The following is a 71,078-nucleotide window of genomic DNA, read 5'->3' as shown; positions in this document are numbered from 1 at the left end:
AGTATAAATGTATGCGTCTAGATGTGTATAACACTGATCACACCCACCACCGAAGAACCGCAACATCTCCAAGGCTGACTTATAGCTCCGTATATATGTATTTGGTAGATCTGCCCATCTATTCATCCATGAATATCTGGGTATTGTGAATGATTTTCTGTGTGTTCATACATACACGTATAGATGTCTGTTTGAGTCACAGCTTTCAGTCCTTTGGGGGGTATATACCCAGAAGTAGAATTACTGGCTCATATGGCAACTGGGTCTGGGTCCTTTCAGGAGCCGCCATATTGTTTTCCGAGAACCAAAAGGCTTTTCACACAGCAGTGCCCACGATTACTCCCCCTGCCCCTGCCCCTGCCCCTGCCCCTGCCCCTGCCCCTGCATGTACACTCCTTCAGAGACATGGAGAGGATGATAATAGTGAGCTGAAGCTCCAACCCCCCCCCCAAAGGGACCTAGAGCCACTGAAAACACCCCTTTGTCAGAAAGGCCTGCAAACAAGGGTCCCCGCCCCACATACTATAGGCAACGGAACTTTGGCTCCCAGAAATGCCTGGTGGAGACTTTCATTGTGGGCAAGAGAGAGATAGTTCTCCTCACCAAGGGAGCAGATAGACCCACAGTGCATCTCTTCAGGCCCAGAGGAAAGGATGGAAACACGGAAAATGAACTCTCTCCTCAAAAAAAAAAAAAAAAAAAAGCAAGTGTCGGCTCTGCCCCTCTGTCTAATTATGATCCACTGTCTCCACGCCCCCTGGGGACTGGGGACTTGTTTGTTCGAGCTGACATATCTATTATTACCCTTTAGGTAGTTAGGAGAATCATTTGCAGCGTTCATTAACAAGTATCACCTTATGGATTACTAAACAGCGGCTCTGCTTTAACTAATGAGCCCCAATAGTGTAATACTTGACATATTTTATAGCGAGACAATTAAGGGAAGGCTTGCTTTTATAGCAGACATTAAAGTAAATCATTGGGGCTACAAAGAGGAGACAGAGACAACAGGACCTATCGTAAGCTTGTGCTTAAAATTAGGGAATGAGACTCTCCTCCATGCTCAAAACATCACACACACACACATGCTCTCAGTCTACAGAGAAGTCACAGACCTGTGGGGCCTTCTTGCTCGGTTTCCCAGTTTCATAAATGACAGAATATGTCCATCCTGTGGGTGTGGTTCATATGCAGACATTAACTGAGGTGGCTTTGGATCATGCTGAGTCTTTATTTGCCAGATGTCTATACCTGTGTCAGGTGTTCGCAGTCAGGCCTCATTTAACCTTTTTTGTGTTTTGTTTTACTTAGCTATGACTTACAGTAGTGGAGGGGGATTGGCGGAACCTGGGACTTTTGGAGCCTCAGGTATGAGAGTCTCTTTGCATAACCATTATGCTATCTACCCCCACCCAGGCCTCATTGAACTTCAATGAAAGCCCTGCCAGATGGCTGTTAGAATCCCCACTGTACAGACAAAGAAGCTGAGAGTGAGAAATTCCACTTGTTCAAGGTCACAAAGCCTATAAATAAATGGAAAGATTTCTGTCCAGGTTTGCTTGCTTCCAAAGGCCTGAGCTTTCCAGGGTCCTGAGTCCAGGGTACAAAGGAAGAATCCCATTACTGCAGCTTATCTGGTAGAGGTGTGTGTGTGTGTATGTGTGTGTGTGTGTGTGTGTGTGTGTGTGTGTGTGTGTGTGTGTGTGTGTGTGTTATAATATGCTCACCTTTCCTGCAACATAGGGGAGACCTCCACTGTTCATTTTTCTCCTGCTTTGTGCTAACGTGGACTTCAGCAATGAGGGGTCCTTACTTCCAAAACACCACACCAGCCATCCAGACCTCGTGTCCCCTACTCAACACTCCCCTCCAAACACTGTCTACGCTCTTCTTGAAGCTCTGCAAGCTGTGTGAGTGGCTACAGCCCTGCAGGTTGCATGTGCACCAAAAACTCCTCAGAAAGGTAGGACTTCCCCAGGTGCAGACAAGGTGGGTCCTTCCCTTTTGCCTTCAAAGCCTGAGTCTCCACCGGGAGTCCCTTGATTGCTTCCCTGAGTGGGGACACCATCCCACAAGGCAGGTACTAGTCCTGTGTAACCTAATGGTTCTCTAGAGGCTATGGCCAGCCCTCCATTCCGCAGGCCCCCTGCCAAGACAGGGACGCCACTGGAGAAAAATCTTGCCAGGTTATTTTAAAAGCTCCTCCTCAAAGGCTGGGAAGACAACATAATAGTTATGCCAAAGACTTTCATGTCTGAAGTTCCAAGGTCCCAAGTTCAGCTCCCAATATATACCACCAAATGCCAAAATGAATGGTGCTCTGGTATATGTATGGGGGGGAGGGGTGGGTGATTAAAATAAAATAAAATATTTTTTGAAACTTCTACTCAAGTACCTCAAATGTCTATTACTGAGAACTGGTTTAAATACATACATGTACATACACACATACACAGATACATAAATCTGTCATGCAGAAGAAGACTATATAGCTATTTAAAAACATGGTGACAGGGAGTTTGGTGGTGGTACGCCCAGCTGAGCAAATGCATTACCATGTGCAAGGACCCAGGTTCAAGCTCCTACTCTCTACCTGCAGGAGGGGTTCTTCTTGAGTGGTGAAGCAGGTCAGCAGGTGTCTCTCTTTCTCTCATTCTATCTCTCCCTCCTCTCAAATTCTCTCTGTCCTATCAAATAAAATAGAAAGAGAAAAAATTAAATAAAAACTGTATTGATCTATTCTAAAAAATGGTCTGGGGAGATAGCATAATTGTTATGCCAAAGACATTCATGTCTACGCTTCTTTTTTAAAAAAAATATTTTTAAGTTTTATTTTTGTTTATTTATTGCCTTTTGTTGCCCTTGTTGTTTTACTGTTGTAGTTATTGTTGTTGTTGTTATTGATGTCATCATTGTTGGATAGGACAGAGAGAAATGGAGAGAGGAGGGGAAGGCAGAGAGGAGGAGAGAAAGACAGACACCTGCAGACCTGTTTCACCGCCTGTGAAGTGACTCCCCTGCACGTGGGGAGCCGGGGGCTCGAACCTGGATCCTTGTGCTTTGCGCCATGTGCACTTAACCCACTGCACTACCACCTGACTCCCCATGTCTAAGGTTCTAAGGTCCCAGGTTCAGTCTCTAGCACCACCATAAGCCAGAGCTGAAGAGCAGTATGTTTGGTCAGTCTGTCTATCTATCTATCTATCTATCTATCTATCTATCTATCTATCATCTGCCTATCTACCTATCTCTCTCATTTAAAAGTAATAAAGATATTTTCTGTGGGGGCCAGGAGGTAGTTCATCCAACAGAGCATACATTTTGCCATGCATAAGGCTCCAGGTCCAAACCCTGACACCATAAGGGAATAATACCATGGCACCCAGGAAAGTTCAGTTGTTGTATCTCTCCTTCTTTCTCTGACATTTCATCTGAAATAGAAATACTGGAAAAATTGATCTGGAACAATAAAAAGAAAAGTCCTATTCATAGTCCAAGTGGTCAAAACCAAGTGAGAAGATTGTGATATTGTAGAGCGGACATAATGGGACCCTGGTTAGCTACGAGCTAGGAAGACATGGTGTCCTCTGTGACAACTTGGGAACTAGCAGGGATCATGTTAAGCGAAATAACTCAGAAGGAGAAGCACAGATATGGGCTAGTCTCACTCATCCGCAGCACCTTCTTGGGGACCTTTCTGAGTGCTTCTCTTTTCTCCCCACCACCTCTGGATTGTGTCGTCCCTGAAGGTGCTGCGGACCCTGTGGAGCTCCATCCCCGCTATATGCACTGTGGACAGGAGGGATCAAGTGGCATCTGTTGAGTGAATGTTCAAACCTACAGAATAAGCAGCAGTTGGACTAGCAAGATTACACACTTGGCTAATGTGCCTGCTTCATCATGGGCACGACCCAGGTTTGAGTTCAGTCCACACTGCACTGAGGGAAGCTTTGGTGCTGAGGTGGCTTTCTATCTCTGACTCTGACTCTTGTCTTTCTACCAAAAAAAAAATGGCCTGAAGTGGAAAAGTCCCAGTCAAAACCAAAAGAAAGAAACTCTCTCTTATGTATAATCAATAACTCTTTTATTAAAAGTTTTTTTAAAAGAGTAAGTAGTTGCTTAATTAGCATTTCACTGGAAAATAAACAACAGGAATCCAGTGGCAGCACACTTAATAGAGCACATCCAAGCCTAGAATCCAAAAAAAAATAACCAATAGCTTGGATGATGAATTTTTCTCCTCACAACAATGAATGATAGGTGCTGGGTGGTGAAACAACTGGTTGAATGAGCATATAACAACAATGAATAATAAATAATTCCACCACAAGTGTGTTTCAAAGAGTGTGTTTCAAAGCACTTGGATGGAAACGGGTCTCTGCAAGGGACCACCCAGACCTGAGTCACATTTGCTTCTGACCCACTCTCACCATGCCCTGAGAGGCTCTAACTCTGTCTGTTAGACTTCCTGCCAACAGGAGAGTTCCTGGAAGCAAGGAACATTTTTGTTGTTGTTGTTCCAGCAGGATCAGGAACAAAAGCATCAGATTAGAGACTGTCTCAGGAGTCAAGGAGGTCAAGAAGTGTTAGTGATCTAGAAGGGGGAGAGGGGAAGAAAAAGTAAAAAAAAAAAAAAAAAAAAAGTCTGAACATAGGTACCCAAAGGGGGGGGCAGTATTCAGGGTAGATAGTTTTAAGCACTTGTTGATAGAGTGGATGTGGGTGATAAGGGAAGAAAGAATCAAGTGATATTCAGTATTACATGTGTTTTATTTTTCTAGCACCTTCATAGCTTAAAACAATTAGTAGTTAAATAACAGTTTGTTTGTAGATGGTCTGGTTGGTTGGTTGGTCATATGGATGGTTGATTGGATAGTTGGTTAACTGTATGGATGGATGGATGGATGGATGGATGGATGGATGGATGGATGGATGGATGGATGGATGAGTAAGTGGTTGACTAGTTAAATAAATGCATGAAAAGGTGAATTGTTTGGCTTATGGTTGAGTGAATTGGGACTAGAGAGGTTGGTTAGATCACTAACCTGTTCAGTGTACTTCTACTTTCTACACATCTTCCCCTTCCAGGATCCTTGGCACTACTTCAACTCCCTTGAGTCTAACTTCCTGCTATGACCAACACTTAGCACTTGCCATTTTATCCTGGTGCAAGACCCCTTCCTCCATGGTCCTACAATATCAGAATCTGAGGGAACTCTCAAGATATCAATCTTGGACTCCAATACTGGAAGATTTTTCAGTGCAGTGGTCAAATATACAGAGTGGGTCTTAGACTCAGCAGAGCTCAGCTTTGTCCCTTAAGAACTATGTGGTCTTGGGGACAGGTCACTGTACCTCAGTTCCACTTGGATAAAAATTGAACTAGGAACATCTGGCCCATCTACTGACAGGGTCAGGAGAACTGAATTAGAAACGAGGTGTGAGGATGTTAAACAGATGTCAGGGATTATTCTCATTATTCCGCTATTGCCGCTAAAGAGCAATCATTTCCTGTCTTGAGCAGGCATCCTAAATTCCGGGACCTTTTGTCCTTCACATCTGCTGCTGCTCTCATAGTCAGTCTCACTTGGATGTGAAACCCAGGACTCTGTCTTCATAGTAATCATTGTCTCTTTAGTTTGTTCTTTTCCTTCTTGGATTTCCTGATACTACCACTCATAGCCTCTGTCTTAATTGTGTTTCTACAAAGTCCCTGCAATTCTAGTCTCCTTCTGGACCTGAATTTATAAATTTAACCTTGTCACCTACTCAAGATTTCAAGCCTAATCCATGGCATAAGGACATGGTATGTACCCCAAAAGACGACATGATTGAACGATGCCTTACTGCTTTTCCAGACTACCTTTTGTCTAGATGTTCCAGTTAACTTGTTTTGTATCTTTATTTATTTATTGGGAAGAGACAGAAAGAAATCAAGAGGGAAGGGGTGATAGAGGGGGAGAAAGACAGAGAGACACCTGCAGCCTTGCTTCACCACTCGCAAAGTTCTCTATATACAGGTGGGAACCGGGGGCTTGAACCCAGGTCCCTGTGCATTGTAAAGTGCACTCAACCAGGGGCACCACCACCCAGCCCCGCCAGTTAACTTTTTTTTTTGCCTCCAGGGTTATTGGTGGGGCTTGGTGCCTGCATCACAAATCCCCTGCTCCTGGAGGCCATTTTTTTCCCTTTTGTTGCCATTGTTGTGGTTATTACTGTTGTTATTGATGTCATTGTTGCTGCATAGAACAGAGAGAAATGGAGAGAGGATGGGAAGACAGGGAGGAGGAGAGAAAGACTGACACCTGCAGATCTGCTTCACCGCTTTGTGAAGCGACCCCCTGCATTTGGGGAACCATGGGCTAGAACCGGATCCTTAGGCCAATCCTTGCACGTTGCCCCAAATGTGCTTAACCCACTGCGCTACGAAGATGCAAACCCAATACATGCATTTCTTCTTCTCCTCCTACTCCTCCTTTTTCTTCTCCTTCTTCTTCTTCTTCTTTGCCACCAGGGTTATTGCTGGAGCAAACTGGCGCCTACACAAATCATCTCTCTTGGCGGTCATTTTTTTTTCCCTTTCTTCTTTATTAGATAGGACAGAGAGAAATTGAGAAGGAAGGGGGAGACAGAAAAGGCGAGAGAGAGAGATATTTGTAGGTCTGTTCCACCACTCATGAAGAGTACCTCCTGCAGGTGGGGAGCAGGAGTTTGAACCGAGATCCTTGCATGTGGTAATATGTGTACTCCACCAGGCATATCACAGCCCAAGCCCCCATATACATACGCTTTAACACTATGCTTGCATTATGGTTGCTAATAATGTCTGTTGGCCAAGGCAAATCACACAGCCAAGTCCAGTCACTAAGCAAAGGGATCACACAAGAATATTGACCCAAGAGGCCTTAGACTTATTGGGACCATTACTGTAGCAATCTACCGCACCAGATAACTCAGAACAGGCCTGACAGAGTCTATATTCCGTAAACTCCTCTGAGAAACAAAGCAATGAAGACCATAAGGGAAACCAGAGGGAGCAAGAAACAGTCACTGAGAGCACTCAGACCTAGCTGGAGTACTGAGAAGCTGGAGCTTTCTACCAATATGGCCCCTCCCACTCACACATACCCGCTTCTGTATTAGTCAGCTCTTTAACCCACAGCTCAGCACAACAGGCAACCTCAGAATATGAGAGACTTACAACAAATGCTCTTTTTTTTCCTTGTAGATATGTGACTGTTCTCTTCCATACGTCACCTTCTGGAACTTAGAAAGAAAGGTCAGTGGCTACAGAAGTCACACACTTCTCATAGCAATAGCAGACAAGCAGGAGAGCTTTGCTGTGTAATCACATTGCAATTCTGTGACAGCACATCTGCAAACATACCACTGGCCAAAGCAAATGCCATGGCTTAACCCAACGTTAAGAGGCAGGGTGCTACCTCCTGGCCCCTGTGATGCCACAGCAAAGGTGTAGTTATAGACTATTCCTAGATTGGAGAGGAGGGTGGTATTCACTGTTTCAATCTCTGTCCTTTACCTCATCTTTCTCCCCTTTCCATCTCCCTCTGTCTGAGGTCAGTTTCTTCAAAGCTAAAAAATAAACATCCTTGCACGATAAAGATTCTTGTCCAGGTCACGTTTTTAGCATTAAACTCATTCTAAGAGTTAAAAGAGCAAAACATGTTTGAGATGACTGAACAAAACTTCCTCAGGAAACATGCTGATTTCAACCACCTGGGTAAAGCAGGTGCTCTGGTTTTATTTTTATTTTTCTAAGCACACTTATTGATTAATTATCTTCTCCTATCATGGATAAAAGGAGATCCCACTGATGAAAGTGAGACCTTAGAAAAGAATAACCTGGGAGTCAGGCAGTAGCGCAGCGGGTTAAGCGCACGTGGTGCAAAGCTCAAGGACCAGCTTAAGAATCCCGGTTCGAGCCCCCTGCCCTCCACCTGCAGGGAGTCGCTTCACAGGTAGTGAAGCAGGTCTGCAGGTGTCTATCTTTCTCTCCCTCTCTCCGTCTTCTCCTCCTCTCTCCATTTCTCTCTGTCCTATCCAACAATAATGACATCGATAACAACAATAATAACTACAACAACAATGAAAATCAACAAGGGCAACAAAAGGGAAAATAAATAAATATAATTTTTTAAAAAAAAGAAAAGACTAACCTTTATAGGGTAACCAGTCACTTCAGGTCTACAAGCAACACAAGACATAGTCTTGAACACAGAGCACCCACTTGTAGGAGAATCATAAGGAAGAAGAGACAAGCCTGATGCAGAAGATAAATCTCAGTTGAGTTTGAAAGAGAAGTTTCCTTGGGTTGGTTGAGCAGAAAATGGTGTAACTTGAGATTGTCAGTGTTTGGTTTGTAAAGGAGTTAATATTGAAAAAGATAAAAAATGACTTGCACCATGAAAATGGCTGAACAAAAATTAGGACTCAGTTCTGAATTTAGGTTCCAACTATGTCTATGCTCCCAAAATACTGACCCTCACCAATAACTTTTAGGAATATCTTATTTGTCTAAGGTTACATAGATAGAATGGGTCTGAATAAATTCCACAATGACTTTCAAAACCTAATGTTCAGATCTAGTTTGACCACTGTACTTAAATGTAGTAATTTAAGTCCAAACAAGTCATTCTGTTGAAACTTGGTTTTCTTCATCTGTACAAAGGGTATAAAAATCAGAGGATCCAGGAACTGGAAAAGATCTTGCAGACCATCTGGTCCAACAACCACAAGATACTTGAATCCCTTCCCAGTGGAGGAGATGTGGCCTGTGCTTAAATGCTCCTGATGACAGCGAACTCATTGGGAAAGCATTTATCATTTTTAGACAGCTCCTTTGGAAGATCCTTCCCTAGAATATGCTGAAATTTATCTTCGTGCTTATTTAGTCTTTTTGTAGATCTTTTATCTCTTCTTTTGTACGAGAAGGATCCAGCAGTTTTCTCTTCCATCAGATATATCTCCCTTCATCTGAGGATACAATTCATGAGGCCCCGAACCTTCTTTCCTGCCTTTTAGACATCTCAGTTCCATCACTTCTCAAATGACCTGGCTTCAAGTCCCTTCAGACACTTGATCTCTCTAGTCTGGAAAGGCTTCTACCCTTTCATAGTTTCAAAAGTCAAAGACGGAAGCCATTGGTGAATTCATACTAGCCTGGAGGACTCCACCCCTTCCCAGAAGCAATGCTTCCACCCTCACAGATAGAAACTGGGGCAATATCCCCCCCCCCCCCCAGATTTTAGCTTCAATTAGACTTTTTTCAGCCAGCAAGGTCTGTTTCACACATGTCAATAAGACACTCTCCCTTGGCTTTTCATTAGCCAATTGCATCTGGATTAATCCAAACACTGAATATTACACTTATCTTTGTTATAGTTCAACTTCCTGGATTCAAGCCTTTCCTCTCAATGTCAAGATCCATTTTTGTCTTTTAGAGTTTATTTGCTTTTTTGTTGATTTGACAAGCATTGGAGTGATTTAGCTTGAAATTTTTAAAACAAGTTGAGAGCATGTTGAAACCTAAGAGAGCCAGTCCATGCCCTATTTCCTTCTATTTTGTTTTTTTCATTTGTTTGTTCTAACAGAACACTAATCAGCTCTGGTTTACGGTGGTGCAGGGAATTGAACCTGGACATTTGGAGCCTCAGTATAAGACTTTGCATAACTATTATGCTATCTCCTCCATCCTATTCATTTCTATTTTTGCATGTATTTTCTAAATTTATGAATTAAAATTTATGAAATGAGGTGTCACAGAATGAAAAAAAAGAACTACTGGTGCTTCTTAAACATGAAGAGTTGGCTATGCTTCTTTGTTGCATGATTTTTTATCTTCCCAGTTAAAATTGTAAAATATCAGGGGGTGGGGAAGCCCTTATGAGGAGTATGTAGATAGAGTTAGGGTGAAAAAAGTCTTTAATAGTGGAATAAAAACCAGGGGACTGGGAGGTGGCGCACGAGTTAAGTACACATAATACTAAGCACTTGGACCTGAGCAAGGATCTGAATTCAAACCCTTCTGCTACCTGCCTGTAGCAGGGCCACTTCACAAGGGGTGAAACAGGTCTCCAGGTGTATATCTTTCTTTCTCTTTCTCTATCTTCCCTTCTCTTTCAATTTCTCTCTGTCTTTTATTCCAATAAATAATGGGCTAAGAATTCCTCCTTTGAGCCTTCTAAATACAAAAGAACCAAGTGCTCCACTGCCCCATCCCCTCACTACTTGATTTCACTATTTTCTATAAAACTATAGTAAATGTGACAATATGACTAACAATAAGAATAGATTGATGGAGTCCAGACATGACTCATACATCATGATCAACTAAGATTTCATAAGTGCACTAAGCTTATTTTATGGAAAAGAAATCTTTTTCAACAAATGATACTGGAATAACTGAATATTCATATAGAAAAAAAATCCTCTTGTTCAAGAGTTCACACCATACATAAAAATAAGCTGGGAGTCAGGCAGTAGCACAGTGGGTTAGGCGCAGGTGGCACAAAGCACAAGGACCAGCGTATGGATCCTGGTTCGAGCCCCCGGCTCCCCACCTTCAGGGGAGTCACTTCGCAGCCGGTGAAGCAGGTCTGCAGGTGTCTATGTTTCTCTTCCCCTCTCTGTCTTCCCCTCCTCTCTCTGTTACTCTCTGTCCTATCCAACAATGACAGCAACGACATCAACAACAACAACAATAATAACTACAACAATAAAACAAGGACAACAAAAGGGAATAAATAAAATAAAGCTTAAAGGAAACCATAAGCCTGGACAGAAAAGCTAAGACTTCTCAGATGGACACAAAAATGGAACATTAGTAATAAGAAGATAAAGTATATCTCATTAAACTTCTCCAAAAGATAGTACTAAAAGAAATAGACATGCAAAATCATAAAAAATGATTCTATGTGCATACATATTCCACAAAGAATATGCATCCAGAATATATACAGAACTATTACAATTGAGTTTAAAAAAAAATTCCAAGGAAAAGCAAAAAAAAAAAAAAACATATTATGGGCAAAAGATTTCAGCAGACACTGACAGAAGAGGTGCAGATGGGCAGTAAGCACATGAAAAGATGTTCTACATCATTAGTCGCCTGGGAAATGCAAATTAAAAATATAATGAGATTCCACTACACAGCCACTAGAAGAGAGAGGGGGTGGGGAGAGAAAGAGAGAGAGAGAGAGAGAGATGGGAGGGCACAGAATATGATTTGTTCAAGATGTTCTGATCACCTAGAATTTCCCACTTTGGAGGCTAAAACCTCAATGAAACTTTCAGGAGGCCTTTGCCCTTTTCAGGTAGTTGGGCAAAATAATACCCACGAAAGTCTTAGGATACCCAGAAAAGATTTTGCTCAGAAAGAAAAGGAACTGACTGAACCAACTCATGGAGTAAAAACTCTGGACATCTAGCATTCAGCTACCCTGAATATAGTCACATGTGCAAAGCATGAGTGATTGTCAGAGGACTCTGATATTACTAACTGCTCCCCACATCACTTAGTCTAGAAAGGACTAATGGTCATTAGCAGAGGTTTGAGTGATATGTACCCGACCCCTAGCTCCAACCAACCCTGAGTGGCTGGCATTTTGGGCTCACTTAAGTTTCTTTATCCACGCAATGGGACTAAGGCCACCTCCCTCACATGATTAGCATAAAATATTTGGAAGGGGGAGGATCCCTTAGTACATGATAAATCATTAATAAGTGACTAGTGAGGAGCCGGTCAGTGGCACACCAGGTTAAGTGCACATATTACCAAGAGCAAGGATCCATGTTCAAGCCCCCACTCCCCACCTGCAGGGGTTCTACTTCAGGAACAGTGAGGCAGGTCTCAGGTGGCTCTTTCTCAATCCCTCTCTTTCTCCCCATCCTCTCTCAATTTCTCTTTGTCCTATATAATAAAAATTAGAAAGAAAAAAAGGGTAGAAGGGAAAAATGACTACCAGGAGTGGTGGATTCATAGTGTTGGCACTGAGCCCCAGCAATAACCCTAGTGACAATTAAAAAGAGAGAGAGAAAGAGTAGTGGTACTGTTACAGTTAATCCTACTCAACTTCCTCATAACCTTGATGTTTTCTTAGTTTCCTGGTGAACAGTGTCTCCTATCACTCTATACTGAGATATATATGGTGCCAACACCTAGTGTTCTCCATAATTCTATTCTAGGATGTACCACCAACACTGGACATTGCTCCCTGCTCTGACATGTATTTCATGTCAGCATGGCTCTCACAGTTTTCACCCAGCAACCTGCCCAGTTCCAACTCACACTGGGCTCTAGGAGTCATTTCTGTCCGTTAGTAACTCACTGGCTTCCTGACCCTGATTATCTCTGAGCTACTTTTCAAAAACTACTAGACTTCTAGGATTTTCTGTATCATCAGTGCCACAGATACCCTACCTGAAATTTCTGGCATGGCTCTTATTCTCTGGTCAGCCCCTGGTTGCACAGATGTTTGGTCACCTGTCTCCTGTCACCTGTTAACTGTCACTGCCTGTGTGCTTGTGCAGAGCCCACTTCAAGCACTGCTTCTCTCTTAATGTCTCTGCTGAGGAAGCTTTGCATCTTTCCCATCTTCTTAGTAAATTTCCCACTGTTAATTACTCAGTACCCAAGAGGATAGCTTCTCTCTGTCTTCGACGTTTTGTAGTCAGATGCTGACTCTGAGCATCTGTTTCTGGGGTTCCTCTCTGGTGTGTGATAGGAAGGAGGGCTTTATAACTTTCTTCAGTGGAGAAGAGAACCTTCCTGCCTGAGATCCCAGTTCATGGTGGACTTCTTCTCATCACAGGGCAGAATCCAGGTAAGAATCGCCCGTAGCAATTTTTCACTGTTCATAAAGCTTCCCCCTGCAGGTGGAGATTGGGGGCTTAACCCCAAGTTCTCATACAGGACAGTGTGTGCACTCTATTTGGTGAGCCTCCACTCAGTCCCACTCACAACATTGTTTTGGTCCCCAAGGCTTCCCCTACTCTGTCACCTTTCTCATGTTCTCCAACCATATGACATGGGATTGCTCAGAAGGACCTGCCACCAGGACCCCCCCAAGCTCAGAGAGAGGGGAACCCTTCAGCCTGGGTAAAGAGCATGTAAATTACTCACAACTTATCTATACAGGGAAAGAGAGGAACTGAAGGACCTCTGGGTTGCACAGGGCTGTGGAAAAAACCAAATCCCGACTACAGCACCTTCAATACCACCAGCATTTTACTCTGTTATTGACGGGTTAATTGTTTACAGTTCAGATGTTGACAGAGGGATACAATTTCTCATCTTCCAGTGCATCCTGCAACAGGGCCTCAAGGTTCTCTCCACCCCTTCCCTTCCCTCTCTTCTCCTCATCCCCTCAGAGTCCTTTGCTTTGGTGCAATATGCCACACCCAATCTAAATTTCCCTTTGTAATATTCCTCTGTCCTTACCCCCTCCCCCCAACACACACACACACTGGCTTCCCTGTTGTTTCTTTTTCTATTGTGAGGATTAATAAATAGTTTATAATTAATACAGTTGTTAATACAGGTATAAAACTTCTGTCTTCTGAAAAACAGTCTCAGCCCCAGCCTAGGTCCTCTCCCACTGCCATCATGCACCAGGACCTGAAAGCGCCCCCTCCATGGTGCCTGTCCCGCAGCCCTTTATTTTGGTACAATACACCAAGCCTAGTCCCAGTTTTATGTTGTGTTTCCCCTTTCTGTTCTTGTTCCTCAACTTCCATCCATGACTAAAATCATCCCATATTCACACTTCTCTTTCTAGTTTACCCTCTGAACTCCACCCAAGATGATGTAAAGAAGATTAATTTATTATTCTTAATAGCTGATAGTATTCCACATATATACTACAATTTTCTTAGTCACTCATCTGTTGTTGGACACCTAGGTTGCTTCCAGGTTTTGGCTGTTACAAATTGTGCTGCTATGAACGTAGGTATATACAGATCTTGTTGGATGGGTGTCTTGGGTTCCTTAGGATATATGCCCAGGAGAGGAAAGGCAGGATCATAATGTAGGTTTGTTTTTAACCTTCTGAGAGTTTTCCAGACTGCTCTCCACAGGTGTTGGACCAAATTACATTCCCACCACCAGCGCAGAATTTCCTTATCCCTGCAACCTCTCCACCAGTTATTGTTACTATCCTTTCTAATGTGTGACATTCTCACAGGAGTGAAGTGGTATCTCATTGTTTTCTTAATTTTCATTTCTCTGACAATCAAGGTCTTGGAGCACTTTTCATATGTCTGTTGGCCTTTCAGATCTCTTCTTTGGTGAATATTCTGTTCATATTCTCTCCCCATTTGGGGATGGGGTCATTTTTTTTTGTTTTTGTTGCTGAGTTTGGTGATCTCTTTATATATATTTGGCTATTAATTTTTTTTCTAATGTGTGGCATATAAAGATCTCCTATTCTGTAAGAAGTTTCTTTGTTTGGGTGGTGATTTCTTTTGCTGTGTAGAAGCTTTCAATGTGATGTAAGCTCATTGGTTTATTTTTGGTTTTGCTTTCCTTGCAGTTGGACTTGAGTCATTGAAGATGCCTGTAAAACTTAGATGGAAAAGAGCTCTGCCAATATTTTCCTCTATATATTTGATAGTTTCTGGACTAACATCCAAGTCCTTGATCCATATGGAGTTTACTTTTGTGTGTGTTGAGATATATTGATTCAGTTTCATGCTTCTGCATGGTTCAACCCAATTTTCTCACCAAAATTTGTTGAAGAGACCTTCCTTTCTCTATTTAATAGTTCTGATTACATGTCATTAACTAGTTGTCCATAGATGTGGAGGCTTATTTATGGGTTCTTAATTTTTTTTATTTTTGTTTATAAAAAGGAAACACTGACAAAACCATAGGATAAGAAGGATACATCTCCACACAATTCCCACCACTAAAACTCCATATCCCATTCCCTCTCCTGATAGCTTTCCTATTCTTTAACCCTCTGGGAGTATGGACCCAAGTATCGATCCATACTCCCAGCCTGTCTGTTTCCCTACTGGGGCAGGGCTCTGGGGAAGTGGGACTCCAGGACATATTGGTGGGGTTGTCTGCCCAGGGAAGTCCGATTGGCATCATGATAGCATCTAGGACCTGGTGGCTGAAAAAAGAGTTAACATATAAAGCCAAACAAATTGTTGCCTAATCATGAACCTAAAGGCTGGAATATTGCAGATGAAGATTTGGGGGGTCTTTGTTTTGAAGATAGCTAGTAGGCCTATTTTAGTTATATTCCAAAGGGCCCATGACTATACTAGTTTTTTCCTGAGCCTGACCTCTGATATGCAGGTGGACCCAAGTTATTGTCTGGGAAGATAATGTCATGGCTGGAAAAATGGCTAGAAAGCTGCATCAGGGAAGAGAGTAGCTTCTAAATATGGGAAAGGTGTATAAATATTGTTGACTGTAGATCATCAATTTGATCATGGGCCCATATTCAGTACTGGAGCCTATGTAACCTCTGCATACCTGTAGGTCTGAGCTCACATTCTGTGGTCATGAATAGGAATGTTCCAAGCTGCCCCAATATCAGGACCCATCTTCCTCAGGTGGTAGACAGAGTATGTTATCCAGGCTCCCTTCAGAGGATGGAACATTCTCTACCACTGTTGATCCACATTGAGGGCAAGGTCCTATGGGGGCCTACAAAGGGGCCTATTGTGTTGTTCCTGATGGAGATGACCAGTGACAATAGAGAGAGGGATCTATTTAAGGTCTAGGCCCATCATATATGTGTGGGAATCTCAGGACTCCCTGACTATGGCTCCAGATGATGGAGTGGCCTGATAGTGACTACAGAGTTATCATTAAAGTATGCCAGTTTCTTTGGGCTCTAAATTCTATTCCAGTGGTCAGTATATCTATTTTTCTTCTGGTACCAGTGGCCCCTGTGTTTATGTTTCATCTGTAAGTGATATCATTCAGCATTTGTCTTTCTCCTTTTGACTTATTTCACTTAACATGATGCCCTCAAGTTCCATCCAAGAGGAGGTTAAGGAGATAACTTCATTTTTCACAGCTAAGAAGTATTCCATTTTATATATATAGAGAGAGTACTGCAGTTGATCCCAAACACCTGCTATTATTAAAAGGCACTGGCTTTCCCTGCTTTGTTTATCCAGGCAAGGGGGAAAGAGGAGAGAGAGACAGAGAGATGGAGAGAGACAGAGAGACAGAGAAAGGTTCTATAGCACCACGATTTTTCCCAATACATGACTGATTAGCTGCCTTCCCATGTGCTCTATCTTGCTGGACCCTACAACAATAGCTTTAACCACATTTTGAGGAGATATGAAAAAATTAATGTGGTCCAGGAGGTGGCGCAGTGGATAAAGCACTAGATTCTCAACCATGAGGTTCTGAGTTCAGTCCCCAGCATCACATGTACCAGAGTGATGTCTGGTCCTTTCTCTTTCTGCCTATCTTTCTCATGAACAAATAAATAATTTTAATAACATAAAATAAATAAATAATATATTTTTAAGTAATAACTATTATTTATTCACTTAGAATAGAGACAGAGGGAAATTGAGAAGGGAGGAAGGGGAAGAAAAAGGGAGGGAAGAAGACAGAAAGTGATGTCTGCAGCTCTGATTCACAACCCCTGCAGGTGGGGACAGGAGGCTGGAACCCAGGTCCTTGTGCATTGTAATATGTGCACTCAGCCAGCTACACCACTACCCACCCGCAAGCTGTAGCTTCTTAATAAGTACCCCAGAACCCCATAGGCAACCAGACTAGTTTTAGGGGGGTATTAGGAATCTGAATTTTTAACAAACCTACCCCTCCCATCAGGCCAGTTTCAGAAACAGCCATCCAGGCTGCTCACATTCTCCCACTGCTACAAGGACTTAAGCTAGAACACCGCAGAGTGCGGGCAGGTGGAGGGGTGGGTGCGCCGACAGACGGTGGGGCTATCTGTCCTGCAAGTCTCCACCAGCATTTGCAGCTGCCCTCAAGAGACCAACCAACCCATCTCCAGGGAGGTCACAAGTATTCATCTCCTCTGCCTGACCCCACCCCAGGGCGTCAGAGCTTCCTAATCAGAGGACAGGTTCCATCTCAACAGGAATGTGAGTGCTGTCTGGTCATCACACTTGCGGAAGTCCAGTGCTCCAGGCAAAAGTCTGCCTTGATTGCTGTCTCTTTGAGAAATAGAGATGGTCCGTGTGAGGCGTTTCCTGTAATAAATAACTTTGTCATCTTGGCTGAAGAATCTGTTGACCTGACACACCTTGGTCTGAAATATTGCCTCTGCCCACCCCTCTATGTTCACCTGGGCTGTTGGGTGAGAAGGTTTGAATTGGGGAGGGAGGAAGGGAAAATGAACAGGTGTGGGAAGGGACTGAATCACCTATGAAAAGTGTCACTTCCCCTTGTGCCTGCAAACCTCCTGGCTTTTTCTACTGCTATAAAACATCTAAAAAGAAGTTGTAAACTGTGGGTAATATATTATGCCTTGTAAAGTTAAAAGTGTTAAGGATTAGCTAATCGATTCTGAGTGATTTCTTAGTCAAAATAAGCAAAGAAATACTTGATATTCTTTTAAAATATTTTTACTTATTTATTATTGGATAGAGACAGAGAGAAATTGAGAGGAGTGGGGGAGAAAGACACCTGTAGCCCTGCTTCACCACTCGTGAAGCTTTCTCCCTGTGGGTGAAGACCAGGGGCTTGAACCCGTATCCTTGTGCACTGTCATGTGTGCACTTAGCCAGACATGCCACTGCCTGGCCCCACAATACTTGATATGCCAGTTACTTTGAAACAAAGCAAACTCACTCTAATTCATCGTATCTGCCTGAAACCCAGCTGGTCTGTTCATTCATTCATCCAACAGATATGTCTCCAGGCAAGTGCTAGGGATGGGCTCATTTAGCTTGTCTCATTCGCTCCCACAGCCTCTAACATAGACGTGTGTCATATGAGTCGCCAAGGAGCTAGCCTGTACTAAAGCCGGTCACGAAAGCCAAAGATAAATCAATAAACTGAAAACAAAAAAATAAAAATAAAGCAAAAGGGGAATTGATGAAAAGCCCAAGAATGTGTTGACAAAGGATGACAGAGAGCGAGAGACAGCACAACCCCAGAGCTTCTCCTGGTGCTATGGCCCTGCCCATGTGATGCTGGGGTGCATACCAAGGCCCCTCTTGTGGCAAGGCACATCCCTCCCCAGTGAGGTATCTCTCTGACCCTATAAGTTATTTCTTTAAAGAAGAGGGTCCCTGGGGAAGCTGGAGGGAGTGAAACAAGACAGAGGAGGAGAGAAGGGAAGCAATAAGTGTGGCACCCCAGCTTAATCCAGGGTAGCTCTAGGATGTGACTGATACCTCAGAGCATGTCCCACCTCCAGAGGAGGGAGCTGGGCTCTTAGATGCTGCCCCAGTCAAAGGTTGTCTGCAAAAGCTCACTCTCATTTTCTCACTTTCCTGAGGAAAGTGACTTCAGCAGCTCCAGTGAAGCTTCCAGAAGACTGTGGAGAAAGCCCCAGGCAGGAAGGGTGCCAAAGCTAACACTGGGCACAAAAAGAGGGTGAAAGGGGACCCCAAAGTAGCAGCGGCACTTCTATAATCCCCTCTCTGTCCCCCCTTCCCCTCTTTCTTCTTAATGTCTCAATGTCTCATCAAATCAAGTAAAGTTAAATATATGTACATGTAATCTTTAAAAGTGGCCAGGTGGTGGTGCACCTGACTAAGCACTCCCATTATAGTCTGCAAGGACCCAGGTTCAAGCCCCTGGCCCCCAACTATGGTGGAGGGGGAAGCTTCACAAGTAGTGAAGCAGCTCTGTAGATGTCTGTCTGTCTGTCTGTCTGTCTATCTCGTGTGTATGTGTGTGTTTCCCTCTGTATCGTTCATTAAAAATAAAATTAACTAAAATTGTCCATTATCTGGTTTCATTGGTTTGTTTGTCAACCAGTAACAAAATGTAACACTAGAACTCTCTTCTCAATGTACTTGGGCAGCCAGTGTTTTCACTAGCTAAATCTGTTCCGGTTTATTTACTAAATGCTTTCTGCCTGGACTGTGACATAGCTTTGTGTATACAAATGTGTGTGCGTCCGTGTCCACGGTGAGTGTGCTCCCTGTATATGCAGACATAAGCTTGCTCAGGACATGCAGATGTGTTTCCACCCTCCTCTGAACAAAGTGTGAAGACTCATCAGGGGCCTGGGGGCATCACAGTAAGGGGTGCATCCCAGTCACCTTTCCCACTGGAATCATTCCTTAGAGCTTGACACCCCCCACCCCTGGGCAGGTCTCCCTTTGAGGTCTGGTCAGAGACTTCTTCCGGGGCCATTTTTCATGTGACGCACAAGGAACATCACAAACAGACCTTGGAGAAAGCTCACCAGACAATATGGCTGCACTGCCATGCCCACGACTCAGGTTTTCAGGCCCCAGAATCAAAGGAAGTTCCTAAGCTGTGGTGTCTCTCTCCCTCTGTCTCTCTATCTAAGTGAGGGGAAAAAATGGTCCAGTCAATGAAATGACACATGTGTGAGACCCTTGTTTCACGGAAGGAAGGTGAGAAGGAAGGATGAGAAGAAGGAAGGAGAAAGAAGGAGGGAGAAAGGGGTAAAGAAAGAGAAGAAAAAGAAAGAGAAGGAGGGAAAAAAAGAGGAAAGAGAAGAAAAAGGGAAGGAGGAGGGGCCTCAGAAGGAAAGAGGAGGAGAAGGAGGAAGACAAAGAAGGAAGGAAGGAAGGGAGGAAGGAAGGAAGGAAGGAAGGAAGGAAGGAAAAATGGATAGAAGAAAGAAAGGAAGGAAGGAAGGAAGGAAGGAAGGAAGGAAGGAAGGAAAGATGGATAGAAGAAAGAAAGGAAGGAAGGAAGGAAGGAAAGATGGAAGGAAGGAGAGAACAATAGAAGGAAGGAAAGGACAGATTGCAGGCTGAGATCTTTGGTCCAACCCTTCACTGCCCAGGTGAGAGAACTGAAGTTTGAAAGGAAAAGTGACTTTGGTTTGATTTGATTTGGTCTAGTTTGGTCTAGCTCTAGTTCTGGTTTGGTTTGGTTTGGTGTGTTTGTTGCAGAGCTGGGTATATCACACCTAAGCTATATCACCACTTGGGATGCTTCTTCATTCAGATTAAAATGAGAGAAGCAGAGAGAGGAGAGAAACCACAATGCTTGAGCCTTTTCCAGTATCGCAGCACCGTGTGGTGCTGGTTCTTGAACCCGGGCCACACATGTGGCTAAGTATACCTCTTCCCCCAAAGATCTTTCGCTACAGCCCAATCTCTCATTGTAGTTATTTTTTAAATATTTTCTTTAAGTAGAGACAGAATGAAATCAAGAGGGGAGGGGGAGAGAGAGAAAAAATAGAGAGAGAGACCTGTGACACTCCTTCACCGCTTATGAAGCATCCCACACACACACACACACACACAGGTGGAGACTGTGGGATTGAACCCAGATCCTTGCACACTGTAATGTGTGCACTCTGCCAGGTGCACCACCACCTGACCCTTCCATTCTAATTATTTGCCTTGTGAGTGTCTTATACAAGTGACTTAAGATGACTGGTGACACGGGATTCCATGGTCAACAGTTTTCCACCCACCTTCTTCACCTGTCCTTTTATAACGCACACCCCAATCTTGTCTCCCCCCACCCTCTTCTCACATAATCTTGACTTTTTTGTCAATGTCTACTGATGTGTCCTTTCGCTTTTGTTTTGTCTGTTCGTCGGTTTAAGTCTTTCCTTTGCACGTATGGATGTCATCACCCAGTACTTCTTTCTCTTCCAAACTTACTCACTTCTCCTAATCCCTTTGAGTTCCTCCAGTTTTGCTGTCAATGGCAGCACTTCATTTTTCAGAGCTGCTCAGTCAGTATTCCATTGTATAAATGCCCCCTACCTCCTGTTTCCAGCCACCTGTTTCCAACAGGTGCTTGGGGGGCTTCCACTGTTGTAAATTGTGATTATAACTAACACTGCAATGCGCACTGGAGTGGGTGCATTGCTTGGTGAAAATGACTGTGGCATCTGTGAAGCCCTTTGTATAGGCAGAGATCCACTAATTGACATGGCAATTCTAGGCTCCAGCTTCTCTTTTTCTTGTAAAGAAAAGCATTTATTTATGTATGTATGTATTTTTAATTTTATTGGGAAGAGAAAATTGAGAGGAAAAAAGAGAACGGGAGGAAAAAAGCAAGCAAGAAAGAAAGGACAGAGAGAAAGAAAGAAGGAAAGAAAGAAAGAAAGAAAGAAAGAAAGAAAGAAAGGAGGGAGGGAGGGAGGAAGGAAGGAAGGGAGGGAGGAAGAAAAGCAACGGCCGCATTGCTTCAGCACTTATGAAGCTTTCTCCCTGCAGGTGGAGACCTGGGGCTTGAACCCAGGTCCTTGCACATGGGGGTGTGTGCATTCAAATGTGTGCAACACCACCCACCCAACCCTGAGGCTGCAGTTTCTATCAGGGATGGCACTTATGATTGATGAGGCTGAGCAGATGGACCTGGGTGACACCATTGCTAAACAAATGGCGCCTGTAAGGACAGGTACACTTGGAGTCATTCCAGAAATCAGACTTCCTTGTCCTGCATAAACAGGACTCTGCAGCCAGCTGCCATGAAGGGGGGGGGGGTTCCCTCAGATGGGTCACTAGAGCCTGAAGCCCACCACCCCACCCAGGACAAGAACAGTTGGATTTCCTGGCTACTAGCTCAAGGTCTTCATTTCACCTAAGATTTCTCTAAAGGTGCATTTGTTTAATGAGAACTCAAGATTGAGAATGAGAGCATCACTCTAGCATCTGGGGTACTGGGGATCAAACCCTGGACCCCCATGTATTCAAAGTCCAGAGTGCTAACCATTACACCATGGAACCTCCATGTATTTAAGTCCTGAGCTCTACCACTGAGACACCTCCTTGGCCACATTTTTTAGCTAAGACTTTTTCCCCCCATAGGAAAGAGAGCAATTGAGAGAGCAATAGGCAGTAACAGGGGGGAGAGAAATAGAGACAGTCCTGCAGTCCTACAGTCCTGCTTCTCCACAACTGAGGCATCACCCCTGCAAGTGGAGACTGAGGGGCTTGAACCCAAATCCTTGCAAATGGTAGCACATTCACTCAACTAGGTATGCCACTGCCCAGATCCTCAGTTAAGATTTTTAAACCCACCTGACTAAGATTTTTCCCAAGACAAGATTTTTCCTTGGCCTGGACAAGGGCTAGGAAGTGATCCTGTTTCTGCCTTGTAAACCCTGTCTTTCAACTTGCCCCTGGAGATAAGACACTTTCTCTTCTTTCCTTCCTTGTGTACTCCTTGTGCCCCTCTCCACCCCCCCAGCTCCATCCTCAGAGCAGCTCAGCCACTCAATTCAGTGGCACTAACCGCACACAGGTGCACTGTGTGCTCGCAGGCTACAGGGCACTTAAGTAACTTTTTGGTGGAGAGCCAGTGAAAAGGACTGAATCAGGCCCTGCAGTCCCCTCCCCTGGGGACTGCCCCCAGGCATGTCCTGAAACCCAATGCCAAATGAGGCAGTCAGGTGGGCCCCAAGATAAGGCTGCTTTCCTCTCCTACAAGGTACCCTATAGAAAGGGGGAGGACAGTGAGGGACTCTGCATCTCCTGGGCAGACCTGCCTGGGCCATCCTGCAAGGGAATGGGGTGTGGAGGGACCCCCCACTCTGAGGATCTTCTGACTGGGTCTGCTTTTCCTCCCTGCTCCTTCCTTCTGAGAAGCTGAGTCTGACTGTCTGATCTTACTACACACACACACCCCCACCTCTCCTCACCTTCCCCCCAGTATCCCTGGGTCAGTCAAAATTACTCTCCTTCCACCTTCCTCTCCACCCTTCCCACAGCATCCTGTCTTCCAGAACTCCCACTGCTGCTCTGCTGAGCTGTTAGCTCCCCAGGCCAAGCCTTCATTCCTCAGTACAGAAAGTACCCTAGCCGACAACCCCCAGCTCCGTCAGATACAGACTGTGTGACCTTGGACACGACTCTGATATCTCTGATCCCAGAGTCCTGTAACATGGGGGTAGGAAAGTCCATGTCTCCGGGGTCATCGCTGGGGGATTTGAATGAGCAAATTCAGGTCGGAGCCCACTAGGAGTACTCTGAGTCACCTTGACTGCTACAAGAAGTAGATGTACTGTCTGAATAGATTCATTTATATGAGAGAAGAAATGAGGAGAGAAAGAGAACCAAAGCATCACTGGGGTACATGCAGTGTTGGGGGTCAAACTCAGGACCTCAAGCTTGACAGTTCAGAGCTTGGTCCACTGTGCAGCCTCTCAGGCTGTGATCTTCCATATTTGAACTCCCTCTTGCTCTCAACTCTTAATTTCAGGTTTCCCTGATATTGATTTTTTTTTTCTGTTTTTTTTGGATTTTACCAGAGTGTTGCATAGCTCTGGCTTATGGTGGTATGGGGAATTGAACCTGGGGCTTTGGAGCCTTAGCCACGAGAGTCTCTTTTCATAACCATTATGCTATCTACCCTCCCCCCCAATGATTTTTCACTGTTTTATTTTTACACTTGATTTTGTTTAGACTCCAGATGAAGCATTAATTGTGTTTAATTACATCCGGCAAGCCTCAAATACTTTTTGTAATAGAACAAGAAAACACAGAGACAGCAGAGTAGTGAGACAGAGACTAGGAGGCTGGGTTGGTGGAGGGAGTGAGGAGAGGGCAGGAAGCGGCAGAGGGTGGGGGAAGGTCACAAGGAACAGCTCTGGCCAGAGCTGGACACTGGGAAACAACTGAGGTGGTCAAGGAGCCTTGTGGCTATACCCCCTTGGGCCCCTCAACCCAGGTCTTAACATTATCAAGCCACCCCACTATCACTGGGTGAGCTCAGAACCCCCAAAAAGAGAGAGAGTAAGGGGTGAGTCATGGAAGGTGACCCAGGGACAGACAACTTACAAGTCACCGGGACATCCTGACCAGATGGTGCCGAGGCTTCAGATGCTCCTCCAGCTAGGTCACTAGCACGTCCCCCACCCCAACCCTCAGCCCTAGCCCACAGAGCCCCTGCCTGGGGGACATGGAGGGGACATGAGACTGGGGCTCTGGTCTGTTGGGTCAGCCTTGACAGGCTTCCTGACCTACTGGGTGAGACCTCCAGGGAACCCCCAGAGCCCACAGGCCAGCATGATCCCAACAAAGCCCAGAGATCCCCATTCCATGTCCTGCTTCTCATCCCAGGTAACAACAACCCTCTGTGGAAACTCCATAGGTTGGCTCCCTTGAAATGGAGAGGGAGGTCAAGGGGACACCTTCCCTAACTTTCAAAAGGAACTGTTTAGGCTAATTAATCAACACATCAACAACACCAAGGGACTGTTTCCATATCTGAAGATATATAATTAAGGAAACAATAGCAGGTCTGTAGTGTGTTTGGTTCCTAAAGACTGCTAATTACATTTAGCACCCTGACTCCTCCAAAGGTTCTCCCCTACCCCAATATTTAGAAATCAAACAGAACTTGGCTGCCAGGTAACTGCACCCAGAGAGGAAGCCCAAGGATGGTATCAGCCGGGCCTGTGAGCGGCTTCTGCTACTGCACCCACAATTGCTAAACTGTGTTCACTGTTGCTTAATTACACCTTCAGATCAGCACCTACTTTGCTTAGGGTGCAGCTGAGCTGCCTTGGGTATAATTACTTGCCAGGGACATTACTTAATGCAGCCTCTGCCGGTGGAAACCGGGAGCCTTGGCCTTACTCAGAGGCTGTTGACTGGCTATGGAAGAAGGGCAAATGCTAGAAGAAGAAGAACTCAGAGGCTGGGGCCTACCCACATCTGTGGGTTCTGGGGTACCAGGCATCAGCAACAAGTCGGAGTAGAGGAAGGCAACCCCAGCTCAGCTGCTCCCTGGAAGGGAGCTGAGATCCACCTGGAGGTCTTCCAATGGTAGCTAGGAGAAACTTCCCAGGCTGGGGTGGGGGTAGGGATGAGGAGGGGGGTTCTCAGCTGTCTTCTCCCAGGAGGGAGCTCTAAAAAGTGAGGTCACCCCTGCTCTAAGCTCTGCTTTAGCATTTCTGTCAGTCCCCGTCAGAAAGGACCCTCTAAACTGCATGTTAGGGAAGGCAAGCCAGCTCACCTGGAGAGTGGACCTGCTTTACTAGGCATATGGCCCAGGTTTGAGCCCATTGAAAAAAGCTTCCATGCTGTGGTGTCTCTCTCTCTCTCTCTCTCTCTCTCTCTCCCTCCCTTCCTCCCTCCCTCTCTCTCCCACTAGGGTTACTGATGTCTACGAATCTATCACTTCTGGCGGCCATTTTTCCTACCCCACCCCACCTTTCTTGAATTGGGTAGGACAGAGAGAAACTGAGAGGGGAAGAGAATAGAGAGGGAGAGAGAGAAAGACACCTGCAGACCTTCTTCACTGCTCCTGAAGCTTCGCCCATGCAGGTAGGGAGCAGGGGCTCAAACCTGGGCCCTTGAGCATGGTAGTGTGTGTGCTAAACTGCATGTGCCACTGCCGGGCCCCTGCCTCTGTCTCTCTGATTCTGTCTGAAAACATGAGCACATAGCAGTGTGATGACATCAACCAAAAAAAATTCCACGCTGGGACACAGGAAGGGAAGTAGTAGCTACAGGTGCTAAGACTCAAGATGAGTAGCACAAGGCCACAGAGCCCCAGGGATCAAATCCCCTTTCCTTAGATCCCTTAATCATGTCTGTCATATGGCCAGTGAGAAGATCAAGAGCTGTGATCCCCACAGAGGAAGGGGAGTATCCATATTTCCCTAGAAATCACACACAGGGAGTTAAGACTTGTTCTTAGAACTCATAGAAAAATCCTGAAATTCAGAGCTGTTTCAAAAGAGATGCGGCTTGTTACTTTGGGGGTAGTGAACTTCTTGGCTCTAGAAAGATCCAAGTCCAGGTCACATGACTACTACTAGAACCTTTTATAGAATTCCTTCAAGGTGAAGGAAGAGACTGGATTGACTAACCTCTATGGCTTTGCCCAACTCTTGTTTAATCAGGAAAAAACCAACACCATCTTGAACTGCACTAACATACTAACACAATTACCATGACTGGAACAAGAAAGGAAGAGTCAAAAAAAAAAAAAAAAAAAAAAGAAAGGAAGAGTCTGATTGTACTGAGAACCAAAGGGAACTGTTCTAGAAGTTTCACTGCGAATGGGGACATTGAGCATTTAGAATCTTGGGGGCTAAGTGTGGAGAGGAGCGGCCAAGCATTGAAAGAGCTAGAAAGCAGGGCCTGGCATTCAAAACAGGCTGTGGTCTCCACTTTGACAAGTTTCCTTGGTATTTCCCTGGAAAGACTGTAAACAACTTTTAAACAAACATACACCCCTTATGTGTTCCATTTCTACTACTGGCAGTCCATACACATAGTGTTTGCTTTTATCTCTTAGAAGTCCACTCTTTTTTGGAACAATAATTCTGCCTCATTCTTTTTAACTGCTGAGTGACATCCTACCTCTGGGTGGATTATTTTACCAATCCCTGACTATTGGACACTTAGATTGCTTCAATATTGCCTCACTATTTCCTTAGAGCAAACAATAATAATCAATGTCATACAGATGTCACTTTAGACATGGGTGTACTTATCTATGAAGTAACTCCCTAAAGTTAGAAAGAAGGGAGAGAAGAAGAAAGGAAGGAAGGAAGGAAGCAAGGGAAGGAAAGAGGAATCAAAGAAAGAGGAAAGGAAGAAGGGAAAAAGAAAGGAAGAGGAAGGAGACTGGGGGCTGGTGCTGGTGCACCTGGTTGAGTGCACACATTATAGTGCACAAGGACCTGGGTTCAAGCCCTTGGTCCCCACCTGCAGGGGGAAAGCTTTTTGAGTGGTGAAGCAGTGCTGTCTCTCTGTCTCTCTCCCCCTCTATCTCCCCCTATCCTTTAGATTTCTGGCTGTCTCTATCCAGTAAGTAAAGATAATAAAAATAAAATAGAATCTATTTTTAAAAAATAAAAGAAAGAAAGAAAGATGGGAAGAAAGAGATGCCCCTAGAAGAGGCTGAACTCAGGGGTGATTAAGAGTCAGATCTGGAGGCAAGTATGAGACACGCGACCAGAGTGAGACAGACAGCAGAGAGGGCAGAAATTGGGGGGGAGAGATTGTGTGGTTCTAGTTCTTCACAGCTTGCCCCCCAGCTTGGTCCCTTTGACCAGCTGGAAAGAGCAAGACAGGGATCCAGAAGGAGAAGGGCACAAGGCCCTCTCTCTCTCTCCATGCACCCTCCGTCAGTGTGAGACAGGCTGGTGAGGGCAATGGGTAGGAGGGCAGTGACAAGAGACTAGAGGGAACCAAATTCAATTCCCAGCACCTCCATAAGCCTCCAGCAGAAGGCAGGCACAGGCTGCCATAACGCTTGAGTGCTGGCACAGAGTCAGCATGGAGCAGAAGCACCAATGGCTCACCCCTGCCCTTGGCTGGCCTGCAATCTAACACACAGGCCAGGGCAGGGCAGGAGTTTCAGACATGGGCATTAGGCCTGCAGGTAGACTCTCAGAGGCTCCTGGGCCCAACTGTCCTTTGTCCAAGGCTAGGAAGTAAGTGACCCCTCCAGACTGAGCTTCCTGGTTGTTGATATATGGGTAAGAATGAGTAACTGAGGGGCCAAAGTCATCAGAGAGTGACAAACACACACTAACTAGTCCGACCACCCCTGTTTCTCTACTTTCCCAAGGCTAGCAGGCAGGTCTGACCTATAGCATATTCTAAATAAACTCTGTTTTAATTGGGAGAATTCAAGATTTTTCAAGAATAGGAGCTACACTCTGCCCTTATCCAACTTAAAAAAAAAAGAAAAAAACTTTTTCTCTATTATGACACCATTTTCTCAGGCAGTATTTTTATCCAACTTCATCCTATCAAACTCAAGCAAAAACTACCATAGTCGTGGGCCCCTAGAAACATGCCCAAAATGGACCTCCTAGCTTTCTTCCACTCTAAGATTCCTAATCTCATCTCCTCTGTTCCTAATTTTTGGTTTCTATTCATTAACCATTTTGTCTCAGTTTATGTCCTGCCACCTTCCAGACACCAAGATGCAGATGCTAACGTGATTCCAACCAGAATTCTCTAATCAGATGACCTCATCAATGTGTCCTGGAACCTCACTGTCTCCAGAGGTCTAGAACACTAGGAAAAGATAGAAACAGGCTGGGAGTATGGATCAACCTGCCAAAGCCCATGTCCATGTCCATTGGAGAAGCAATTACAGAAGCTAGAACTTCTACCTTCTGCACCTCAAAAACTATTTTGACCCATACTCCCAGTGAGGGAGAAGTGATAGCTGGAAGAGGATAAAAAGGCTCTGAACTCCAGCTCTACCAGGACTCACAGAGAGAGGAAGAAAAAGGGAGGAAAATTTGAATATAGTAAGAGGGTCATGAGTGGCTTGAAAAGGAAGAGAGGAATGGATCCAGAAGAAAAAGGAGGCTGTTATGTACAAATGTAGACAGGTAGGTGTAGCAACCTGGGCACAACTACAGTGGTTTGTAATGGAGGGATTGGGGATTCAGAACTCTGGTGGTGGAAACGATGTGGAATTATACCCCTGTTGACATCTAATTATGTAAATCAATATTAAATCACTAAAAATAAATTTTAAAAAACAGTTTAGGCAAAGAACTGGGGTCTTTAAAGTGCTCTGAGTAAAGTTCAGCTTGGTTCTCCCTCACCTGTTGGCCCTTGGTGACAAGCAGAGAAAGTGACATCTGAATCAGCATGGCCTCCCACTCGAAACAGTCTGGACCATATGAGACATCTCTCTTGGACTCCATGACAAACTAAATTCAGTTATGTGGAGCAAGGCAAGGAAAGGCGGATGGGGAGGTGAGACCTTCCCAAGGCAGAGAGCTCCCTTAGCTAAAGGGGGCTATGTGAAACTGGGGAAGCCAAAATGCCTCCCCCTTTATATGAGCCCCCACAGACATACTCAATCATGCCCTCTCTTCCATGCTCAAGTTTTTGTTCACCTGCTTGCACACAAACACTCATACTCAAAGGTAATACTTGTGCACACACAGTAACTCAACCCCTCTCACAATGCAAGGGTGCCTGAGGTGACCAGGCCTGGGGGGGGGGGGGGGAACAGAGAGAGAGACAGAGAACAGCAACTGTTGTCTCTGAAATTTCCACATTGGCAAAGGGTTGGAGTAGGTGGGCATTGTTGAGCTAAATGCATACCAGCAAGAAGGGCCTGCTCAAAACAAAACTGAGTCTCCAAAATAAAGGACATTCCAGGCCCAGTAGAGTACCAGGCTTTCATGCTAGAGGCTCTGAAGTGCCAAGTTCAATTCCCAGCACCTCCATAAGCCAGAGTTGAGCAATACTCTCGTTCCTGTCTCTTTCTATCTCTGCCACTTTCTATCTCTGTCTCTCTTTCTATTGCCACCAGAGTTATTGCTGAGACTTGGTGCCTACAAGAGTCCACCACTCCCAGTGACAATATTTTTATCTCTTTCATGTAAAGACAGAGAGAGATTAAAAGGGGAGGGAGATGGAGAGAGGGAAGAGTGTCCCATTGCTTATGTCCCCTCTGAAGAGGGAAACCAACAGCTTAAACCCCAGTCCTTGTACATGGTAATGAGTATACTCCATTGAAAGCACCACCACCCCAGTTCCTCTGATCTCCCCCCCACCCATGTACATGTGCACACGCCTGTGTGTGTATGTGTGTGTGTGTGTGTTTATGTGTGTGTGTATGTGTGTATGTGTATATGTATGTGTATGTGTGTATATGTGTGTATGTGTGTGTATGTGTGTGTTTGTGTGTGTTACAAAGAAATAAATCTTTTTTGGAAAGTGAAAAGTAAGGCACCTTCTGTGGCAGGAAAGGCAGCTTAATGTTTATGCAAAAGACTTTCATGCCTGCGGCTCCAAGCTCAGAGTTCAGTCCCCTGCACCACCATAAAACAGAGCTGAGCAGTGCTCTGGTGGGAAAAAAAAAAAGACAGGTGTCCCAAGTACTCTGCCCAGGAGACAGGGCAGCAGAGGATGCAGGACAATGCCCCAGCCCCTCCAACCAGCCACCACCACCCCCCATACACACACACACTTGTAGCCCCAGCGTGGGACCCAGAATAGGGCGGGGTCTTGTCCCAGGGGTATCTGCTGACCGGGGCTGGGGGGTGGACATGGCCAGGCATATAGGCCTTCCCCTTCCCCCTCAGCTCTTCTGGGGAGGGGAGACACAGGTCCTCTGGGGAGCAGAACGAAGCCCCCATGAAGTGACCCCGTTTCAGAATGAAATTGAGCTGCCATTCTCATCTTCTTCCCAAATGTCAGCAGCGTTAGATCAGATTAGGAGCTAATCTCTTGCCAAAATTCATTTCCCAACCTGGAGAAGTGGCTGCAGGATTGGGGGGGGGGGGGGTGTTTCAACACCCCCTCCAATCCCCACAAACACACATACAATTCACAGTTTTTTCCTACTTTTTCCCCGGGTGGGTGGGAATGGACCCAAGTTTGGAGTGCATTTTATAGACACCTGTCATGCACATGTCAAAACTGCACTGTGAACCGTTAACCCCAACCCCATATTTTTTTATTTGTAACTGACCTCACTGAGCCCCCAGGAAAGGAGACTTAGGGGTGTCCTTCTCCTCCTTACCACCTTCCTGACTGGGCATATCCCAACCCAGCCCCCCACTACAGCACCCAGCCAGCTTCAAGGTTGGCCAGGCTCTCAGCCCCCTGAGAGAGCCCCCTGAGGTGCTCTGGGGAGTCCTTGAAGGGCCAGAGAGAAAGGGGACCAGGGACCAATGCTGACAGGACATGAGGGACAAAGGCCAAAACCGGCAGCACTGAGCTTTCCTGCCAGCCTGAGGTCCCTGCACAAGCCCGCCTCCCCCCACCACACTCAAAGCCCCCAGTCTCCCACCGGGAGGATGGGGTGAGGTTGGGGTGGGGGGCAGAGAGGAGGCAAAGGGGACCCACGGACACCTGATGGCACTGGTCAGTGGGATACTTCAGGAGATCCCAGTTGACAAGTGACCAGAACCGCAGCCGCCGGCCTGGACATATAATCATCCCCACCCTAAGTGAACCACCCCCCCCCCATCTAATTTGATATTTGGTTCTTTGCAGAAGCTATAGCCTTCGTAAATAATATACAAAGTAAGAAACCTAATCCCGCCTGCTAGAATGTTTAATTCATCATTATGCGAGCTAATTGGAAGGTGATTATATGGTAATTGCTCATTAGTGGTGTATATTTATCGCTCTACCTTATGTCAAGGCCATGGGAATTGTGTAGAGTCTGTTCTCTCATTTCAAGGATCAGTTTCAGAAGCAGGAGCGAAGCAGGCAAGATCAAGTTCTTCCTGACGTCCAGGTCCAGCGAGGGCCATGGACACTGCGTTATATATAGGGCCTGGAGCGGGCTGGGGGCAGGGGAGAACCGGGGGCCCTGGCCGAGCGGTCTGGGGTACCCAGCCGCCTGGCCGCTGCAGGGCGAAGCCATCCCTTCCCTCGGAGCGAGCAGATTTGCTGAGCTGGGCGTCTTTTTCCAAGCCCGATCCTCAGCCCCCACACACACCTCCAGCCCCGGGCACTTCCTGGGACCCCCAGGTGCGTCGGGCCAGAAGGAGGCCGCAGCCCTGAGCACCCCACTGGGTTCCCTCTGCCGTGTGCCCGGAGCTGTCGTGTGAGGCAGACGCTCCTCGGCGAGGCTGGACGTGAACCCGAGGAGAGACAGGGAGTCGGGGAGGAGGGTCGAGGGAGGAATGTGGCGACCTGCGCTGACCCAGACTACGCTTTTTTTTTTAAGGTCCCGGCCCAGGGCAGCAGACCCCGCCAGTGCGGGCTGGGTGTCCAGGGAGGAGTGCCCTTATCTCTCTGAGGTGGGCTGAGAGATCAAGCGAATGGGTTGGAAGCGCCCCCGAAAAGCCAGATGTGACCAACCCAGCCCCCCAATGCCAGCGGCTGAAGCTGTGAACTTCTGGGAGGTGGCCTGAAATCCCGGGGTGCGGATGCGAGGCGGGGGTCTTTCTGCAGGTGGCCGCGGAGGCCGGGGCGCTGCGGATCCGGAGGGGAGCCCTGGAACCCCGTTTCCCGCTGGGCCTCTGGACACGTGAACCTGGGCTGCGGCGCGCTTTGGCGCCCCCTCGGAGGTGTGCCATGCGCCGCCTCCCTGAGCCCCGACTCTAGCGGCTTGGGGGGGGTCTCGGCACCCAGGCTCTCCAGCCCCCCACTGGGCAACAGGCAGCAGAGAACAAAAGGCCAATTAGACGCCAGGGCGCGGCTGGCGGGTGGGCCTTTCGCTTTCAAGCAGGACCCCGCCGCGGGTTTCGCCGCGGCTGAGCGGGGCGCGCAGGGAGAAGCTGCCACCCGGAGCGGGGTCACGGCTGGGGTCAGCGGGTTCTCAAAACTCCCACTTCCCGCCTCTCCTCTTCTCCAAGGATGGTTGGGGACTGGGGAGGGTGAAGCCGGAGATTGTTCCCCAGACCAAGCCCCCGAGCGATCCTGAAACTCGGGCTGCGGGGACCCCTGGCTCTGGGCCCCTTTTCACCGCGCAGCCAGCACCTGAGTAAATCAAAAGGGGGCTGCTGAAAGAAGGAAGGCCGACCCAGCGAAAGGCGCGGTTCCGAAGGCCACTCGGAGCCGGGAGTACTGTGCGCGGTGGGGCAGTACCGAGGCCAGGCTTCGTCGCTGTTCGCTCAGGTAGACCCAGGTCCTCAGGGCCGCCCTGGTGGCGCGGGAGGATGCCAGAACCCCAGCCCCAGCCGGGAGAGATGTCCCCACGAGTCACTCGAGCCTTAGGGGAGCCCACACACACACCGGCCCGGGATCAGCAGCTGACGTCGCACTCACAGCCGCGCACACCCTGCGTGACCCACTGGACACCCTGTCTGCAGACACACGCATCCCCACACCTTGGGGGACACCGACTTCACAACTGCTCTGTCCCAGCGACAGCGCAGTAGAATCTAGATGCAGGGGAGGGAATAAGCCGCGAGCTTAGCCGCGTTCACGCGGCCAGAGTGGAGGGGGGCCTATCTTAGCCTCGAACACACTCCCGCACCGTCTGACTTCGGCCCTGACTTGGTCACGCAAGAACAGCTTCTCACAAACGACAGTTTCACGAGGCTAACTTCACACACAACCAGGGCCTCTCACCCCAACTTCCACTAACACTCATTCGATGAGCAACTGCCCAGAAGAGGGCCAGGACGGCCCAGGTCCCCGACACACAAAAGCACACACACACACACACACACACACACACACACACACACACACACACACACACACACACACACACACACACACGCACTGCCAGCCCAGCGGCCCGGGTCAGGCCTCCCAACCGCCTGTCTCTCCCCAGTCGGCCTGTGCGCCCCAGACTTTGTTTGCAGCGACTCGAGGCGGAGACAGGGAGGAGCCGAGGTTCCCAAGGCCGCGCGCAGGCCCAAGCCCCCTTTCTGCCCCGCGCGGCTGACGCGGCCACAATCCGCCCCCAGCACAAAAGTGGCCCCGCGGGTTCCGGGCGGCCGCCAACGCTCCCGCTCCGGCTCGGCTCCTCTGCCAGGAGCCCCGGGGCACCAGACACCAGGGAGAAGCAGCCGCGGGAACTGTCCGGAGAGCCCAGGGTTCTCTCATTCTAGAAATTTCTGGAGACTTGAAACCCACTCCTCCCTATTCTCCCCGTCCCCACCTGCAGACAAGGCCCTTGGTGGCTCAGAGACCAGAATCCCGGGAGGGGAGTGCACGCGCAGCCCACGTGCACACCGCCGCCGGGCAGAGGACTCAGCCCAGGGCACACTCGCACGGATCCTTCTTTTTGACCCTCTCCGGGAAATGCAAACGTACAGCCCGCAGTTCCCCGCTACTCTCGGCCCATCAAATCTCCTTGGCACAGCGGGCGGTTTAGGGAACTGGCCACAGATTAAACGTTTAATCTACTTCCCAATTCGAATGACTATCCAGCCAGACCCAAGACACCACGCATGCATCTTGTTACAGGCACGAAAGGGGGGTAGAAAATGACCCCACCTACCCATAATCATATAGCCCCACCAGGGATATGCGGGCCTGGCATATCCCAGGTGACAACGGAAAGGACACCGAGCTAGAGAGCACGACTGCCCCGCGCCCTGTGCGCCAGGTTGAGTGGGCGCAGCCGCCAGGCACACGAGCCCATGCCCTGCCCCGCGCCCCGCGCCCCCATAGTCATCGTGGGCTGGCATCTCGCAAATATTTATATTCCTCAGCGCCACGGCAGCCCGCGTCCACATTAGTCGCTCTAATCCTGCCACTTTAAATAGATGAATTAATAAAGCAAACGAGCGCCTAATAAGCTGACTGTCCTGCCTTTCGGAGGCGCGGGGGGAAGGACTCGAAAGTGCGCCAAATTTGTTTGCAGTGGATCAAGGCGAGCCGCCTCTGCTTCACTTTCTTTATCTTAATTCCGACTTGAAAAGATATAATTATCTAGTTTGAACAGAGCTGCTATCAAATCCTTCTTTGGGCCGGGAAGGGGGCGTTGGAGTGGATTGCGGCGCTCTGAGCCGCTCGGTGCAGCCCGAGATAGCGCTTAATGAAGATGTGGAGGCCCGAGATACAAAGGGCATTAACCTCATTAGCATGAAACCTTTTCTTCTTACCATTGTGGGACCCTTTCAGCCGCCTAATCCCCCCTATTTTCAAAGCTTGGTTTGTAATAAAGCTTTTAGTTTTTTTTTTCCCAAAGCTAATGGTATTCTCTGATGATTTTATTGCTGTTACACTACATAGGACTTTTACCAAAATCTTTTTTTTTAAATCACTCTCCCTCTGTTCTTGCATTTAAAAAAAATAGTCTCCGGAGGAGTAAATCTTGTATCAAGATGAGATTTTTTTTTTTTTCCTGGTAAGATCCATCTGAATTTTAAGAGTTCTGTACTAGGACTTCGGGGCATCGTGGGTTTGGGGAGGTGGGTGAAAAGAGGACTTGTTGAAGGGCCAGACGGGGGTGCTCTGTCAGCACAAAGCACAGCATGAGAGGCACCTATCTGTCTTGGGGTGGGGGTGGAAGGGCATTCCTCCCTATCCCAACTACTGGAGAACCTGCTTGGGTTCCCAGAATACTGAGAGTAACACCTGTCCTAGCCCAAAGCAAGTCTGGGTCTTCCAGGGTGACCTCCTTTCACCCCAGCATCTTCCAGCAGTCAAAGTCACCCCCACAACACTGCACATACCTTTGTGGATGGGTTTGCATGAAAATGCAGAGAGCAGCCAGCGTTCTCCAGAAAACAGAGATGGAGAGACAGGCAGAGATAAAGAAAAAGAGAGAACAAGAATGAATTCTACTTTAAAAGAGAGGAGAGGGAAGAGAGAGAGAGAGAGAGAGAGAGAGAGAGATTGATTTCTATAGTGCCCTATAGTGCCCCACACGTGCATGGAATGTCTAATCTTAACTTTTCAAGGCAGGATGTTAACAAAGCTTGTATTTTTGCCCTGCATTGTAACTTGGCCTTATCACAGTGTAAAGGGTGGGGAGATTGTCCTAAATTATGTCCAGGCTGCCCCCCTGGATCCATGGATTAAGAGATTAAAGGAGACCACTGGGCAAGGCCTCCTCTTTCCCCTTCATATTCCTGGTATGATAATTGCTTAAACTGATTTGCACTTTCACAAAAGCTCGCAGGACTCTTTGTAGCTCGAACAGAACAGACGAGGTTTCTCTATCAATGGAAATAAAACTGATTAATGCAGCCTATCAGGATAAGAAGCAAATGAAGCATGCAAAAACAACCTCATACCCCCAGAAGGGGAAAGGGGGGCTCGCTAACTTTCCTCCAAGAGTGGTTACAAGTTTTTCTTTAATGTTAAAATGAAGAGTTGAAGGCTGTTCTGAATGCTTGCTTTACAATCTTGCAGTCCTAAGATTTATCTCATCACCTTCAGCAGGTTGGAGACAGAGTGAGATAGAGTAAGGAAGCAAAAAAGGAAGGAAGGATGGATGGGAATGAAGGAAAGGGAAAAGGAAGAAAAAGAAGGACAGGGGTGGGTGGGAATAAGAGGCTTCCACTTTGTGGGTTTGAAGTCAGAAGCTAAAATTCCCAGGCTTCTGATTTTGCAAAGTGTCTTCCTTAATCCCAGGGGACTATTTCTGTATAAGTACCGCGCGCTAACCGATTGCGCCACTGGAGCTCTTAGGGGACTATTTCTGATCCTTAACTAAGCCTAGATTTTTTTTTCTTTAACTAAATGTTAAAAGAAGTAAGCATTTTAAACCTGGGATTCAAACTTAACTCTCTAGTATGGAAAAACTTATTTCCCTTTCCTTTCCTTTAAGACCTGAGTTTTCCTAGTCTTCTCCCTTTCCCACCTTCATCTCTCTTTAAAGTAACCGAGAAGCCACCAGTCTGTCCCTTTTGTGGGAGGGGAGTCTGGTGTCTTGAGTTTCTTTGAGGGAAAGACCACACTCAAATTATAATGTACCTTTAAAACAAAAGCAAACAAACAAGAACAACAATAAAACAAAACAAAACTCACTTCAATTTCCCAAGAGGACTACTCTGAGGGCATATTGATAAATCTTTATTGACAAAATATTGACATTGACATACTTCTTGGAAGTATATAGCGTGTTAGAATTCTAACAAATTAACACAAAACACAAAAATATTTACATTCTGGTATAGAAGACATTAGGAAGCATTTGTCACTCTCTTTAGTAAGTCTATGATCTCAGAGTAGAAATTCAGTGCTTGGAAACTTGCCGCCATGTCCTCTGCCACACTTACCACCCTCCCCTTGCTAACTACAGTCCTTCAGTTTTTGCACAGGACAGACTGAAAGTTTGGAATGGATGAACTCAGCCAATCTCTCCAACCACCGAAAGGAGAAGTTTGCATCAAGATTTTTTAAGTCTCAGGATGTTGGAAAGGGAATGTCCTATAAATCGAATGAATTTAGGGTAGATGTTTTTCTCTCCCAGCACAAGTCCTGACTCTGCCGGTGAGCACCCTCCCCGGCCTCCCCCAGCCCTCCTATCCTGCTCCCCATTTCTCTGTAAGAGGAACCACTACCGCTGAGCCTACTTCATTTTGCTTTCACAATCACTTTGACGTCAGAAGGCATAAAAAATGTGTTTACTGGACTGCACATTTCTCGAGAAAAGTCAAAATAAAAAAGGCACACAGAACCTGTTTTGGAAAGGAAAAGAAACTCACAATGTATTGCCTGTTTGTAGACACCATTCATCCAACAAACTGCTACATGCAATTCAAGTTTTTGAACAGGTGTGGGAAGGGGCTGGAGGTGGGATTCCCATCGTAGTTACTCCTGATTAATTTTAAGGACTGGGGGAGGGGGACACTTCGAAGTGCAAATGAAAAGTCCTGTTCTTTTTTTCCTTTTTTTTTTTCACTTTGTTGTTATCATTCTCATCATCATTACAAAAAAAAAATGGACTGTGATAAACGTAATACCTGCCAATCATCCTGTCTCGACTCCTCGCTGGGCCTTTGACAGTTTCCCTTGTCAGAGTGCCTTCCACTGGGCCACACTAGGAATCTCTCTGCCTTTCTCATTCTCTCTGTCCCTCTCTGGGCCTCACTCACTCACTCTCTCGCTGCCTCTTGAGACAAGGGTTGTGTGTTGAGCAGGGAGCTGCCATATCCCCTACCAACTCCACGCAGCAGCCTCGGAGCAGAACCCTCAAACTCTGTGTAGCGCAGCTGCTGGTTCCCTTCTCGAATATATGTGTGTGGTTTGTTTTTTGTTTTGTAAGTTTTTTTGTTTTCTTCCTCTCCTCCCTTTGCTCACTCTCCATGCTTGCTCCATAGTGTCCATTTCTGTGGGGTTGGGTTTATCCTTTTTAATCGTCAGAAGTCACGTCTATCTCCTCGGGGCTCGCCTGCTTGGTGGCGATTCTCCACCGGTTAATATGGTGTGTCCCTTTTTTCTTTTGTTGCGAATCTGAGCCTTCTTCCTCCAGCTTCTGTCTTTTGAATTTCGTCCTTCGGTTCTGAAACCATACTTTTACCTATGGGCAGAGAGGCACATGGGGGTTTGTTACTTCTTCCATCAGTGGTTACAATCTCTCCCCACTTTGCCCAGTCCAGAACCAGGCTGGGACTGAGAAGTCCAATCCCCCAATTGTGTGTGTGTGTGTGTGTGTGTGTGTGTGTGTGTGTGTGTGTGTGTGTATGTATGTAGGCACACAAACCCAAGGCTGTCCCTTGGGGAATAAAGCTCTCAATTCACAAAGGTCACAAGCCTGGAAGCCTGCCCTCCTCAAGTGGGTGCACCCTTCCCCAGGCCCAGAGTGCAAAAGGGTCCTCTCTCACCTTGCCCACATTTTTTGCAAAACCTGGCAAAGAATGGGCAGCCTGCATAAAAGTAACAAGTGATGGGGGGCTCAAAGACATGCCCTAACTTCCCTGGACTAGCAGGACATGGCAGGGCAGGGCACCCCTTTCTCCACACCACCACTGCTTCTAGCAGCAAAGGGAAAGGGTCCTTTCCCTTTGCGGTGCCTTTAGCGCCTCTTGTTCAGGACCCTGGGCGTAGGTGGCCATCCCTGGCCCCAACATCTTCTTCCCCACCCAGGATTCTTGCAGGTGGGCAGAAGCAGGTAGGGAAAGGGTGGGGGGCAAGTTGGAGGTTGTTGAGGTGCAGAGGTCTGAGGGCCAACCCAGTGCGTTCTTTGTAGTTAGCAAACACAGCACTGAAGTCAGAAGTGAACGCTTCTGAGAGACCAGGGAACAGAAAGAAATAAGAGGGAGACAGAAGAAGCCGGGTGGGGGGGTGGGGGGAGGCAAAAGCAAAAAGAGTCCCACCTACCCCACTGAGCTAGTCCCAAGCTTCCTTTCTGGCCCCCTAAGTCCTCACCAGAGCCCAATGAAGGGCTGGCGGCCCGGCCTCCCCACTTGGGCTGCTGGAAGTCTGGGGAGCAGAGGCAAGACTGACTGTAACTCCAAACCCCCACCCCCAACACACACACACACACACACACACACACACACACACACACACACACGCCCGCACGCATGCACTGAACTGTGGGTCTCTATTCAGAGATCTGACAAGTGAGTTAAGGATGATGGTGGTGGTGGTGGTGGCAGCAGCGGCTACACCTTCAGCCCGGCCTTCCCTCCAGCACCCTTGGTCCCCCACGTCCGCTCCACTGCTCCACTCCCTCCTTTGAGCCTCCCGGCCCAGGTCCCCGCGTGCACTCCCCCTGGTCCCCAAAGTGCCCCTGTGAAAAAAGCCAAGCGGGAACAAGGCTGAGTTTAATTCGCTTTGAGTTTGCTAATTGAGGGGGAGGACGGTTCACTTCTCTCCCGGCGCTCGCCCAAGGCGCGCGTCGCTGCTCGGGGCTTGACACGCACACAAAGACCACGGCGGAGTGGGCAGCGAGGCGCACAAAGACCACCGCGCCCCAGCCGCCTGGAGGACCCAGCGGGCCGCTCCGGCGTCCAGCGCCAGGCCCCGCACTAGCCTGCGAGGAGCTCCTCCGTTTTAAAACAAAAGCCTCGACTTCTTTGCCCAGAAAAACAAGTGTTACAACTTAAAACGGCTACAGTTCTCGGGGAACTCTGACCCCGCCCTGTGGAGCTACGAGCCCCCTGGAAGCCTCCGCCTGAGTAGACCTGAGTCTGGGCGGCCTCAGGACCCCTGGGTGCTGGGGAACCTATTCTGGGACAGCCCTTTCTGCAGGCATGCCCCGTCTCAGCTCCCAGTCTCTGGTTTTCCCCAGAATCCCAAAGGTCTGGCTTGCTGGCCTACGCTTTGGGTTCCCTGATACACCCGTCCAGGGCAGGAGCCCAGCCATCGGTTCCGCACAGACTGGTATCCACCTCCCTCCAGTCCCCAGCCCTCAACACCCCTGATGCCAAGCTGTGCTCTCCTGCTTTCTGAGCCCCCAAACGGGCAACCAATCTGCCCCTCTAAAAGTCACAAGAAAAGTGTCTCAGGTTCCAGTTGCAAATCCAGCCCCTACCCTAGTCTGAAAGGGGCACCTAGTTCACTTATGCACTGGCACCCCAAGAAGCCAGGCCCCTAAAGCTTCAGCCACACAGGCCCCAGGTGTCACCTTGCCCCTTTGCCCTAGGTCCTCTCCCCAGGCCTGGTGGCGAACAGACCTCAGGGTCTGGATGACTGGCTTTCTCTCACCTGAGTTTCCGTGAGGCTGAGGCTGTGGGCCAGCTGCTTCCTCTCGGCGCCCACCACGTAGTGGTTCTTCTCGAAGGCGTGTTCCAGCCTCAGAAGCTGGGAGGGGGAGAAGGCAGTTCGGATCCGCTTCGGCTTTCGGGCCAGCGCATTGTGCAAAAGGAAGCTCTCGGGGCTTGTGTCATTCCCTGCAGGGGACACAGCAGAAGTCCCGTTAGGCCAAACTGTGCCATTTCAATTCTTCCGAGCCGGGCTGGTGGGGAGGAGGTACGCTCTGGGCCTCAGCGAAGCTCAGGCCTGGTCCCTGTGGGGGGTGGGGGCCGCCCAGGGCCACCTCTGGCCTGGGCTGAGGACACCCGCCCGGGTACCTGTGCAGGTGCCCACCTAGCCACTACCCCATGGCTGTTCAGTTCCAGCTCCCAACCTGTGTGGGCTTGGCCGTCACCCTGGAGCTCCCAGGCTCGCTACCTCCAAGCAGGGTGCCAAGCACTGGAGCAGGCTGCCAGGCCAGGCCGGGGAACTGGGTCCTGGGACACCAAGATACAGGTTTCTCTTCTTTCCAACCACTCGGGGGGGAAATTTGACCTCAGGGTGGTGAGGAGATGGGCCACTTTCCAGAGGTTTTTTTTTTTCCCCAGGACATGATTGGAAGTGGGTTCTCTGGCCCCTCCAGGAATGCCAGTTCTCGGGCATTCACCCTGGTGCGCCTGTTTGTCCCGAGGACCCGGCTCCGGAGAACAGCCAGACGCAAGTGAAATTCTGGGGTGTCCAAACTACTTAGCACCCACAGGGCAGTCTGCAGCCTGGAGATCCCTGCTGCCCCACACCGCACTGGGGCCCGGAGTGAGGCAGGCAGACTCGAATGAACAGAGCCCTAAACTTTCCGTGCAAAGCCCGAGTTTGGGGGCTCACTCTCTACCACTGGAACGCAATTCATCAACAGCCCAAACAAAGGGAAACAAGCCTACACTTCAGGTGGGAATGAAGGTGAGCCTGGCCTGGGAAGGAGAGAGAAATGCTGTATTTGTTGTTGTTGTTGTTGTTGTTGTTATTGTTGTTCCACTGTGGACACGTCAGTATGGTTCTAAGTTCTGGTGGGAAAGCAAAGGGTTAACAAGTGGCCCAGTGGCTGAGGATTGAACGGCCTGGGAGGCAGATCTCCAGGGGGCTCCAGGTTCCAAAATTCATCACTCTGCCCCCTTTTCTGGAGTTTCAACTTATCTTCCACCCTAAACCAATAAGGGAAATAAACACACTATTTTCCCCCTTAAATCGCAAGAAAAATAGCCCCACACATGGATGTCTCCAACGCATCTCCTGACTCGGTTCATTTATTTTTTTAAAGGAGATGAAGAAAAATCCCAGACCAAAACAAAACCCAACCGAGGCCGCCTAGGGCGGTGGCTACCGAGAGCCCTACGGAGCTGGGTCCTGGACCCCCGCACCAAGCCCCCCAGGCTTCCACGGGCGTGGGCTCCAGCCTCTCCGCAGGCCTCCCCCAAATATTAATCAATAAACAGTAATAATTTTTTTAAAAGGCAGTGGTCCTTGAACAATAAAGTCCTCTAGCTGCCCAAACCGATCAGAGCTCAGAAATCTCAGGTCTAAGGCGGATGGGGGACCGAAACCGGAGCGCCAGGCCGGGGGCACGCCTCTCGGAGCACAGGTCCCGGGGGATAGCGGAACCCCGGGACTCCGACCGCCTGGACACCCCGTGGGCTCCGGGACTGCTTGATGGTCGGCACGCTGGTCAGGTTGCCCCAAGTCGGCCACGGCCCGAGCACGCACGGGGAAACTTCTCTGAACGCGCGGCCCTAGGAGGAGCCTCCAGTGGCCCCCCAATCCGGCCACCGTTCGCAGACCAACCGTGAGCCCAGGCCCCGGAACTCAGAGTCCGGTCTGCGATGGAAGCTCGCGGGGCGGAAAACCGGGGACCTTCGGGCAGGGCCCTGACCAGTGCCCCGCGCCCAGAGCCCCGCGACGTGGCACTCACCCTGGAAGCGATGGCCCAGGTACCGGTAGCGGTGGATGAGCCAGGGGTAGAAGGTAGACGGGTCCCGCTGCTGCGAGGCGAACAGGGGGTGTGGCGAGTGCGAAGAGGGTAGCGGGTGGGCGGCCAGGGCGTGCGGCGGCGGCACCGGGTGTACCGGCACTGCGGGGTTGGGCGGGTGCGACACGGCCTCGGCGAACACCAGGTCCGGGTTGGTGTAGACGCCCCTGCCCGCGGCGGCGGCCGCGGCGGCCGAGTGGAAGCCGTTGAGGAACGGGTTGATGGGGCTGGAGTTGGCGTAGCTGAGAGCCGCGGGTCGGATGGGGTCCTCGGAGCGCGAGGCGGGCAGGGGACTGTCCTTGGCCACCAGCGACTCGATGGTGAAGCAGCGCTTGGGCGCCGGCTGGAACATGCTGCGCCGTGGAGCTGGCCCCGGGCTCCCCGGCCCCCAGCTGCCCGGCTTCCCCGACCGCGGCGCGCTGCCTCCGCTGCCCGCGGCGAGGACCGCCGCGAATTGGGGACTTGTTTGTTTGGGGTGGGGGCTGGGGGAGGGAAGCAAGGAAGAAAGAAAGGGAAGGGAAGGAAAAAAAAAAAAAAAAGGAAAGGGGGGGAGGGGAGGGAGCGGCCCCTCCGAGGATCCCTAGAATCTTGCACCAAAAGCGCCCAACCTGAAGCGAGGGGGAGAAATCCTTCCAGAAGAATTTGCAGGCGTGGATTGGGGTGATTTTTTTTTTTTTTGGCGAGATGGCGTGTGTGTGGGGGGGGAGTGGATCGGAGTTGGGGGGGTTGTCGGAAGGGGGGTAGGCAAAAAAAAAAGTTTTCTCTCCTCTGCAAAAGGCGGGCAGGGCGCCCTAAGTCCAGGCACAATCCATGGAAGCGCTCACTTCTTCACAAGTTGTGCAAACGATTTGTTAGTTCATGAGCCTAATTAGTGCGGGGATCACATAAACAGCTTCCTCCGAAGCCTGGTAAATGGCTTGATGATTGGTCGCTATTACTCGCCCCGAGGTGGAAGGAGGGAGACTCTTTAAAGTGCGTCAGAGGGAGGCGAGCGCCTGGGAACCCGGAGGCCTGGATCGAGGCCCGTAGTGGAACGGAGTCGGCGCCGCCGCCCTGGCCGAGTCCCCCGCCGCCCGGCCTCTCTGCGCCCCGGGTCCGCGCTCCCCGCTCGGCTGGCTCACTCGCTCCCGGGCGCCCGCTGCAGCTTCTCCTACGCCTCCTCTTCTTCTTCCTCTTGGGCCTCCTCCTCTTCCTCCTGCTTCTCTTCCTCTGTCTTCTCTTCCTCCTCCTCCTCTTCCTCCTCCTCCTCCTCTCTCTCCACCTCCTCCGCCCCCTCCCCCCCGCCAGCCGCCGCCTCCTCCAGCAGCACCGCCACCACTCCCTCCGGGGCACCCCGGTCCCTGCAGAGTCCCGGCCTGCGCCGCCTCCGCCGAGGCCCCCAGGATCCACCGCGCCTGACCTGGTAGGACAGACGGACGACCAACTCGCGGATTCTCGGCGCCCGGCGGATGCTGACCCCCGCCTCGCGATCCGAGGTCTGAAGACCTGGGGTAGCCCCCTGGAGCACCGCGACGGTAAGCGGACAGGACCAGGTGCCCGCTCGGGGGGCCAAGGGAGCCGCGGGGTCACCTCTGCCCCCCCAATCTCAGCCGAACTCAGGGCGCCTTCCCAGGTAGTGATGGGGAGTAATTGCTAGACGAGGTGTAGGGAAAGGGGTGCCTCCCACCGCGCGTAGCCTCCGTGTCCCAGGATGGCATCACACTGGGTCCTGGACCCGCCTGGTTCGTTTGCAAGTTGAGACGCGTCTCAGAGGACCCCGAGCCCCTCACCCGGGCCTAGGCGGTGGGCTTCCAACTCCCGCTCGTCAACATTCCAAGGGCTTTCGCCCCCCCCCCCTCCAATCTAGGAGAGGAGACTGCTCACCTCCTTCTTCTAAACCTTTCCTCGTCTAGTATCTAAAATCAGGGTTCAAGGTCAAGAGGAAGATTGCGTTGTGGTGGCCACTATTTCTTTTCGTGTTGTTGCCATCGTTACATTTATTGCTCTTATGACCATTATCATTACTATTATTATCGTGCGTGCTATTATTACCCCCGCCATCTGCAGTGCTCGGGGCGGGCGGCTTGAGGTGAAAACTCAAGAGGCTGGAGCGCGTCTCCGGTTCCGGGCCGTGTCCGCATTTTCGGGCTCGCCGTGGGTTTGGGGATTGATTTTAGGGTCGCGTTCCTCGTCCTCATTGGCTCGCGCGGCGGCATAATTATGATCACATCCCGCAGGCTCCTGGCGCAGCTCTCTGTTTATTGGTGGTTAAAGATCTATTATCTATTCATCAGCCGCCTCTTTTTTTTTCTTTTTGCCAATTACATTCTTCTAAAGTGAAGTACCAGCAGGTATTTTACACGTTGACAACGAATGATTAAAAAAAAAATGCTGGCTACCTTTAATTCTTTCACTTGGAGGCCCCGTGTCATTTCTCTTAAGGATGAAGACATGCCTGCGTTTGGTCACTATGTTGTCTTGAGACCCGCAAAAGTGAGGGGGTGGGTGGAGGGAGGGAATAGAGTGAGCCTGCTATGCCACCTGCCTCCGGAATGAAGGGGTCTGGAGTCCTGGGACAACCCCCAACACACACACACACACATACACACACACACACACACACACACACACACACACAGCAGTTTCTCCAACTCCCTGTCCTGCCCCCCCCCCCCACGGGGGCCTCCCTGGAACCTCGCCTGTTTGATCTCTGTGTCTTCAGGTTTGTAGCAATTTCTGGATTCTGCATTTCAAGTTTTGTTTGGTGGGATGGAAAAAAAATTCACGTTTCTGCAAGACCTTCAGACAAGAGCAGGGTTGGGATCGAATTTTTGGGCATTGATCTTAGTGAGGGGCCAGCAGAGACCTTCCGTGGCCCCAGCCTGGAGAGAAGCACAGGCGTAAACACCTGTGAATCAGGTGTGGGTTCAGAAAAACTGCCAGGGTCTCCACTCCTGACCTCAGGCACAAGCCCACCGCAGGGGGCCACCGTCAGGTCTCTGCACTTACTGGGTTTTCCTGGCCCTGTGTGTGTGTGTGTGTGTGTGTGTGTGTGTGTGTGTGGTCTTTTTCGCAGGCCCAAAGAACGAGCCTCTTGGAATAGGGAGCATTTGCAGCCGCACTTCCATGGGACCTAAACAACTGAAAATACTACCTCTGGATTGAAAGTCTCTCCCTCAACATGGAGGGAGACCTCACCCTGACCAGCTAGTCTGAAATCACCAGGAAGGTGGAGGGAGGTCTTCAGCTCTGCCCACCACCAGAGATGCTAGTGTATGGAGGTGGGTCGGGTCTCTTGTTTCCCAAACCAGAAATACATTGAAGTGGGTCACAGACTAGGGTCCTGAAGCCAGAGGAAAAGGGTCCCCATCTCCATAGGAGGCTCTTAGAGGACTGGGAGCTCTGGCTCTCTCTCTCTCTCAAACCAGAGCCTGTAAGGTGGAGGGGGCTGCAGGTCAGCACTGAGGCCTTCATTGCACAGCTAGTCTCCCGCAACCTTTTAATGAGGAGTGGGGTAGAAGATGACTTTGGAGGTGACAGAAAGTGCAAGGACCAGTTAAGGATCCCGGTTAGAGCCTCTGGCTCCCCACCTGCAGGGGAGTCATTTCACAAGTGGTGAAGCAGGTTTACAGGTGTCTCTCGTTCTTTCCCCCTCTCTGTCTTCTCCTCCTCTCTCCATTTCTCTCTGTCCTATCCAACAACGACAACAACAATAAAACAAAAAGTGCAACAAAAGGATATATATGACTTTTGGAAGTGAACAGGGGTCCAGTCGGGTGTTTGGAAATGTGGTTAGCTCCCAAACTGCAATATGTAAGGGTGTCATTCCTCTTGTAAAGCTCTCAAGCTGAGTGCTAAGGAATGTTCTACCTTCTTGAATACCCTACCCTCTTCCCCTTCCCCTTCCCCTTTGGACAGGATGTGCCCAGAGACTGTCCCAAGGGAGTGGGCGACAGTTTCCCCTCCCTCTTCTGCCTGGGGCAGGCACACCGCGCCCCCACAAGGGCCCAAACTGTCCTGCCTTAGTTCTCTGCAGCCTACTCCTTTACCAGCTGCCAGGTCTGGCTCAGGGCCTTTGGCCCTCCATGCAGATGAGCCAAAGTGAGAGTGCTCACCTTGCTGGTTCTCTTAAGTGACAAATGAATTTACAGTCGAGTGTGTATGGAGTGGGGGGGGGGGTGCTCCAGTGCTCCGAAAAATCATTGGTAATTTTGCACTCATACCTGTGAACCTGAGGGGCCCTTTGTGCTAAAGAATTAACTAGGAGAGTAATTCATTAACTAGCTGGGTGGGCAGAGCTGGACCTAGGCACCTGGGTACTGGATGCATTGTCTCTGGCCCCCACTCCTTGGACCATGAGGCCGCCTATCACTGCAAGGCAGCACTGGGGCTGGCAGATTCCACCCTCTTTATTCTCTAAGTGCACTAGAAAGGTGGGTACTTAGTTAAGTACCTGCAAGTGTTTGAGAAGTGCGGGAGGGGGGTTCTGAGGTTTCATCTCAGAGTGGGGGAGATCCAGGACCCCCTACTATAGCTGCTCTAGGTCAGGCTCTATAAAATCTGAGGATCTGCCTACTGCAGGCAGTTAGACCAACAGGTACGGGTTCAACTCTGCCAGCAGACACTTACTGGGCTTCAAGCTTCCAGCAGCGGTACAACCTCAGCATTTTTTGTCCTCTGTTAAAATCCACCCAAGGCAGTGGAGAACAGGAGTAGGGAAACTTGGAGGAGTAATAGGACTCCCCCCCCCAACTCTGTCACTGTGGTGCTCACTGAAAGAATGTTGGTGTGTGTGTGTGCTGAACACCTCAAACTGTACAGTGCAAAGAATGAATATTACTGGATGTGAGTTATGCCTCCATACCCCCCTCCCTAATTAAGAAGTGCAGTCAAGGGACCAGGTTGTGGCACACCTGGTTGAGTGCACATGTTACAATGTGCAAGGACCCAGGTTCAAGCCCCTGGTCCCCACCTGCAGGGGGAAAGCTTCATGAGTGGTGAAGCTGTGCTGCAGGTGTCTCTCTCTCTCCTTCTCTGTCTACCCATTCCATCTCGGTTTCTGGCTGTCTCTATGCAATAAATAAATAAGTAAATAAATAAATAAAATTTAAAAATTAAAAAAAGGTCCAGTCAAGCCTGGGTGACCTTGAGTGACTTCCATGATCTCTCTGTGCCTCTGTGACTACCTGGGCTATTTCCTTTTAATCACCTTCCCATCTCCAGGGCCGATTGCTGGGCCTGAAGGCTGAATGATAGATGTGACAAACATCAGCGACTATAGGCCAGGCATACCCGCCAGGAGAAGCTGGGGGACTCCACAGGGAGGTGGGAGTAAGGGCTCCGGATTCCTGGCTTGCAGAAGGCACTCTGGTGGGAAGGGGAGCGGGTCCTGCCAGCGTGGGCAGGTACCCTAAGCACAGGAACACAAGGCCCCAGTCAGCTGTAGAGAAGCGACCTGGGCGACCTGGGGGATCCTTGCAGCACCCTCTCCTGCTGGCCTGGGTTCTGAAAAACGATGCTCCAGTCTTGGGAGCTGGGAGAGGAGGGAGCGCATGCCTGAATGCTGGTGTTCCATAGCCTTGTCCTGACCACTAGGAGATGTTGGGGGGAGTCACCCAGCCGTGGTCATGGCCATTAGGGCAGCGCCTGTGAGCGGGCACCTTAAACCAGTGGGGACTGTGCAGACCGGGGTGAAGACTGTGCTCTCTCAGGAAGGTCACCCGTGGGTGGATAGGAGACACCTCAGGGCCCAGTGAAGATTGCCTTCAACCCTCTGAGTTTCCCAGCTGCCCGGCCTTCCCCCACATATAGGCTGGCGGTGGGGGGAAGAAAAGTGTTAATATCTTGAAGATTTTTTTTAATCATTTTTATTCGGCAAATCCCTGTCTGCTGTCCCTTCTGAGGGCGAGGGCTCGCTGGGCAGTCCGGGTCCCATGGGCGGGCGCGCAGCGGCACCTAGTGGCGAGGCCCGGGCGTGTGAGGGGTGGCCCGGGAGCTCTCTCTCCCTTGCGCCGACCGAGCTCTGGGGACCCGCTGCGGGGTGGACTCGCCGCCGCCAAAGATTATGCCACCGCGCGATTCGAATCCAGAGAGAATACCTATGCAGACTCACTGGCAGAAGGTGGCAGAAGGCAGAGGGTGTCTTGGACCTGCAGTCCCTGCTCCCTCCATCAGCTCCCGCCCTGGGCTTCTGAGTCCATAAGCCAGGCTGGCGTCCGCTCGCAGCCTTCTACGGAACCGAACGAGGAAGGGGTTCAGGCACCACTCTGAAAAGGACAGGGCGACCTGGGCACCTGTGCCAGGCCCAGCCCCAGCCCCAGCCCCGCGCAGACACAGCCCCAGCTCCGTCCCCGTCCCAGCGCCGCACCTGACTGCCCGCCGAGGCTCAGCAGAGGGGCTCCGGGGGCTGGAATTCTGAGCAGTGGACTCAGGGCGCAGCCTGTGATCACCCCAATTCGCACCCCCTCGTGGTCAGCCCGGGATGCCCCGAAGCTGGGGTCCACATAATGACACCGGAGGTGACTGCAGATTCCCACCTCCAACCACCACCTCCCTATAAGGCAACGGGAACCGGATGCCGGCCAAGGACCCCTTTTCTCCCAGAGTGCTTTGAGGTGTCACCTCATGCGCCCCGCAGGTGAGACAGTGGAATCCTGTGGAATCTCGAGGGGTTCGTTACAAACCTGTGGACCGAGGGGTGTGGGGAGGGTTGGTGGTGGTGGTGGTGGTGGTGTTAGTCGGTGTGGGGTGCAGGAGCCGAACACTGTGTGTGGGGGGGCTGGACTTGTGGTTTGGCTTCTGCCCTCCTCCTCCCCCCTAGCTCCCTACCACTGGCCTGTAGATCCCTGGGGTTCCCCTGAATCTTCCCGTGTTGAGAGGCTGCTGCTGAATGGCCCTTGCGTTCTCCCTACCCCCAAAATCCTGGATTCCTTCACACAGGCTATCTCTGCTGATAGGGTTCTGTCTCCGTCGTAGCCCTCAAACAAAAGCCAGAGTCCAGGCCAAGGAAAGCTGGATGAGGGGCCAGTGATGGACGCCACAGGACTCAAGAACTGGTCAGGGACTCTCTCAGTCAAATGGAAGCAGGTGTTCCTGCACTCCCCACCCCACCCCTAGCCCCACCTGGGTTCTGGCACCATACTCCCCTTAAACACCCCAGAAAGCTGGGGCTTAATTGGGCCACCAGCTTGGAGCTGGCTGCCAGGTGCTTCCCAAAACCAGACAAGGTGGCTTCCACGGGGTGTACAGGAGGCAGAGGATATACTCCCCAGTTCTTCTGCACTCTTTAGCTTCAATGTCTGCTTCTATGACCAGCCTTGCAACTTGGGGTTGCCTGTTAACTCAGGGGTACAGGTTCTTTCCAGAGCAACTGAGCCCACTGGCAGCTTCTGACACACTGGCCTCCTTCTAGAACCTGACCTTCTCTTCTCTCAGCACCACCCCATTTTCTGAACTCTGAGGGGGCAGCCTGGGGCTTGGGAAGAAGTCTAGTGACCATTCTTAGGAAAGAGAAGTTGCTCTTGGAGTCTAAGCTCTCTGCTCTCTTTGGAACATGGGGTGGGTTGTGGTGGAGAGCTTCAAAGGCTAACTCTCCCTCCCATCAAGTGTTTGCTTCTGAAGTCCTGTTTGCTGGCACTCCATCTCCACGAATCCAACCCCCCTGTATGTGGAAGGAACCATTGTACCCAACTCCCTGATGAGAAAACTGAGGCTCAGACAGGCTCACACAGACACTTCACCACTTGCTGGGACAGGCTCTCCCCCAACCCACCATTGCAGGACACCTGTGCTCAAGAATCAGCGAGAACAAACTGTGGGGAGTTCTCACTTTACCCTTCCCTTCCCACACCTTCCTCCGGCTTTCTCTTGTGCAGAACCTATCCAGCCCCCACCCCCAAAAAGTGTGACCAGCCCTCCACTGTCCCCTGGCCACTCCTCTGGACCTCGCACCTAGCCCCCAGCCTTCTGTCCTCCCCCCAGGTCGCTGGCTCTAGGCCTAGGTCTGCTGCCAATGGGGAAGAGCCCATGGAGGCATTTGGGGGTGGCGGTGGGGGTCCTGAAGGAGTGCCATTAGCCTTCCTGGCAGCACTGGGAGTGGTTTTCCCTCCACAAGCACAGCTCCCCCTTGTCACTCAGCCCACCAGCCAGACCTGAATCCCAAGCTCCTGGGAATGGAGTTTTTCCCCCAGGTTTGTGCGTGAGGAGGGCCCGGCTCTGCGCTACAGGGACAAGAAGACCAGGGTCTCTAGTGCCTGGGTCTACAACGGCAGCCACCCGCTGACCTTCTGCTCCCCAGCTCCCGGCTCCCCAGGTTGCTCAGAAAGCATAAAAAGAGCTTCTCCACGGGGTCACCCCGCCTGCCCTGCGGTGGCCTTGGCTTGCTCTAGCCCCCACAGGAACGGACAGGTGGGAAGCTGCCTATGAGGTCCTCTGCAAGGGCCTGTGCACATTTCCCAGCTCCGCGCCCCCAAACCTTGTCCTGCTGCTGTTTGGAAGAGTCAAGGGTCCCCGTATTCAGTCCCTCAGCTGCCCCCTGCCTCTCCCACTATCACACTCCCTTCCCTGGGGGCTCTAGGGACCAGGATACACTATGCCTTGACAGCCCCTTTCGTGCCTGGGCTTGGGATCATGCAGTACCTCCCACTTTCTCCTGGCCTCTGGAGACAGCAGGAGGAGCAGAAAGTGGGGACTGCAGGGGGGACATCGGAGGCTTGCAGGAAGTCTGTGGGGGGACAGTTGTGTGCACCTCCCCACCCACCAGGCTGGGCCTGGCCGGGCTACCCTGCACTTAGCCAGCACAGCTCAACAAAGGGTGATTTCGGCCACTGCGCGGCCAGGGACTTCATTGGTTCAATATTAGCTTTTCATTCCAGTCTATTGTGCCCATCTGAGATAATATTGACTCTGAGGTTAGAGCCCACAGACGACAGGGCTTGTCTAACACTCCACGACAGAACGCTGAGGGGGAGAGGACCCGACGCAGGGAGTTAAAGAGATTGCAAATAAAGACAGCCCAGCTGGCAGGAGCCACTGGCCACCCGGGGCCTGGCCACCACGTCTCCCGAGCACTGGGGCCGCGGGAGAGAATCTGGGAGATGGAAGACTGGGTCTCTCTGGCTGTGCGCATTGCCGTCCCAACCAGCTCCTGATGAAGACCCCTCCCCACCCCACTCCCCAGTCTTCTAGACAATTGTTTTCGTTTGTAGGCAGCGCAGGAGATAAACTAATTCTCTTGCACGCTGCGTCGGTCTGTGGGTAAGCCAGCGCTGACCATTGAGATATGCCCTCTCCCCCGTTTGAGAGCCTATCCCTGTTTTAAACTAGCGCTTTCTGCCAGAGCGCTTCTGCTATTTCCCCAGCTGGAGCGGAGGGCACACCAGGCGCTGGTCAGTCGTGAAGCTCCGCTCCCTGCAAGTGCGCCCTTCGGAGCGAGTTTCCAGCGCTGCGCAAGCGCCCTGCTTTGCTTTCAATCGGCCCGGAGTCGCCGCGGTTCTTAACTGCCTTTCTAACCGCAGCTTGTAAGGGCCTGGGGAACAATGCTGGAGTCTTGCATAGGAAGATTTGTTTCCATTTCCAAATTGCTTCGAAAACGCCAGGGTTGAGGAAGTAGCACTTGAAGTTGGCACTTGAAGTCTCAGCTGGAGCAGTTAGGTTGAGGCTCAAGAGACCCAGAGCCAAACGCGCAGGACTTGCTTGGGACTCTAATAATTTAGCATCGGCACTTAACTGCTCCAGCTAGGAGCCGGGCGGCTGCAGTCCTCATGCCCGCCCCAGATACCTGGGTGTGTGGGGAGAAGGAGTGAGGCAAAGACTAGGGTGCCAGCATGTACACCCCAGACCAGACCTTTCCCAGTTACAAATCTCCCTCCTTCCTCTCAGGCCCTTTTGGTGATTAGGGGGTCCAGTACGTTGTCTGTTTCAGAGGACGGCTTTCTGCTTAATAGCTGTGATCTGTAGCATATGCAGATATTGTTCGTTGGTTTTACATAGTATTTCATATATGCTATGTTTTTATTATTTATTTATTTTCCCTTTTCGTTGCCCTTGTTTTTTATTGTTGTTGTAGTTATTATTGTTGTTGTTATTGATGTCGTGGTTGTTAGATTGGGCAGAGAGAAATGGAGAGAGGAGGGGAAGACAGAGTGCCGGAGAGAAAGATAGACACCTGCAGACCTGCTTCACCGCCTGTGAAGCGACTCCCCTGCAGGGGGGAGGGGGCTCAAACCGGGATCCTTAAGCTTTGCACCATTTGTGCCTCACCCACTGCGCTGGGTTCCCCATAGATGCTATGTTTTATGTGGCTCCATCGGAGACTTCAACAAGAAGAAGGAGTATATTTCCTAGTTCACTAATACTTGTGAATCGTCATATACTACGTTTGTGCCTATTCTGTAGATTGTATGCTGTATATAGCTCTGGCTATATCTGTACATATGTATATTTATTTTATGTGTGTGTAAAAATATTTTGGGGAGTCTTTCATCTCCCTGAAAATACATATTTGCTCTATTTTCATGTAATGGTTATAAAGCCCTCATCGAAACCACTTTAACACCAGCTATGTCTTTATAGCAAATTCTGAGAACTGGGGTTCAATTTGGCCTTCAGGGAAAGGTAGGGTGAGGGAAGGAGGGGTGACTCCACCATAAGAGACAGCAAGCAGATCCCATTCCCAGAAGTGCATTTCCAAATGACCCTTCCCAGGAACAGAGGAGACATCGTTCTGGACCAGTAGCCTCCTTTGGCTCCTGCAGTTTTGGTTTTGAAGAAGGATGTATAAAGACTCTCATGGTCCCTAAAACTCATCTCAGGAATTACACAGGAATTTGGGGGAGTGCCCTCTGCCTGGGAGGCATGGGGGCTGCAGAAAGCACTGGGCTGGGGAGCCCGGCTCTCTGCCTCCCCCCCACCCCAGCCCCAGCGAGAGCAGCCTGACAACCTTGAGCTGCAGGTCCAGGAGCCCTGAGGCTGCGTCTGCTCAACGAGGGTCTGGTGGCCTCAGCTTCTTTAGGCTGTGATATGGTTTAGGAGCTCAAATAAGTAGGCACTGGAGGGGTTGGGGAGGGCTTACAGAGTCTGGGCTCGCCTGGACAGGTGAGCAGAAGGAAGACAAAGTCTTAAAAAGGCAAGAACCATACAAGACATTCAGCATCTTGAGGGGAGAGGAAAACATCTGCAGCACAAAGGGCAATTGACGTGAAGTCACCTCCTAAGGCCTCAGAGATGAGGAAGGGTCTAACTTGATAGAATAAACAAGGAGGCTGGAAAATCTGGGGCCTGAGGAGGAGGAATCTGGAGAGAGGGAGGCAGGAGAGGAAGACACAGAGGTGAAAGGTGTTTGTTTGTTTTACCTGGGCATTGCTGAGCTCTGGTTTGTGGTGGTGCTGGAGACTGAGCCGGGAGGCCTAGGCATGAATGCCTTTTACAGAACCATTATGCTCTGAGATGCCGACCTCATCAGAGTCTCTACAAAACTGTTCAAGAGACTTGGAACCCCCACTTACAACCCCAGTCCCCATCCCCAAACTGAGTCTGTCTTTATCCAGCCCCTAGAGTTGGGGAAAGTTTCTGAACGCTGTCCCTGAAGGAGCACCTGGGAATTAGTTATGAACTGGAAGTGGGTCAAGGCTTCATACTTCCACAACAGAAACGACCTCTCCCTCCCACAGCACTTCCTCCCAGCCTGCCTGCGTGGGAAGACAGCTGAGCACTGCACGTCAAATATTCCAGAAGAGGAGCCTGTTGTGGTGCCAGTCGTGTTCCTTGCTGCCAGTTGGTCTTTGGCACACCTGGCTTCTCAGATAGATTCTTTTCCATCCAGGTGATCCATTTCACCTATGCCGTTTGGTGGACAGGAACACGACTGGCACCACAACAGGCTTTTTTTTTATGCTAGTTATGGAAAACTCAGAGTTTCACATTTTTGGCTAGGAGTCCCCAGTGCTCCTGGTTTAAGGGACAGCAGCTGTTCAGGTGTGCTGGGGACAAGGTAAAGTCTGTCACATTGCTCAGTCGCCAGCCAGAGCAATCACATAGATGACAAAACCCCCCAATCCCAGGTACTATGCTAAGTGCTCATAATAAGGATCTATCTCCCAGAAATCCAGTGAGATATATTAGGTTGTTAGAAAAGTCATAACACATGTTTGCATAGAAAAGACAGATGGTTGGTACACTCGACTGAGCACACATGTTACAGTGTGCAAGTACCTGGATTTAAGCCCCTGGTTCCTACCTGTAGGGAGGAAGCTTCACAGGCGGTAAAGCAGTGCTGTAGGTATATAGTGCTCTCTTTATCTCTTTTTAAAAAATAAATCTTTTAAATATTTATTTATTCATTTATTGGGTAAAGGCAGAGAAAAACTGAGGTGGAAAGAGCAGATAAAGAAGGGGGAGAGTGGTCTGGGAGATGGCTCAGTGGATAAAGCACTCAACTCTCAAGCATGAGGTCCTGAGTTCAAGCCCCAGCAGCACGTGTACCAGGGTGATACCTGGTTCTTTCTCTCTCCTCCTATCTTTCTTATTAATAAATGAAATTTTTAAAAAAAATAAGAAGAAGGGGGAGACACACACACAGAGAGAAGAAGAGAGACTGCTTCACCACTCAAGAAGCTTCCCCCTGCAGGTGGGAGCTGAGGGGCTTGAACCTGTTTCCTTGTGCACTGTAACATATGCACTCAACTGAGCATGTCACCACCTGGTCCCTCTCTCTCCATCTCTGTCTCGTCCTTCCCTGTCAATTTTTATTTCTGTGTGTCCAATAAATGGATAAATAAAATTACAATTAAAAACTATTCATGCTAAAAAAAAAACCCAGGAAAGTGCATCATAACTTTTCTGACAACCCAAGTTGCTTCCCATTTCCAGATAAAAAGGCTGAGACCTTGAAATATCAAGAGAGCCCCCATGGCCACCCTTCACACCCTCTTTCTATCACCCTTCCTGTAAATGGAGTCTGGGTTCCAGCCTGGGTTCCAGTCTGTCTGACTTTGTTAACTCTTCTTCCTCAACCCCAAGCTCTGACTTCCTGTCACAACGTCCTCTCTACCTCCTCCGCACCCCCCCCACCCCCGGAAGGAAGTTGGGGGTTCACAGGGTGAGGGAAGAGAAAGCACCTTGCTCTGAGTCCTCCTAAAAGCCAATCACCATGGGATCCACCTGGATCCCATGTTCTGTCCAGACTATTTATCCCAGATCTGGAAAGAGACAATGACCAGTCTGCACATGGGTAGCATGTGTGTGGTTTAGGGAGAGCCCACTCACACCTGCGATACTGCCATTCTGTCCCCATTTTGAAAGGCAGACACAGGCTTTGTGAGGTTGAACAACTTGTTCATCGCCCAGCCAGTTTGCCCAGAGCCCTGGCACTGGCTCCAGCTGGCCTATTCCAAGCTTCCCAGCTCAGCAGATACCACATATGGGACCATTTAAGCAATGGAGTTGGGCCTTGCTTTCTGTTATGAAATTGCGAGGTTGTTTTCTCTTTGTGTTAAGTGCCCCTGTAAGTATTATTTCAGGATTCAAAACTTTCTCTTCTGGATGCAATATTTAATAGGCATTATTTCTCTCTGTATGCTCCTGGTTGTACTACAGTGCCGTCAAGGAAAGAGCTCTGGAGCTGCCCCTTGTCTGTGTTCAAATTATATTCTGAGAGCACAGCATGGAGATCTGATCTACAGTGGTATATTTTGCTCTGTTACCATCTGCCTAACACACATCACTGAAACTAGAATCTAAAATTATATGTGTGTGTTTGATGACTTTAACAGTACCCTAATCTTTGCTTAGACAAAATGTTTTCTGTTAGCTAAGAGAAGCACTGGAAGAATCCTGCGATTAAATGTTTCCTTATCCCAAGGGGTAACCAAGAATACAGAGAGGAAATAGCTTGAGGGGTCTCTCACCTTGAAGGTAACATAACTGAGCCCCCTTTTCCCACACCAGAAAAATTTGCAGGAAAGCATACTCTCCACCACTACCCCCTTTCAGGTGGCCAGGATTTCAACCTCCTGTTCATTCTAAATCTCACTTATTCACTTCACTAAGGTCACATCCTGATCCATCCATCATGAAAAATCATTATTTTTTAATTTAAAAAATTTAAATTTAATTAATTAGCTAATTAATTTTTTTTTTTTTGCCTCTAGGGTTATTGCTGGGGTTCGGTGCCTACACTACAAATCCCCTTCTCCTGGAGGCCATTTTTTCCTCTTTGTTGCCCTTGCTGTTTATCATTGTTGTTGTTGTTTTTATTTTTTATGGGACTTTTTGCTATATATTTCTTTTTAAAAAAATTTCTGAGAGTATTTCCCTTTTTTATATTAATTTGCCTTTTCCCCCTTTTTGTTGCCCTGGTTATTTTTTCTTGTTATAATTGTTGTTGTTGTAGATGTTGTCATTGTTGGACAGGACAGAGAGAAATGGAGAGAGGAGGGGAAGACAGAGAGGGAGAGAGAAAGACAGACACCTGCAGACCTGCTTCACTGCCTGATCTGGATGGTGACTGCACAAACATGTACCATTGCCAGGGATCATCAAACTTGGGGCCTGTGTATTTTGCACTTGCATCTTTATATTCAGTAATGAAAATGAAGGGAAGAAGAGACTCTCAGAAAAATACAATAGTAGGGAGTCGGGCGGTAGCGCAGTGGGTTAAGTGCAGGTGGCACATAGCGCAAGGACCAGCGTAAGGATCCCGGTTCGAGGCCCCAGCTCCCCACCTGCAGGGGAGTCACTTCACAGGTAATGAAGCAGGTCAGCAGGTGTCTATCTTTCTCTCCCCCTCTCTGTCTTCCCCTCCCCTCTCCATTTCTCTCTGTCCCATCGAACAACAATAATAAAAACAACAAGGGCATCAAAAGGGAATAAAGACATATTTTTAAAAAGACCTTTATAAAAAAAAGAAAAATAGAATAGTAGAATTTCAAACTGAAGAATCAGAAAAATAAATAAATAAAAGCAAAAAAAAAAAAAACAAAACCGAAAAACAATCAGATACAAAGGCACAAGGTGCTAAGCTAAGAACCACCACACATAAGACCTAGAGCTTTGCAGAGATAAACACCAGGCTTGAACTCCTATATGCCAGCTTCTCCCAGTGCCTTCTTTGCAACTTCTTGAGAAACTCTAAAAGGGCCAAGTCTTTTTAAAAAAGGTAAAGCAGACTTACTCCTGCCGGGGGCTACTGTCTTCCGTAACCTTTCCTTTGATGCTGCTATTCTGATATGTTCATAGTGACGTACTCTGGCTTCTGACAGAGGTAGGGGTCCACTGGAGTCCAGCCAGAATCTCTGTTTCAGTCAGAAATAAAGGTAGAAGACCTTAACTTTCAACTATACTCCAAAAGTCACTTTTTAGTCTATTTTTTAATTTGTGATTAATAGTGGTTTACAAGACTTTAAGATTAAAGGGTATAGTTTCACATGACAACCACCACCCAAGTTCTGTGCCCCCACCCTCCCGAAGAGATAAACAATAAATTTCTCACAAATCCTTTTGACATTTTTATTTTTTTAATTTATTTTTTTTAAGGAGCGAGAGAGAGATAGAGAGAAAGACACAGAGAAAGATCAGAGAATCACTCAACTTTGGCATGTGGTGGTGCTGAGGATTTAACTTGGGACCTCAGAGCCTCAGGTATAGAAATCTTTCGCATGCCCATTATGCTGTCTCCCCAGCCCTCACAGAGTTTTAGATGTTGTTTGTATGTTTTCATTTTTTCAATCAGTGTTTGGGATTCAGAATGTTATCCTAAAATGTTATAAATCACCTCAGGATTTTAAGTTTCTCCTGTCCCAAAGACCTATTCAATGCCTACTAGAAAATAATGGAATTTGAAGCTTGGTAGGAACATAACTACATTAAGTTATACTGATTGTATAACCATAAAAATTGGAAGGAAAGGGTAAGGAGATACCTCACCCAGTAGAGCACATGCCTTACTGTGCCTAGTGCCCTGGATCAAACCCTGACATTGCTTGGGAGCGAGCACCCTGGGAGCTCTGTGGATGGTGAAATGGTGTTATTCTCTCTCTCTCTCTGTCTCTCTCTCTCTCTCTCTCTTTCTGTGTGTGTGCGTGTGCGTGTGCATGTGCATGTGTGTGTGTGTCTATCTCTTAAAAAATGAAAGAAGGGAGTCAGGCAGTAGCACAGCAGCTTAAGCACAGGTGGCACAAAGCGCAAGGACTGGTGTAAGGATCCCGGTTTGAGCCCCTAGCTCCCCACTTGCAGGGGAGTCACTTCACAAGCCGTGAAGCAGGTCTGCAGGTATCTATCTTTCTCTCCCCATCTTCCCCTTCTCTCTCCATTCGTCTCTGGCCTATCCAACAACATCAAGAACAACAACAATAACTACAACAAGGGCAACAAAAGAGAATAAATATTTTTTAAAAATGAAAAAAAGAAATATCCTTTTAAAATACCTGCTGTCTGGGCCATGATATTGCTGTAGCCAGTAGAGCGCACATTTTTCTATGTGCAAAGACCCAGGTTCAGGCCCCTGCTGTGCACTTTCAAAGGGGGAAGCTTTGTGGGCAGTGAGGCAGTGTTGTAGTGATCTATCTAGCTATCTACATTTCTATCTCCCCCTTCTCTCTCATTTTCTCTCTGTCTCTACTAAAAAAAAAAAAAAAAAGGAAAGATGGTGGCTGGAGTAGTAAATCTGTCATATTGACATTGAGCTCCAGTGATAACCTTGATGGCAAAAAAAAATATATACATATACATATACATATATATATATATACATAATAGACAGCATAACTGCTATCTTCCACACCCTATATTGGTATTTTGGATTTTAAAAAAATAGGGAATCTCCTGTCTTCCCTCAAGTAACTCACTGTTTTGAAGGGGGAGATTAACTTGTCCATAAATAAGTGTAGTAGTTTTATAGGAGTTGTGGTAGAAGTTGTCATGATGAAACAAAACAGAAAACAGAGGAGAATGATAATTGGCAAGAGAAAACCAGTGTTTTAAGAGAGGAGAGATGATGGGATAGGGAACTCGAGGAACCAGCAATGGTAGAGGGAGTCCATGGGACATTGGGGCAGACAATTGCTGTAGACCTGGTTCTTCTTCAGAGAAGGAGAATTATTGTGAGAGCATGATGGGTTGACTTCTCAGTCAGGATTAAAGCTTTTATTTTGTTCCTCTTTGACTTTCAAATGATTTGAAAGAAGCAGGAATGGGATATATTTGCAGTTCCCAAAAGAAAAGGAGAGACTATGTAAGAAGTATGCTAACCTAAGAGGATTATCAGAGATAGATTTAACTGAGCAGTGAGGGTGAAAAAAGTACAACCCCCAACAATGGAGACGAAAGACAAGTCTCCTTCTCTATCCCAGCCATCAAATGGTGAAGCTGGCTCCCCCGCAACTTGACTGCTGCCCTGAAGACAGAGTGACTTAGAAAGACTTTCTGCTTTGAGAGGCATGGGAGTACTTACAATTCTATCTTCATGGCATGGGGGATCATTCATTCACTCAGCCAATACTGAACATGTATTACCTATAAGGAAACTTGCAATGGTCTGTAGTGAACAAGGTTAAAAAGTTGTTTTATTAAGTAGTTGGAGAACTGGAGAACTAATGTTTATTGTGTTTTTCTTCTTCTCCTCCTCCTCCTCCTCCTTCTTCTTCTTCTTAATGCTCAGTCCCAAGCTGTTGACATTTGTAAATGATACAAGAAATGGAGATTTTCTTTATTTCTTCCCAATAAATTCCTTTGGGTGGAGCAAGATTGATATGTCAAGAGATTCTCTAGGAAAAACAGTAAGGTCTTTTAGAAATTGGTAGACAGTAAAGCATGACATGTAGAAAGGTGGATGATTGACACTAGGTAGGTAGAAAGAATATACTGGGCAAGTGGTAGCAAGGAGGCAGTCATTTACCAAGAAAAAAAATATATATAGCACTGTACGTATAGTAGAACCACCTTGATTAGTCACAAAACAACCCTTTCAAGGACTGGTTATGTGGACCTCTGAGTTGCTGGTTTAAAAGCAGATCTTTAGAGAGGTGAATTAAATTTCAAGGATTTAAAAAATATTTTATTAAACAATTTTCAAATGAAAATTGTACAGAAACAGAGAAATTGAGAAAGGAGTGTGAGAGAAAGAGAGACACCCACAGCATAGCTTCACCACTTGCTGAGCTTCTCCCCTGCAGGTGGGGCCGGGGGCGGGGGGAGGGTTTGAAGCCAGGTCCTTGAGCACTTTATAATGTGCCTTCTAGCCCTATTCTCAACTCTGACTACATCTTCCAAGACAATGTTTTTAGTCCACCTGCATGTCAGCTACCAAGGGGAAAAAATACTAGTAATGGGCATACCTAAAAATAGACTCCTAGCTTCTCTGCACCCTAAGGTCCCTAGTCACATCTGCTCTATTCCTACTTTTTGGTTCCTGTTTTTTGTTCAGTTTTATTGTTTTGTTTTGTATCTTCCTGCCTTTCAGCCACCAAGTTGCAAAAGCTACTATGATTCCATCCTGACTTCCTTGGGCAGAAGAACTCACTAATATGTCCTGGAACCTCACCTCTCCAGAGCCCTACCTCACTAGGGAAAGATAGAAATAGACTGGGGGTATGTCTAATGGCCATGAAGTAATTACAGAAGCCTTAACTCCAACCTTCTGCACCCCCAAAAGAATGCTGGTCCATACTTTCAGAGGGGAAACAATGTTAGGGAAGATGACCAGAGGGTTCTGAATTCCTGTTCCATTCATTTCTAAGACCCAGAAAGAGAAGAAGGGGAAAAGAAAGATCGTTCAGAAGAAGTAATAGGTGTAGGTGTGACTTAGGAAGGGAACATAGGACCACAGGAAAAAAGGGGCAGGCAAGTATATATAAATATAGTTATAGAAATAATAGTCAACCCATATCTGTGACCTTGGGAAAATTAATGCAGTTTCCAATGAAGGGAGTGGGGACACAGAATTCTGGTGGTGGGGAAAGTATGGAATTATATCCATGTCTTTCATAATTTTGTGAATCAATATTAAATTGCTAATAAAATAACAATAAAATGTGCCCTCAACTGAATTCACTACTGCCGAGCCCAAAGTTTTTGGCCAGCAGTGTTATTGCTAAGACTCTTCACCTGCCTGACTTCATAACTCCACCAGTCCTAGTGACCTTTTTTTCTTCATTTTTAATAAACATCAGTGACAGAAGGAAGTGGATAAAGACAGAAGGGAAGGTAAACACCTGCAGCTTTGCTCCACTGCTTATGAAACTTCTCCCTGCAGGTGGGAACCATGGGCTCGAACCCAGGTGCTTATGCAGGTGGCCTGTGTTCTGTGCACCACCATCCAGTGCCAAGACATCAACGCTCTGACTTAGAGCCACCGTCTCAGCAGTGAGTAGCAAGGACCCATTGACCTCAAACCAGTACTCTGAGAACGGAGTTTGGTGAAAGGGTTAAAAAATTAAAAATGCCTGTGCACCGTGCAAGCATTCAATAAACATTAAAAGTCAAAATGGGGGTCGGGCGGTAGCGCAGCGGGTTAAGCACACCTGGCGCAAAGCGCAAGGATCCTGGCTCAAGCCCCCGGTTCCCCACCTGCAGGGGAGTCCCTTCACAGGTAGTGAAGCAGACCTGCAGATGTCTATCTTTCTCTCCCCCTCTCTGTCTTCTCCTCTTCTCTCCATTTCTCTCTGTCCTATCCAGCAACAATGACATCAATAACAGCAATAATAATAACCACAACAACGATAAAAACAAGGGTAACAAAAAGGAAAATAAACAAAAATATTTTTTAAAGTTAAAATGATTCTGTGCTCTCTCTCTTTGTCAATTATTTGTTCAACAAACCTTTATAACGCATATATGTTGAGTATTGAGGACACAGATATGAAGGAAACAGACAAAACCTCTGGTCTTTTGGAGTTCACAGTCACAGTTCACAGTAAGAGTATCTGATGAGATGAAGGAGAAGACTCATCAAGGTATGATGGAAAAATATGAATCTTGGGAACTCTATAAACACATAGAAATCACTACTAATAAAATTATATATTCATTGCCCACGTGAGAAAGAAAGAAAATCTGAGTGTGACCACTGTTCTGTGTGCTCGTGGTGTAGAATGTTGACTTAGAAAAGCTTACATGTTCCTTAGTGAAGGACTGGTATAAGCAGTTACAACGCTTTGATAGCCTAGAAGTCTGTGAGCCTGTTACCACCTGAGAAGGGTTCCACAGAAATATCTCTGGGATCTATTAAGGGTGAAAAGTAAATTTCAGAACAATATATAATAAGACCTGATCTGTAGTTTTATTTTTTGCCACCAAGCTTATCACTGAGATTTGGTACTTGTACAACAATTCTACCATTTCCAGTGGGCTCCCCCCACACACACACACTTCTTTTCTGACAGAGACAGAGAGAAATAGGGAGGGAGAGAGATGGGAGGAGAAAAAGACAGTTAGAGTTGGTGTATTGCACCAAAGTAAACGACTCTGGGGTGGGTGGAGTGGTGAGAGTACAGGTCCTGGAAAAGGATGACAGCGGACCTAGTGGGGGTTGTATTGTTAACGTGGAAAACTGAGAAATGTCATGCATGTACAAACTATTGTATTTACCGTCATCTGTAAAACAACGAATCCCCCAATAAAGAAATTTTTAAAAAGCAAAAAAAAAAAAAAAAAAAGACACCTCATTCATGAAGTGGTTCCCTGCAGATGAAAAGATGGGCCTTGAACCCAGGTCCTCAAGCAGGATACGGTGTACACTCTACACGGTGTGCCACTGCACAACCCCACATTCATGTCTAAGATAGCATTCAGTGATAATAATAGTACTCAGGGGGTACTCTTCACATCCACATGCGCGTACACAGTGTGGCTACATGCACATACCTAGGTGGATTCTATCAGAGAAAAGCTCTGGAAAGTCACACAAGTGACAGCTGTGTTATTTCTTCTTCTTTTTTTTAATTGTTTTTACTTATAATTTCTGTTTCTCTCCTGTGTCTCCCACACATGGCGAGTATTGTGAACAGATGTGGCCTCCTCCTGCAGTCACTCGATGTGACCTGAATCCCAAGTTTACAACTCCAAAGGTGCTACAGGGCACGTCATCCAACTCCCTGCATTTGGATAACCAGAAGTAGCAAAGACTTGGCCAAGGCAAGAGAGTGAGGGGCTGGGAGGGGGGCAGGTGGTGTCACACCTGGTTAAGCACACACATTACAGTGCACAACAAGTGCCCGGGTTAAAGACCCTGGCTCCCACCTACAGAAGAAGAGCTTCACAAAAGGTGAAACACAGGGTTGCAGGTCTCTATCTATCTATCTATCTATCTATCTATCTATCTATCTATCTATCTATCTCCCCCTCTCTTCTCAATTTCTCTCTGTCAGACAGCCAGAAATCAAGATGGAAGACACCTGCAGTGCTGCTTCACCACTTGTAAAGCTTTCCCCCTGCAGGTAAGGACCGGGGGCTTGAACCTGGGTCCTTAAGCATGGCAACATGTACACTCAGCCAGGTACAGCACTACCCGGCCCCCCTAGCTGTGTTATTTCAAGGGAGGTAAGGAAGGACATAGACCAAGTAGTGACGATAGTGTATAGCCTTCTTGTTTCATTTCTGACCATGACAAGGCATTCATGTATCCCTAGTGTAATTGAACAAAGAGATACATGCATATGGATACAACTGAGTTATAGCAATTTGGCTAAGGTTGACAACTGTTACTCCTTTAATGCAATTTTAATATGTCTATAGAGGGATACACAGAGAGGTGATGGTGCCAAGACATAAAAAATGAAACTAAAACACAGTGTCCTGGCTCAGAAATCTCGCCTCTCCCCACCACACCTGTAGTTTATGGAGCTTTTTTTTCTTTCTTTTTTTTTTTTTAAGAGCATTGTGGGATGTTGGATAGAAATCCTTGATCTCCCGGTTCTGAGGCACATGTAATTATGGCATAGTTCAGTAGCCTCAAGGATCTTTGCCACAGATATGACTTCATTATGAGAGCATCATGCCTCTCCCAGCAATAATTCAATAATTGAGCTTTGTCCAGTGCCAATGTCGGGGTGCTGGTACATGAAGGGTGGCACCCAGTATCACTGAGCGTCTCTGGGTCCCAAGCCAGTTGAGTGAGCTGGCGTTGGCCCTGGCTGATTTTATGAGACTACTGCACACATCCTGCCCAGAACTAACTCACTCTCTCTCAATATTTATTTATTTATTATTCATAGTTGGATAAAGACAGAGAGAAACTGAGAAGAGAGGGAGAGAGAGAGACCTGCAACCCTGTGTTTCACCTTTTGTGAAGCTCTTCTTCTGTAGGTGGGAGCCAGGGTCTTTAACCCGGGCACTTGTTGTGCACTGTAATGTGTGTGCTTAACCAGGTGTGACACCACCTGCCCCCCTCCCAGCCCCTCACTCTCTTTCCTTGGCCAAGTCTTTGCTACTTCTGGTTATCCAAATGCAGGGAGTTGGATGACGTGCCCTGTAGCACCTTTGGAGTTGTAAACTTGGGATTCAGGTCACATCGAGTGACTGCAGGAGGAGGCCACATCTGTTCACAATACTCGCCATGTGTGGGAGACACAGGAGAGAAACAGAAAAGGCAAGAAGAGCTCTGGCCTTACCAAGCTGCTTGTTGAAACAGTTTAGGCAGTGGTAGGAGTGGGGAGAAACCAGGTGTTGAAACTGGTGAAATTCTTTTTTTAAAGTTTTTATTATATTTACTTATTTGTTGGATAGAAACAGCCAGAAATTAAGAGAGGAGAGGGTGGTAAAAGGGGGCAGAGAAAGAGAGACACCTGCAGCACTGCTTCACCACTAGCAAAGCTTTCCCCGTACAGGTGAGGACCGGGGTCCTGAACCCAGATCCTTGCACATTGTAACATGTGCATTCAACCATTTGTGCCACCACTTCGTCCCTAAACTGGTGAATATTTCTAGGAACTCAAACTCAGGGGAGAAATATGGAAATATCCACTGCTCTACTGTCTCTGGATAGAAATCGCTCAACTAAAGTTGAATTTTGTTCCTTCAGCCTCTTTCTTTAATGAAATGGACTTGCCTTATGACCTCTCTCCTATTGAAAACAAACAAAAAACAATGCACACCAATGTTCATAGCAGTACAGTTTATAATCACCCAAACTTGGAAGTAGCCCAGATGCCCAACAACAGATGAATGGTTAAGGAAGTTGTGGTACATCTACTCAATGGAGTACTATGTAACTATTAAAAATGATGAGGTCATCTCCTTTGAAATATAGTGGTCAAAACTTGAAGGTATCATGTTGAGTGAAACAAGCCAGAAGTGGAAAAACCAGTACCAAATGATCTCACTTATAGGTGGAACTTAAGAACAAAGAACAATAAGGGAAAATATAAGGTGGACATTGCATAAGGTGTGGTGTATTCCACCAAAGCAAATGACTCTGGTAAAGGGACAGGATGAAGGGATATTGGGGTCTTTTTGTGTCTTCTGAGCACCAGTCAAGGACAGATGAGACGTTGTGCCTATGTGTTAAAGACTAAACTGTAAATGATTAACCTCACCCTAAAATTATTATTACTATCAATAATAATAATAATGAGAAGAAGAAGGAGGAAAAGGAGAAGAAGAAGAAGAAGGAGAAGGAGAAGGAGAAGGAGAAGGAGAAGAAGGAGAAAAGAAAGAAACTTGACAAAGACCTAGCAATACTGGTGACTTTAGTCTTGAGAAATGACCTATTCCTGTGGCCTTGGAAGAGAAAAGGAGCAAAAATAGAGTGTCAGGTAGGGAAAGTAGTGGCGCCACCTAGGGTGAGAGTGAACTCTAGACCCAGAGATAGGACCTGAGACCTTATAGGAAGTTCACTGACCTTGCAAGTGTTTTGTGAGCACTTACTGTATCCAGGCAATTTACTGAACCAGGGGAGCATATATGAATCAGTCAAATGTAAGACTTGAGGGTCAGGGCTCTGGTGATATTCTGCCTTCCCTTAGGGAGACCTCAGTCCTCTTGGGGTGCAGAGAGAAGCATCCCAGTCAGTGGCAAAAGCCCCCAAAGTCATACTAAAGTGCAGACTATACCCCCATGGCCATGGCCCAGGCCACTCCCCAGAAAGGGAGCTTGCTCCTGTGTTCAGAGGGTGTGAGAAAGGGCAGTGGGGCAGGAGCAGCAAAGTGGCTCCAAGCCCACCTTCAGCCCCTCTCTTTCTCCTCACTCGCCGGCTGTGTGACTGGGTAATTACTCAGCCTCCTAAACCTCGGTTCCTTCTTCTGTTAAGTGAGAAGCAGAATGGTCACCTGGGCTCTTTTTTTCTTTTGAGGATGATCACGAAGATTGAATGAGGTCACACACAGGTAGGCTCTCCACAAAATGTTTCTCTTTTTTCTTTATTGATTGGATAGAGAAAGAGAGAAATTGAGAAGGGAGGGAGAGATAGAAAGGGAGAGACAGAGAGACACCTACAGCCCTGCTTCACCACTCATGAAGCTTTCCTCCCTGCAGGTGGAGACCAGGGACTTGAACCTGGGTCCTTGGGCTCTGTAGTGTGTACACTTAACCAGGTGCACCACCGCCTGGCCCCAAGACAGCATTTTTTCAAGACTGGCTGATGTTGTACACTTTGAAGCAGCCTGTCTCTCTGTTTGCTTTCTCTCTCTCTCTATTCCCTGGCCTGCAGGAAAGACCCCTTGCAATATAGTTGTGTGGGGTGCTGCAGTTGGTGGGGTGGGGGTGGGGGGCAGGAGGCATCCCTGGAGGAGTGGAGGGGCCCTCATAAGAATCCCCTAATGGCCAGTGCTGGTGGGTGCTGTCCCTGGAGATAGGAGTCTGAAGCTCCACTACTGCCCTGGAACCCCCTGGTAGGCATATCACCTAGTCAAGAGGGGATGTCTCCCACATGACTTGTGACTCCCCAAGTGGGGTTTTCATAGTCATTATGGGTTTCTTTTGGGGGAGAGACCCTGGCTGGGTCCATGGGCTGCTCAGCAGGAAGATGGAACTCTCTGGGGACCCAGTGCCTCTAAGCCTCACTTGGTGTCAACCATGAGCAAGTCACCTCACTTCTCTGGGTCCACCTCGCCAATGTGAATTTTTATATACTATGACATAAGAGACACATGAAATTTTGTTTTGTGCATGTGATCATTCACTGTTCCAGGCAGATGCTTTTTGTTCTTTCAACTTTAAACAGAGAGGGATGGGGGGGGGGAGAGGGAGAGGGGAGAGAAAGAGAGAGAGAGACTATAGCATCTTTCCATTGTTCATGGAGATTTCCCCATGTACCATTCAAGGTACTCCTATGTTGTGCTGGGGGCTTGAACCCAGAACCTCTAAAAGTGTAAAATCACCAGATAAGCTATTTCCTGACCTACCAGGATCATCTTTTAAATGTAATTGTGGGAGGCAAAGGAAAAAGCATAATTTTACTCAGAGACTTTCATGCTTAAATCCCAAGGTCCCAGGTTCAATCCCTTGCACCATCATAAGCCAGAAAGCCAGAGCCAAGCAATGCTTTGGTAAAAATTAAATTAAATTAAATGTAAGAGGAGAGAGGAAAATCAGAGAACATACCTCCTTCATTCCTACCACCATTAAAAATTCCCCCCAAATTCTTTTTAAATTTTTTTTCTATCTTATTGATTTTATTTTAATGAGAGAAAGGAAAACCAGAGCACTGCTCAGCTCTGACTTTGATGGTGCTGGGAACTGAACCTGGGATGACAGAGCCTCAGGCACAGAAGTCTTTTGCATAACCATTATGCTGTCTCCCCAGCCGCCCCCAAATTCTTCTTAGCATATAAATAGCTACATATACTTCTTAGCAGAAAATGCCATCACAAAGATACATTGTCCTCTTGGCTTGACCCCAGACAGAGTTCAGATCTATCTAACACCTCAGTCCAACCCAGCACCCAGGGGCCATTTTGTGACTATTTCTACAGGGCAAATTTCCTGTGATCAAATCGCTAGATGGAAAAGTATTTCTTTGTATCCTTGATACACTACATAAGATCATTCCTATCAAAATGTTGGACAGCAAAGAGGGAAAATAATATTTTGTTCCAATTTTAAATCTCTTGATTATTAGTGATGTTGAGTATTTTACTCTGTTTAGTGACTCTATTTCACCCTTTGTAAAAGTATGCTTGTCTTTTTCTGAGTTTTTCTACTGGAATGATTTTTTTCCACTTTAAGCCTTAAAAATAGTAGATTAGAGGGCTGGTGGTGATGTATCTAACAGAGTACACATCAGCATACTCACTGGTTCAGATCACCAGTGTGTGTGTGTGTGTGTGTGTGTGTGTGTGCGCGCGTGCGCGCGCGCAAGGGCTTGATGAGTGGTGGGGCAGTGCTGCAGGGGTCTCTCTCTCTCTCTCTCTGTCTTTATTAGAAACAAATTAAAAATAATAATAATGCCCCCCTAGCAGTGGAATATTAGTGTAGGCACTGAACCCCAGTGATAACCATGGTGAAGAAAACTAGTCCTTATGTAGTTTAGTCCTTAATCTGCTGCTTACCATGCAAAGTATGTTTTCCTTCAGTTTGTCATTGTTTAATGGTGTGTACCACATACCAAAATTTAAATATTTGTGCAGGTGAAAATTGTTATTTTTTCTTTCTTCTTTTTTATATATATTTTTTAATTTTATTATCTTTATTTATTGGGTAGATACAGCCAGAAATTGAGAGGGAAGGGGGAGATATAGAAGGAGAGAGACAGAGAAACCTGCAGACCTGCTTCACCACTCATGAAGATCTCCCCAGCAGGTGGAAACAGGGGATATGAACCCAGATCCTTGCATTGTAACGTGTGTGCTCAACCAGGTGCACCACCACACGCCCCCACTTCTTTTTTTGTTTGTTTGTTTTCTCCAGAGCACTCTCAGCTCTGACTGATGGTGGTGGTGTGTGGGGGATGGAGTGAGGGATGAGGGGAGGAAGCTGGGACTTTGGAGCCTCAGGCATGAGAGATCCTTTGCATAACCATTATGCCATCTACACCCACCCCAAAGTGTTGAGTTTTCTTTATGGATCACGATGTCAATCTCTTTCCAAGGAAAAACTTCCTTATCCTCAGAGCTGTGGAATTATTATTCTTCAGTGCCTTTCCAAACTTTAATAATGCTAAAAATGCGTGCCTCTTCATTGTATTTGGAATTTTTCTTCTGTAACTGTGGCATGAAGTGAAAGCCCATTTTTCCCCCCGCCTTCAAATGGACAACTAATCATTCTAATGCTGCTTCTGCAGCATTTGCCCAGTAACAGGGAACAGGAATCTTTCAGGTCCCACATTATTAACCCAAGTTCTTATAGTCTGCGTTTTATTTTTTCACCAGTCTACTTAATACTCCCACAATATTATTCAAATGTTTGACTACTCTGACTATTTAGTATATTTAAAACCAGCAAGGCAAGCCTTCTCTTATTTTCTTTTTTCTTTTGTTTTTCTTTTATAAAAATTATTTTCACATGGCTATTTTGATAATGTCTAGAATCAACTTTTCTTGAGAGTGCTGGCATGTACAAGATAATTTAGGGGATATTTCAGACCTTCTCAGTAACTGGTCAAAGCAGAAATGCAACATTTCATTTCGTTTACTGTTTTTTTTTTTTTTTTTTTTTGCAATACTTCAACTTTTGCTTCTGAAGAGGTCTTAGATATTTCTCGCATGAATTAATCATTGTATTTTTAGTACTGTGGCTGAATTCTCCTTTGTTTTGTTTTGTTTTGCCATAGTGAGTGGAATAATTATTCCTTTTATATTTTTAACTTATAGTTATATATGAATACCATTTCGCTTATATCAGTTGTGAACTCTTATCCCTTCTATTAAGTAATCAACTGAGTCTCTTGAATTTTCCATTTAATCGTGGATTTCTTAATTAGCAAAATTAAGCATGTCTACTGTTAGAAAATGAAGATAGTCAGATAGAAAATAAACAGACCATCCTAGACAATCTACTCTTCAGAAATTGTCATTATTAATTTTTTTTTTCCTCCTCCAGGGTTATTGCTGGGCTCGGTGCCTGCACCATGAATCCACCGCTCCTGGAGGCCACTTTCCCCCCCTTTTGTTGCCCTTGTTGTAGCTTCGTTGTGGTTATTATTATTGCCCTTGTTGATGCAATTCATTGTTGGACAGGACAGAGAGAAATGGAGAGAGGAAGGGAAGACAGAGAGGAGGAGAGAAAGATAGACACCTGCAGACCTGCTTCACCGCCTGTGAAGCGACTCCCCTGCAGGTGGGGAGCCGGGGGCTCGAGCCGGGATCCTTACGCCGGTTCCTGCGCTTTGCGCCACATGCGCTTAACCCACTGCGCCACCGCCCGACCCCCCCATTATTAATGTTTTGATGAATACCTATATGTCTGCCTTTAAATCAGTGTCATAATACATATTACATATACGTCATTAAAGCGAGGACATTGTTGAGAAGTCAGTCCACAGGAATATGTAGCTGTTCAAACTACATCATAACATTCATACTGTTTCTGTTCTACTTCTTAAAACATTTCATCTCCTTTCAACATTGCCATTTCACGTTATCATTTTAACAATTATATTAAATGTTTGAATTTATTTAAGTAACCCCTGAATTTAGACATTCAGGTTAAGCCCAGTTTTGAGTATTACAAACCTGTACTGAATATCCTATGACCTAAACCTTTGTGAATATTCATGATTACGTCTTTAGGAGAGACCTCCAGAAGTATTCTGCCTGGGCCCAAAGGCACACAGAAATCTAAGACTTTTGTGACAAACTGTTCATCAGAAAGTTTGTGTCAACTTTCTCTCCCTCCCCCCACAGCTTAATACTACCTTCTAAGAATCTCACATTCTACAGAAAACATCATACCGTAGATATTTTGTTCTTTAACCCACTGGCATCCACTGGCAACATTACTCTAATGGTCACCGAATATTTTTTTCAGTCATGAAGCCTCTGTGTAAGCCTTCGGAGTTCCTTTGGTTTTCCAAAAAAGAAAAAAAAAAATTCAA

The 71,078-nt window shown here is 47.8% G+C and overlaps 1 protein-coding gene and 1 long non-coding RNA gene across 3 annotated transcripts; one reads left to right on the top strand and one right to left on the bottom strand.

The window, feature by feature from the left end:
* Positions 1 to 36,461: 36,461 nt before the first annotated feature.
* EMX2 (empty spiracles homeobox 2) lies at positions 36,462 to 42,833 on the bottom strand. Of its 2 annotated transcripts, XM_007518460.3 has the most exons (3): positions 42,083 to 42,833; positions 40,093 to 40,277; positions 36,462 to 37,960 (listed from the first exon to the last, which is right to left on the bottom strand). In XM_007518460.3, exons 1-3 carry the CDS (start codon positions 42,489 to 42,491, stop codon positions 37,793 to 37,795), a joined length of 762 nt encoding a protein of 253 aa, XP_007518522.1. In that variant the 5' UTR covers positions 42,492 to 42,833; the 3' UTR covers positions 36,462 to 37,792. The 2 variants fall into 2 exon arrangements, with proteins under 2 accessions (XP_007518522.1, XP_007518523.1); XM_007518461.3 differs by lacking the exon at positions 40,093 to 40,277 and having other exon boundaries at positions 37,857 to 37,960; positions 42,083 to 42,831.
* On the top strand, positions 40,245 to 41,607 carry LOC132532736 (uncharacterized). The gene is made up of 3 exons (XR_009544635.1): positions 40,245 to 40,356; positions 40,728 to 41,076; positions 41,435 to 41,607. It is a non-coding gene; the product is annotated as an uncharacterized LOC132532736 (long non-coding RNA).
* Positions 42,834 to 71,078: the final 28,245 nt, after the last annotated feature.

The sequence above is a fragment of the Erinaceus europaeus genome, chromosome 14, assembly GCF_950295315.1.
Source record: "Erinaceus europaeus chromosome 14, mEriEur2.1, whole genome shotgun sequence".
Lineage (NCBI taxonomy): Eukaryota > Metazoa > Chordata > Mammalia > Eulipotyphla > Erinaceidae > Erinaceus > Erinaceus europaeus.
Note: the sequence above shows the minus strand (reverse complement) of the source record. Positions and strands in the feature narration are given on the sequence as shown.

Bases quoted from the DNA above. Each gene is read 5' to 3' on its own strand.
- EMX2 (XM_007518460.3), bottom strand. From the start codon at position 42,491: ATGTTCCAGCCGGCGCCCAAGCGCTGCTTCACCATCGAGTCGCTGGTG. The intron at 40,278-42,082 runs GTGAGTGCCACG...TGTCCCCTGCAG, and splicing joins CCTGGGCCATCGCTTCCAGG to GGAATGACACAAGCCCCGAG. The intron at 37,961-40,092 runs GTGAGAGAAAGC...CTCTGCCCATAG, and splicing joins TCAGCCTCACGGAAACTCAG to GTAAAAGTATGGTTTCAGAA.